The following is a 72089-nucleotide window of genomic DNA, read 5'->3' as shown; positions in this document are numbered from 1 at the left end:
AGCAGTAGTTTGTTCAATGTGGATCCCTTACATTCACTCTAAACCATTGCTACACCATCTGTCTCCAAAGAGTTGTGTACTCTTGATTCACACTAGTGCAAATGAGAGGAAGATAGCCCTCATTTGTTTAGTGTCATTACTCAGTTTTACACTAGAATGATTGAAAGGTGAATCAACCCCATTGACCAATGGAATTACCCCTGATTTACACTGGGATGAGTGAGAAGATAATCAGCCCCACTGGTTTCAATGGAATTACTTCTCATCTATTCCAGTGTAATTGAGGTCAATATCAGGGCCTCAGAACTTACTCGGGCAAAACTCCCATGAAAATCAATGCGGTAAATCCTAAACTAATTACTCTGTTTTTTATTTGCAGCCCTTATAACACATTGGCTGTCTGTGTCAATCTTCCTCTATAGCCCTGAGCTATAGAGAGAATTCTAGAGAGGTCAGGAGGTCTGCTAATGCTATCAGTTAATGACACTACTTCTTTAACTAGACAAATTCAAGCTGGAAATAAGGCCTAAATTGTTAACGATGAGCATAATTAACCATTGGAACAATTTGCCAACGGTCATGGTGGATTTTCTATCACTGACAAGTTTGAAATCAAGATTGGACTTTTTCTAAAAGATCTGCTCTAGGAATTATGTTGGGGACATTCTCTGGCCTGTGTTAAACAGGAGGTCAGACTAGATGATCACAGTGTTCCCTTCTGGCCTTAGAATCTATGAATCTATGAACTAGAATGGTAGAAGTAAGAACATAAGAATGGCCATACTGGGTCAGAACAATGGTCCATTTAGACACATATCCTGTCAATGCCAGATTCTTCAGAGGGAATGAAGAGAACAAGGCAATCTTGAGTGAGCCATCCCCTGTCTTCCAGTCCCAACTTTTGGCAGTTGGAGGTTTAGGGACAGCCAGAGCTTGGGGTTGCGTCACTGACCATCTGGCTAATAGCCTTTGATGAACCTATCTTCCATGAACTTATCCAATTCTTTTTTTAAACAAGTTATATTACTGGCCTTTACAACATCCCATGGTTATGAGTTCCACAGACGGATTGCTTTCTGTGGAAAAGTACTTCCTTTTGTTTGTTTAAACCCACAGCCTATTGATGACAGGTTTCAGAGTAGCAGCCGTCTTAGTCTGTATCTGCAAAAAGAACAGGAGTACTTGTGGCACCTTAGAGACTAACAAATTTATTTGAGCATAAGCTTTTGTGGCCCACAAAAGCTTATGCTCAAATAAATTTGTTAGTCTCTAAGGTACCACAAGTACTCCTGTACTTTTTACAACCTATTAACTTCATTGAGTGACCCTTAGTTCTTGTGTTATGTGAAGGAGTAAATCAGACTTCCTTACTCACTTTCTCCATACCATTCATGATTTCATATACCTCTATCATACCCCCTCTTAGTCATCTCTTTTCTAAATTGAACAGTTCCAGTCTTTTTAATCTCTCTTTGTATGGAAACTGTTCCATACCCCTAATCATTTTTGTTGTCCTTCTCTGCACCTTTTCTGATTCTAATATATTTTTTTTTTACATGAGGCAATCAGAACTTTCTGAGCTATTCAAGATGTGGGCATACCATGGATTTATATAGTAGCATTATGATATTTTCTGTCTTATCATCTATCCTTTTCCTAATGGTTTCTAACATTCTGTTGGCTTTTTTGACTGATACTGCACACTGAGTGGATATTTTATTGGAACTATTCACAATGACTTCAAGATCCCTTTCTTGAGTGGAAACAGCTAATGTAGACCCCATCATTTTGGAAATATAGGTGGGATTATTTTTTCCAGCGTGCATTACTTTGCATTTATCAACACTGAATTTCATTTGACATTTTGTCTCCCAGTCACCCAGTTTAATGAAATCCCTTTGCAGTCAGCTTTGGATTTAACAATCTTCAGTTCTTTTGTATCATGTTCAAGTTTTGCAATCTCACTGTAGATTAAAGAACTAAAAATAAGAACACCGTATCACCCATTGGCAAACACTTTTCACAAACAATCATTCCATATCTGACCTTTCAGTCCTCATCCTCCAAGGGAAGCTGCAAAGCACCTTCAAAGACAAGCTGGGGAGCGTCAATTCTTAACTTTGCTAGACACTAAAAATCATAGTCTTAATAAAGACCATGGATTTATGGCTTATTACGACAATTTGTAACACACTAACCCCCCGTATTTGTCCTATGACTGCAGACGTGTTAATGGGACACTTCACCTTGAATAGTCCCTTTGTTTAGTTTAAGTAGTTAACACACATTCAATCTGTTGCACCTTGTATTTAGCTGTGACACTCTGAGCACCTTTTCCAGATCTGAACAAGTGCTCTGTGTAGCTTGAAAGTTTGTCTGTCATCAACAGAAGTTCATCCACTACAAAATATTACCTCACCCACCTTGTCTTTCTAATATCCTGGAACAGCTACAACAACACTGCAAGCAACAATCAAAGATATCAAATTTAGTTCTGCCATCAGCTTAAAACTGGGATCAACATAGTGGGGGAAAACATATCTCTTAGATGTATCTCTGGTGCCCAACACCTTGGTATCTAAGTACCTTGATCGCTACCTGATCTACTGCCCATATGGATTTTGTAGTGGGCCGGCTGCCAGTAGCGTAGCTAGGGGGGTGCAGGGGAAGCAGCCGCTTCCCCTCAGCACATTTTCCAAAAGTGGGGCTTTAGTTAGGGGTTACCATGGCGCCAACAGGTGGGCCCCACGCTCCGCTCTGAAGCTTGGCCTCCTGGGCCGGCGCTGGGCTCCTGCAGGCAAGAGGGGGTGGTACAGCCAGAGAAGCTGGGTGGGGGGGGGCATGGCTGGAGGAGCCATGGGGAGGGATCGCGGCGCGGCCGGAGGAGCCAGTCAAGTGGGGGAGTATGGAGTGGCTGGAGGAGGAGCCAAGGGGGCGTGGCCAGAGGAGGAGCCAAGGGGGGGTGCCTTTTTAATGTTTGCTCCCCCTGCTCTTAGAACCTGGCTACACCACTGGCGGCTGCTCCACTTCAGCAGAATAGGGGTCAAAAGCAGCCCTGGAGAGGGAGTAAGAGTGAGAGCAGCTGAGGGAGTAGCTGACCACAGGTGTGGCTGGCTCAGTTAGGGTCTAGCTGGCCCTGATAAGAGGGCTGGGGGGCCAGGAGCTGAAAGGAGACTCATTCCAGCTCTGGAGTGAGAAAGGCCTATCTCCCTGGTAGCGCAGGGTACCAGAAGCAGAGCAGTGCTGGGGAGCTCCAGCCTGGCAACTCCCCAGGCTGAGGCCTTGGTAAAGGCCTAAGCTGGTAGTGGGGCTGCAGAGGTGCAGCCTGGGGATAGGCAGAGGCAGCTGGTCCAACCCCCTTGCGGATGATGAGTGGCCAATTACACACTGCAGTCTGCCCCCAGAGAAAGGGGGCTAGATGATGACTGGCAGTAGCCACTGAGGCAAGGTGGGCATAGGGGGAGGGGGTTCCCCTGGGAAGGGAGCCCCAGAGCGAAAGGGGCGCTGGGGTCTGGGAGGGATACAGGGGCCTGTAGCAGATGAGACACCGGCCAGCAGGAGGCGCTCTGGGGCTGGAAAAGAGCTAATTCCTGGACTGACCTGCAGGAGGCTTTGTGGTGGGGAGTCAGCGATCTGCTACAACTTTTATTATTATAATGTTATTGAGCTATAACTTCTATCAATTTATCCCTTCAAAATTAAGCACTGCTCAGTAGTGAACTATGAAAGGATGTTACTATTAATGGGTCCCACTGGGCATTATTAAAAAGTCTTTGCCATGATCATGAAAAAGAGTTTCAACTTCAAACAGGTTGCAGAGAGGATTGTTAAAATTCAGTGGGCAAATTTGGTGTAGCCCCATTGGAATTGACAGCATTACATTCAGGATGAATTTGGCCCATTTCATTCAATGCCTAGAGATGGGAGGTGCTTAAGGACTTCTCAGTGGTGGTTAAGGCTAATATGAAATTAATGTTAAATTATAACAACTAAAGGAGACCTTGCAGGATAGACCAAACAGGAGGAACAAAACTTGCTGGGCCATATCCTCAGCTGGTGTAAATTGGCATTGCCTCATGCTAATCAATAGAACTATGTTATTTTTCACCAGCTGGGGATCCGGTCCCATTATGTGCAGCAGAATTGATGCATGACGTCATTCTCACAAGAGGAATATCCTCCACTCATCCCCCTTGGGTCCCAGAGTGGCAAGTGATGGAAATGTCTTTGGGGCCAAGGCAATTCTTCCTCAGTAGAAACAAAACAGTTATTAACTCCAAAGGGCAACAAGGGGAATCCAGCTAGCTCTGTGTAAACATCTGGGGGCCAGACTTGTTCCTGGACTAACTCCACTCTAGGCAGTGGAATTACACCATGGGTAAGTATGGTCTACATGCTATTATCAGAACCATCAGAATAATTAAGTGCTGCACAGCTCAGGGATGCAGATTGTTTTTCAAGTCTATGTCACACTGGTTAAAATCTGCCATCTCGGGTCCTAGTGACCAGTTCTGGGTGCTAACTGAGGATCCTTTTATGAACCCCTTGGTCACATTAGTGAATAGTCACACACACGAATAGTTCCACTGAAATCAATGAATCTATGAGTGACTAATTGTTTACCAGTACGAGTGAAGGATTCACAATGTTGCCTTTACTTAGCACTCCAACCTCTGAGAATTGAAAGGGCCAATTCTTCCTTCCTCACTCACATGGAGTAGTACATATCAGAGGGGTAGCCGTGACGTCTGTTAGTCTATAAGGTGCCACAGGACTCTTTGCTGCTTTTATGGAGTAGTACATATCTACACCAGCAACACCATGACAGGACCTAACCAGATCAGCTACAACATCACCGGCTCATTCACCTGCACGTCCACCAATGTTATATATGCCATCATATGCCAGCAATGCCCCTCTGCTATGTACATTGGCCAAACTGGACAGTCACTACGCAAGAGGATAAATGGACACAAGTCAGATATCAGGAATGGCAATATACAAAAACCTGTAGGAGAACACTTCAACCTCCCTGGCCACACAATAGCAGATGTAAAAGTAGCCATCTTACAGCAAAAAAACTTCAGGACCAGACTCCAAAGAGAAACTGCTGAGCTCCAGTTCATTTGCAAATTTGACACCATCAGATCAGGATTAAACAAAGTCTGTGAATGGCTATCCAACTACAGAAGCAGTTTCTCCTCCCTTGGTGTTCACACCTCAACTACTAGCAGAGCACCTCACCCTCCCTGATTGAACTAACCTCGTTATCTCCATACTGATTTATACCTGCCTCTGGAGATTTCCATTACTTGCATCTGAAGAAGTGAGGTTCTTACCCACGAAAGCTTATGCTCCCAATACTTCTGTTAGTCTCAAAGGTGCCACAGGACCCTCTGTTACTTTTTACAGATTCAGACTAACACGGCTACCCCTCTGATACTTAATGTGTAGCAGATCTCCAGGAAGGAGAGGTTCCTGAGGAAGAAGTACATGGGGGTGTGAAGGGCAGGGTCAGCCAATGTGAGGAGAATGATGAGGAGATTTCCAGTCACGGTGATCAAGTAGCTCAATACAAACATGGAGAATAGCAAGTGTTGCAGTCTGGGAAGGGTGGAAAATCCCAGGAGAATGAATTTGGTCTGTACTGTGTGGTTTCCTCCTGCCATTCCTTTCCCATATTCCATCCTGCAGAAAAAAGGAGGAAACAACCCCAATAGGGCAAAAGGTTCAAAAATACTGATCTGAATTCTGGTTCAGACTTTAAACATTCCAAAGTTTGAATCCTTGGTTTTGATTCAGGTTCTTCCTGACTCCCCTTTACTACTAACTAGGTAAGGAACTGTGCATTCTTTTAATTGGCCCAGATACTCAACTAGTGTGAAAGCAATTGAATGAGGCCAGACTGCCAGCTGGCTGATGTACAGCAACTGGTCATCTCTCTCATTCACTCGAAAGGAGCTACAGCCGATTTACATCAGCAGCAGATCTGGCCCCATTGACTCCAATGGAGCTATGGCTGACTTACACTAGCTAGAGATCTGACCCATTGATTCCAGTGGAGAGATGGCTGGTTTTGCACCAGGTGAGGACTTGGCTTATTGATTCCAATTTACACCGACTGAGGAGATGACCCTCTGTTCCTTTTATGTCTTGTAAAGGTCCTGGGACAATTTATGCTCTGAGGATATTATAGTTATTAATATTGTATTATAATGAAATCAACACCAATAGCAATAACAATAACAATAATTAATAATAATAAATGTTAACCTTTCATGGTAAAAGTATGTATGTGAAGACATTTAGTAATGTGAAACCAGAGGGGTAATTCTTTCCAGAATCCTACACATGGTGACATGGTATTTGGAACGCCAAATAGAAGGAGAAAGAGAGAGAGAATCTTCCAAATATTCAAGGAGATGTATAAAAAATGCAGGTTAAAAAAAAAGGGTGGATTCCATTGCGGGTTCACTTATTTATTTATATTATCTCCAAATAAATAAGAAATAAGATGAGCCATTTTCACTTCATTCAAAATTCTTCACCTATCCTGTTTTTCTATGGGAAAATGTTAATTTCAAATTTCCAGTTTTTTCACCCCTTTTCCAATATATTTTTTCACTTTTTTTTCCAGTTAGGAATCTGAGGGAAATTGAAAATAGAGAAAGTCATAGGGAAAAATATTTTCCCTTCCATTTTAAAACTTGATTCACAACTTTCCTGTAGAGAGAAGCAAACAAAAGTAAAGTATTTTCCCTCACCTTTTCTTTCATTATTCTGTGTTTTTCCCAAGTTTTTTTTCTAGTGGGAAAAAGTAAGTGAATGGAGAAAAGGTTTTTGGTTTTTTTGTCACTTTTCATAAGTGCTTAAATTGCCCTCCTTTTTCCAGTGGTATAAAAGGTGTTGAAAAGGTAAAAATACGAATGATAGTGCAAATTTTCTCAATATTTCAAAAACAAATATTTGAAATAATAATAACTTAATATGCAGTTACCACTAAGAATATATATCAACAACTTAAACATAAAAAACACCAGAGGTATATTATAATTATCCACCCTCCCCCGCAAAAAAGAATTGCAAACCTAGGAAATTGAGATCACACTTAAAAAGATATGTTAAGGCATGGAAATTCAATTAGAGGACCCAAACAACTTTAGTGTATGACATCTACACTGGAGAGTTAATCAGTTTCTTATTCATATCCTTATTCCTGAAAACACTTAAGTAATTGTACTTGCACTGGTTATCTGAGATATCTGGGTGCCTATCTGCACCTTTAGGTGCCTAAATACCTTTAAATATCTGGCCCTGGTTTCCAAAGGCTGCTAATATGAATTAAACTACATAGGTAAATGTTTTCAGAATGGATGGCTTAAGTTGTTTTCAGCAGAGAATCTGTTTTTAGCAGATCTCTGCCAATGATTTCAATGAGAAAATTACTGCTTCTCACTCATACCGGATAAATAATAATAATAATTAATAATGCCATGCTATGGCCCAGCTTTTGAGTTCTGACACCATTTATGCTTGTGAGTAAGTTTACATTTATGGGGCATAATCATACAAACTGGTCGGGGCAGTTTTTAGTAAATGAAATGTCGTCAAAATCTGGTGTTTTGTCAAAACCAATTTGCACAGGCATTTCACAGAGTTTTCATCAGGAAGGATTTTGAGGAACAGGGCTCTCTGGTCACTTCTGGTACAAGAGAGAGAGACCAGAATTCAAACTCTGACCTTTTCAATCTGAAACCAGCCATTTCAACACAATTCCATTTTCATAGAATTGTAGAACTGGAAGGGACCCCAAGAGGTCATCAAGTCCAGTCCCCTGCACTCATGGCAGGACTAAGTATTATCTAGACCATCCCTGATGGGTGTTTCTCTAACCTGCTCTTAAAAATCTCCAATTACGGAGATTCCACAACCTCCATAGGAAATTTATTCCAGTGCTTAACTACCCTGACAGGAAGATTTTCCCTAATGTCCAAGCTAAACCGCCCTTGATGCAATTTAAGCCCATTGCTTTTTGTCCTATCCTCACAGGTTAGTGAGAACAGTTTATCTCCCTCCTCCTTATAACAATGTTTTATGTACTTGAAAACTGTTATCATGTCCCCCTTCTGTCTTCTCTTCCCCAGACTAAACAAACCCATTTTTTTTTCAATCTTCCCTCATAGGTCATGTTTTCTAGACCTTTAATGATTTTTGTTGCTCTTCTCTGGACTTTCTCCAATTTGTCCACATCTTTCCTGAAATGTGGCACCCAGAACTGGCCGCAATACTCCAGTTGAGGTCTAATCAGCACAGAGTAGAGCAGAAGAATTACTTCTCGTGTCTTGTTTACAACACTCCTGCTAATACATCCCAGAATGATGTTTGATTTTTTTTGCAACAGAGTTACACAGTTGACTCATATTTAGCTTGTGATCCACTATAACTCCAGATCCCCAGATTCCTTTCTGCAGTACTCCTTCCTAGGCAGTCATTTCCCATTTTGTATGTGTGCAACAGATTGTTCCTTCCTTTTGTGAAAACGTTGGAAAGATTTAGTTTTTATTCCAGTTCTGAACACAAACAAACTTAGAATCTTTTAATGTTGTCACATAATGGGATTGTTACAAACAAAAACACAGGCTCATGAGTAACTTTTTGTGTTTTATAGATTACTCGAAGAAATAATGTAACAGACGTAAGGTACAGTTACTCTGCAAAAAAAATGTGTTCTTAACTCAGGTTAGCTAACCATTATTAGTGAGCTTGATTTAAAGTAGCAGTGCAGATATGGCAACTCAGCTTTTAACTTAGGTTAGCAATTCAAATCCAACCCCTGGCTCACTTATAGGCTATAACTCAAGCTCCTAACCTGTGTCTTCATTGCTATTTTAAACCAAGTTGGTGATCGTGGTTTAGCCTACCTGAGTTAAGAACACCTCTAATTTTGCATACCTAGGGGTATGTCTACACTGGAGCTGGAGGAGTAATTTCCAGCGCAGGTAGACATACCCGCTGTAACTTTTACAAAGCTAACGCAGTAAATAGCATTTTAGCCATAGCTGCACAAACAGTGAGACAAGCTAACCATCCTGAGTCCTATCCCATCTGAAAACCAAGGTATGGATTCAGGAAGTTAGTCCATCCTTCCAACCATGCAGCTCCCACTACATTGCTATTTTTTGTGCACTAGCTTGATCAAAGCTAGAGCGGGTACATTTGTCCAAGTTTGAAATTTCACTTCTTGCTGCAGTATAGACACACCAAAAAGTGTTTGCAGGTTTGGAACCTTCAAATGTTCCTAGAAATAGGATCGCACTATTAACAAATGGGAAGAAGGCAATTAACTACAGAGTGGTACTTACTGAAATATCAGGTTATAGGCACATAGAGTTTGAATGCTTTCAAATTTCACTGCAGATCATAGACTCATAGACTCATAGACTTTAAGGTCAGAAGGGACCATTATGATCATCTGGTCTGACCCCCTGCATGCTGCAGGCCATAAAACCGTCCCTACCCCTTCCCTGGACTCTGCTGTTGAAGTCCTCAATCCTGTTTTTAGTGACTTCAATCGGCAGAGACCCTCCTGCTAGAGATCCCTGCCCCATGCTGCGGAGGAAGGCGAAAAACCTCCAGAGGCTCAGCCAATCTGCCCTGGAGGAAAATTCCTTCCCGACCCCAAATATGGCGATCAGTAAGACCCCGAGCATATAGGCAAGAGTCTCCAGCCCGACCCCTGTTAGCCATTATACTATTTACCTACCATTGCTTGGCTTTCCTTGACTACTATGTTTTACCATTAAACCATTCCCTCCATAAACTTATCTAACTTAATCTTAAAACCAGACAGGTCCGTCGCCCCCACCGTTTCCCTCGGTAGGCCGTTCCAATATTTCACCCCTCTGACGGTCAGAAACCTTCGTCTAATTTCAAGTCTGAACTTCCCCATGGCCAGTTTATATCCATTCGTTCTTGTATCCACGTTAGTACTAAGCTGGAATAATTCTTCTCCCTCCCTTGTATTAATCCCTCTAATATATTTAAAGATAGCAATCATATCCCCTCTCAGCCTTCGCTTTGTCAGACTAAACAACCCAAGCTCCTCTAGTCTCCTTTCGTATGACAGGTTTTCCATTCCTCTGATCATCCTAGTGGCCCTTCTCTGCACCCGTTCCAGTTTGAGTTCATCTTTTTTAAACATGGGAGACCAGAACTGCACACAGTACTCCAAATGAGGTCTCACCAGTGCCTTGTACAATGGAAGCAGGACATCCTTATCCCTACTAGATATACCTCGCCTAATGCATCCCAAGACCGCATTGGCTTTTTTCACCACCACGTCACATTGTCGACTCATAGTCATCCTGCGGTCTACAAGAACCCCTAGGTCCTTCTCCTCTTCCGTTACTTCTAACCAATGCGTCCCAATCTGTATCTGGAACGTCTTCATTGACTCCAAAGGGTGCATGTGTCTATCTGATAGGATGAGAGTGTTTTATTTATCTGCATTGTACCCCTTGGGAGACAGTCGCTAAAGCATTTCATATAGGAATAGGCAGATCCGTGATTATTCTGCTTTGATGCAGTATGTGGGTGTCATCTGGTAGCAGAACATGCATTTTAATTCATTATTAATTATTACTGATTCTCAAAAGATGAAAGAGAGCTAAAATTAATTAGTCTTGTCTTTGTGTGTGTGAACTCGTAGGGGTGAAATAAGAAAAGTCTTCAAAAAACACTGCAAACTGAGGTCAGGTTGGAAACTTGGGGTGTGGAGGTGGTTACTTTGCTTTGGGCATGAGTCATCTCTCATTTACACCAGATTTAAATCAGTGTAACTCAATTTGGCCATATTTTAGCCCCACTCCAACACTTTTTCAACACTCCAGCAGTGCAAAGGGTCCATTAAACCAGTTTAATCAGCCTGCTGTGTATTTCCCACGCATAGGATGAATGCCAGACCCTGCTGTAGGGGAAACTAGAGATAGCTGGCTTGGTCATGAGTTTTTTTACCCCCAATGATCCCTTGTTGTTGGAAGGGCCTCTTGACACCATAATCACGTTAGTGCAATTTAGGGAAGCCCAGATGGTACTCTAAGTGGAAACCAGGTGAATAAGCCTTCAAATTGACCTAGAGAACAGAGTCATAAACGCATCTGGCAGCATCTTGCAGTGATCTTTCCTTCCTCCCACCAAGTTACTGTGCTATGTATGGACAAAGCAGATAAACTAGGCCACTAACTTCAGCAGATTTAGCCTAATTAAAAACTAGTGTAACTGAAAAAAGAATAAGGATCATTGTGTTCGATTGAGTTATTGAGCTGATATAATTTGGGATGAATGAGCATAGCAGCACGCCTTTTGACGTTAATTAAGCTATTCCTGATTCTCACCCAACTGAGTGTGAGACGAATCAGGTCCACTGATTCCATTGTAGTTACTCCTGATTCACATTGGGATGAGGAGAGGGAAATTAGCTCCATTGACCCCTGCAGAGTTTCCTTGGTTTACAATGCAGATTTTGCTGGGGCCAAATCCACAGCTCCACTCTGAGGAACGCATGAAGAACACTTGCCTCACTTGTTGTGACTTGAAGCCCAGGAAAGGGTTCCAAAGCAGACAATGTGTAGGGATGTTGAGATATTGGAGTTTTGGTTTGGATCTTGTCAACCTACCTAAGGCCAAGACTACTTAGATCAATAGGAAGCCAGAACAATCAGCTTCTTGCAGTATTGGGACCTTTGTATGCAGCTGTGGAAGAATTTTTCTCTTTGCCAGGATGCAGATGGTTACCTTTTCCTTCTTTCAGAGTAGCAGCCATGTTAGTCTGTATCCGCAAAAAGGAACAGGAGTACTTGTGGCACCTTAGATTTTGTTAGTCTCTAAGGCCTGGTGTACACTACGACTTTAATTCAGATTTAGCAGCGTTAAATCGAATTAACCCTGCACCCGTCCACACAACGAAGCCATTTAATTCGAAATAAAGGGATCTTTAAATTGATTTCTGTACTCCACCCCGACGAGCGGAGTAGCGCCAAAATTGATTTTATCATTTCGTATTAGGGTTAGTGTGGCCGCAATTCGATGGTATTGGCCTCCGGGAGGTATCCCACAGTGCACCATTGTGACCGCTCTGGACAGCAATCTGAACTCGGATGCACTGGCCAGGTAGACAGGAAAAGCCTCGTGAACATTTGAATTTCATTTTCTGTTTGCCCAGCATGGAGAGCACAGGTGACCACAGATAGCTCATCAGCACAGGTAACCATGCAGGCCGATAATCGAAAAGGAGCACCAGCATGGACCGTACAGGAAGTACTGGATCTGATCGCTATATGGGGAGAGGATTCAGTGCTAGCAGAACTTCTTTCAAAAAGACGAAATGCAAAAACTTTTGAAAAAATCTCCAAGGCCATGATGGAGAGAGGCCACAATAGGGACTCAGATCAGCGCCACGTGAAAGTCAAGGAGCTCAGACAAGCCTATCAAAAAACAAAGGAGGCAAACGGTCAGAGCCACGGACATGCCGCTTCTATGCCGAGCTGCATGCAATTCTAGGGGGGGCCGCCACCACTACCCCACCTGTGACCGTGGATTCCGAGGTGGGGATAATCTCATCAGCTACACCTGAGGATTCTGCAAACGGGGAAGAGGAGGAGGAGGAGGACGAGCTTGCAGAGAGCACCCAGCACTCCGTTCTCCCCAACTGCCAGGATCTTTTTCTCAGCCTGATTGAAGTACCCTCCCAACCCTCCCAAGCCAGTATCCAAGACCACGACCCCATGGAAGGGACCTCAGGTGAGTTTACCTTTTAAAATATAAAACTTGTTTTAAAAGCAAGGGTTTTTAATGATTACTTTGCCCTGAGGACTTGGGATGCATTCGCAGCCAGTACAGCTACTGGAAACGTCTGTTAATGTATCTGGGGATGGAGCGGAAATCCTCCAGGGACATCTCCATGAAGCTCTCCTGGAGGTACTCCAAAAGCCTTGCCACAAGGTTTCTGGGCAGTGCAGCCTTATTCCGTCATCCATGGCAGGACACTTGACCGCGCCAAGCTTGCAGCAAGTAATCTGGTATCATTGCATGACAAAGCCTGGCAGCATATGGTCCCGGTGTTTGCTGGCATTCAAGCAACATCCGTTCTTTATCTTGCTGTGTAATCCTCAGGAGAGTGATATCGCTCATGGTAACCTGGTTGAAATACAGGAATTTAATTAGGGGGACAGAGGTGGCAGTTCCTACTGGGCTGTTTGCCTGTGGCTGAAAAGAAATCCTTTCCTGCAGTTAGCCAAGCACAGGGGGGGGGGGGGGGGAAGGAGGAATTGGCCCTGAGCTTTTCGCGTTTGGCTAGCAGGGATCTTCCCTGATACCAGCCACGTGGTGGGGGGAGATGTAAAGCGATCATCCCAGAGAATTCATGGCGGGGTGGGGGGTGTTAGTTTGTTTTCTGCTGCTGAATGTTAACAGGAAAACCGCAGCACTCAACAGGCTTTGCTTGGTATGTGGGAAAGGAGGGCGCAGAAGCTGAAAGACAATAGCTTACCATGGCCGCATGCAAACCGAATTCTGTTGCCCGGACCTGCGTCTGTGATCTCTAGCAGCAAAGCCACAGGCACTGAATATTAAGAGGCAAAATGCGACCTTGCACAGAAATCACATGTGCTATGTAATGTGAATAGTGTTGGTCACCGTGAAAGAGTATACGCATTGTTCTGCAAAATGTATCTTTTTAAAAAATTCTCTCTTTTTTTCCCTCCCTCCAGCAGCTGCAAATTCTTCAAGCCTCCCTCCTCCATCCCAAAGGCTATCACAGATAAGGCGTTGGAAAAAGAAGACGCGAGACGAGATGTTCGCAGAAATCATGGAATCCACCCGCAGTGACAGAGCTCATCTGAATGAGTGGAAGGACACAGTTTCAAAGTATAGGAAAGAAGCCAGTGAACGTGAGGACAGGAGGGACCAACGTGAGGACAGGAGGGACCAACATGAGGAGAGGAGAGATGCTCGAGATGAGAGGCGGCGGCAGGAAGATCAGAGGAGGCAGGATGCAATGCTGGGGCTGCTGCGTGAGCAAACAGACATGCTCCGGCGTCTGGTGGAGCTTCAGGAACGGCAGCAGGATAACAGAGTGCCGCTACAGCCCCTGTATAACCCCCCTCCCCCCTCACCATGTTCCATAGCCTCCTCACCCAGACGTGTAAGAACGCGGGGAGGGAGGCTCCGTACACCTTTCCATTCCACCGCAGTGAACAGCCCAAGCAAAAGGCTGTCATTTTTTTAACCTTTTTTTAAGTGGCCTTTTCCTTTCCACCGATCCTCCTCCCAAACCCCACCCGGGTTCCTTCCCTCTTTTTATAATCTATTAATAAAGAATAAATGATTTTTAAATGATAGTGACTTTATTTGGTTTGAAAGCAAGCTGGGGGAAGGGGGAGGGTGGGTTCCTTACAGAGAATGAGTCAATAAAGGGGGCGGGTTTTCATGAAGGAGAAACAAACATATATTTCACACTGTAGCCTGGCCAGTCATGAAACTGGTTTTCAAAGCTTCTCTGATGCACAGCACTTCCTGGTGTGCTCTTCTAATCGCCCTGGTGTCTGGCTGCGCGTAATCAGCAGCCAGGCGATTTGCCTCAGCCTCCCACCCCGCCATAAAGGTCTCCCCCTTATTTTCACAGAGATTGTGGAGCACACAGCAAGCAGAAATAACAATGGGGAGATTGGTTTGGCTGAGGTCTGAGCGAGTCAGTAACGATCGCCAGCGACCTTTTAAATGGCCAAATGCACATTCTACCACCATTCGGCACTTGCTCAGCCTGTAGTTGAACAGCTCCTGACTCCTGTCCAGGCTGCCTGTTTATGGCTTCATGAGCCATGGCATTAAGGGGTAGGCTGGGTCCCCAAGACTAACTATTGGCATTTCAACATCCCCAACGGTTATTTTCTGGTCCGGAAAGTAAGTCCCTTGCTGCAGCCCTTTAAATAGAGCAGTGTTTCTGAAGATGCGAGCGTCATGAACCCTTCCCGGCCAGCCCATGTTGATATTGGTGAAACGTCCCTTGTGATCCACAAGTGCTTGCAGCACCATTGAAAAGTACCCCTTGCGGTTTATGTACTGGGTACCCTGGTGCTCAGGTGCCAAGATAGGGATATGGGTTCCATCTATCGCCCCACCACAGTTAGGGAATCCCATTGCAGTAAAGCCATCCACTATGGCCTGCACATTTCCCAGAGTCACTATCTTTCGTAGCAACACCTGAGTGATTGCTTTGGCTACTTGCATCACAGCAGCCCCCACAGTAGATTTGCCCACTCCAAATTGATTCCCGACTGACCGGTAGCTGTCTGGCATTGCAAGCTTCCACAAGGCTATCGCCACTCGCTTCTCAACTGTGAGGGCTGCTCTCATCTTGGTATTCTGGCGTTTCAGGGCAGGGGACAGCAAGTCACAAAGTTCCATGAAAGTGCCCTTATGCATGCGAAAGTTCCACAGCCACTGGGAATCATCCCACACCTGCAACACTATGCGGTCCCACCAGTCTGTGCTTGTTTCCCTTGCCCAGAATCGGCGTTCCATGGATAGAACCTGCCCCATTAACAACATGATCTCCAAAACACCGGCGCCCGCAGTTTGACAGAATTCTGTGTCCATGTCCATGTCCATGTCCTCATCACGCTTGTCGCTGCGCTGCCGCCGCCGCTGCCTCCTCGCCTCGTTTTTCTGGTCCTGGCTCAGCATAAACTCCACGAGAACACAAGCACAAGGTGTTGTCAATGTTCATGACTGCTGTCTTGAGCTGAGCGGGCTCCATGCTTGCCGTGGTATGGAGTCTGCAGTGTTTACCCAGGAAAAAAGGCACAAAATGGTTGTCTGCCGTCCGTTGCTTTCATGCAGGGAGGGAGGGAGGGGTGAGGCTGTACCCAGAACCACCTGCGACAGTGTTTTTTGTCCCATCAGGCACTGGGATCTCAACCCAGAATTCCAATGGGTTGGGGAGACTGCGGGAACTATGGGATAGCTATGGAACAGCTACCCACAGTGCAATGCTCCAGAAATCGACACTAGCCCCGGAACATGGACACACACCGCCGAATTAATGTGCTTAGTGTGGCCGCATACATTCGACTTTATACAATCTGTTTCCCAAATTTGAATTATATAAATTCGGATTAATCCCGTAGTGTAGACATACCCTGAGGTGCCACAAGTACTCCCGTTCCTTTTTCCTTCTTTGACCATTATCAGAGGGGTAGCCGTGTTAGTCTGGATCTGTAAAAGCAGCAAAGAGTCCTGTGACACCTTATAGACTAACAGACGTATTGGAGCATGAGCTTTTGTGGGTGAATACCCACTTTGTCGGATGCATGTAGTGGAAATTTCCAGAGGCAGGTATAAATATGCAAGCAAGAGTGAGTCAGGCTAGAGATAACGAGGTTAGTTCAATCAGGGAGGATGAGGCTCTCTTCTAGCAGTTGAGGTGTGAACACCAAGGGAAGAGAAACTGCTTTTGTAGTTGGCTTTGTTTAATCCTGAGTTGATGGTGTCAAATTTGCAGATGAACTGAAGCTCATCAATTTCTCTTTGAAGTCTGGTCCTGAAGTTTTTTTGCTGCAGGATGGCTACCTTTAAGTCTGCTATTGTGTGTCCAGGGAGATTGAAGTGTTTTCCTACAGGTTTTTGTATATTGCCATTCCTATTATCTGATTTGTGTCCATTTATCCTTTTACGTAGTGACTGTCCAGTTTGGCCGATGTACATAGCAGAGGGGAATTGCTGGCATATGATGGTGTATATTACATTGGTGGACGTGCAGGTGAATGACCCGGTGATGGTGTGGCTGATCTGGTTAGGTCCTGTGATGGTGTCGCTGGTGGGCAGAGTTGGTATCAAGGTTTGTTGCATGGATTGGTTCCTGAGTTAGGGTTATTATGGTGTGGTGTGTAGTTACTGGTGAGAATATGCTTCAGGTTGGTGGGTTGTCTGTGGGCGAGGACTGGCCTGCCACCCAAGGCCTGTGAAAGTGAGGGATCATTGTCCAGGATGGGTTGTAGATCACTGCTGATGCATTGGAGAGGTTTTAGCTGGGGACTGTATATGATGGCCAGTGGAGTTCTGTTGGTTTCTTTCTTGGGCTTGTCTTGTAGTAGGAGTCTTCTGGGTACACATCTGACTCTGTTGATCTGTCTCCTTATTTCCTCATGCGGGCATCGTAGTTTTGAGAATGCTATGTGAAGATTTTGTAAGTGTTGGTCTCTGTCTGAGCGGCTGGAGCAGATACGATTGTATCTCAGTGCTTGGTTGTAGACAATGGATCATGTGGTGTGTCCGGGATGGAAGCTGGAGGCATGGAGGTAGGCATAGCAGTCGGATCGGTGGGTTTTCGGTATAGGGTGGTATTAACGTGACCGTCACTTATTTGCAATGTGTTGTCTAGGAAGTGGACCTCCTATGTAGATTGGTCCAGGCTGAGGTTGATGATGGGGTGAAAGCTGTTGAAATCGTGGTGGAATTTTTCCAGAGTCTCCTTCCCGTGGGTCCAGATGATGAAGATGTCATCAATATAGCGTAGGTAGAGAAGGGGCAAGAGTGGACGAGAGCTGAGGAAGCGTTGTTCCAGGTCAGTCATAAAAATGTTGGCATATTGTGGGGCCATCCGGGTACCCATAGCGGTGCCACTGGTCTGGAGATATATATTGTCATCAAATTTGAAATAGTTGTGTGTGAGAATAAAGTCACAGAACTCAGCAACCAGTCGTACTGTGGCATCATCAGGGATACTGTTCCTGACAGCTTGTATTCCATCTGTGTGTGGAATGTTTGTGTAGAGAGCCTCTACATCCATGGTGGCTAGGATGGTGTTTTCTGGAAGGTCACCAATTCATTGTAGTTTTCTCTGGAAATCAGTGGTGTCACAGAGATAGCTGGGAGTGCTGGTGGTGTAGGGTCTGAGTAGAGAGTCCACATATCCAGACAGTCCTTCAGTGAGAGTGCCAATGCCCGAGATGATGGGGCGTCCAGGATTTCTGGGTTTGTGGGTCTTGGGTAGTAGATAGAATAACCCCGGTCGGGGCTTTAAGGGTACTTTGATTTGTTCCTGTGTTAGTGTAGGGAGTGTCCTGAGTAGATGGTGCAGTTTCTTAGTGTATTCCTCGGTGGGATCTGAGGGAAGTGGCCTGTAGAATTTGGTATTGGAGAGATGTCTGGCAGCCTCCTTTTGGTAGTCAGACCTGTTCATGATGACAACAGCACCTCCTTTATCAGCCTCTTTGATTATAATGTCAGAGTGGTTTCTGAGGCTGTGGATGGCATTGCGTTCTGCACGACTTAGGTTATGAGGCAAGCGATGTTGTTTGTCCACAATTTCTGCCTTTGCACATCAGCAGAAGCATTCTATGTATAGGTCCAGACTGTCATTTCGACCCTCAGGAGGAATTCATGTGGAGTTCTTCTTCTTGTGCTGTTGGTGGGAGGACACAGTATCAGTGTGCTGTTCAGTGTTATCTTGAAAGTATTCTTTGAGTCGGAGATGGCAACAGTAGGCTTCCAGATCACCGCAGAACTGTATCATGTTTGTGGGAGTGGCAGGGCAGAAAAAGTCCCCGAGATAGGACAGACTCTTCTGCCAGGTTGAGTGTGTAGTTGGATAGATTGACGATATTGCTGGGTGGGTTGGGGTACCACTGTTGTGGCCCCATGTGGCAGGTAGGATTTTAGACACCTTACAGTCCTTTTTCCTTTGTAGAGAGGTGAAGTGTGTAATGTAGATCTCCTGTCTTATTTTAGTGAAGTCCGTTTGTATGGAAGTTTGGTTATTTATGAGATTCTCAAGGTTGGAGAGCTCTTTTTTGATGTTTTCCTGTTTGCTGTATAGGATGCAGATCAGATGATTCCTCAGTTTCTTTGATAGAGTATGGCATAATCTCTCACTGTGGTTTGTGTAGTATGTAGATAGCAATGGATTTTTCACCTTCTGTCCATTTGGTATGATGTCCATCCATTTGCATTTGGAAAGGAAGCTGATATCTGTCTGTACTTGTGCAAGTTTCTTCATGAGGTTGATGGATTTCCACTCCATACGGCTAAATGCAGTGCCTTGCATGGTGTCAAGCTTATATGCATGATACAGTTCTGCGGTGATCAGAGGGGTAGCTGTGTTACTCTGGATCTGTAAAAGCAGCAAAGAGTCCTGTGGCACTTTATAGACTAACAGGCATATTGGAGCATGAGCTTTCGTGGGTGAATACCCACTTTGTCGGATGCATGTAGTGGAAATTTCCAGAGGCAGGTATAAATATGCAAGCAAGAGTGAGTCAGGCTAGAGATAACAAGGTTAGTTCAATCAGGGAGGATGAGGCCCTCTTCTAGCAGTTGAGGTGTGAACCATGTGGTTCTCCTGATGTATAAAAATTGGTTCTAGAGAATAGTTTGGGAAAGGGGAATTATGAGAGATACTTACTCTTTCCAAGACTCTGCTGTTGCTTGTACTTTGTTTGGGTAGAAGGTAAAGACATATAAACCTGGACTGGATGAAATTTTCTATGATAAATCACGTATAACCTTAACTCTGCCCCCTTGTGTGATGGAATGTGATCCCTTATGTGATAAGGAATACGTAGCCTTAACTCTGACTTCTTAGGCAAGGCACTCTGTGCAACTTCAACTCTGCACTCATGTTGCTACAGTGATAAGTAGAGAAGAGACAGGGATCAGGGGTAATGGATATAAAACTGAATATTAAGTGTGTCTGCTGGACACGGATCCTGTGGTTCTCTAAGGCTCTCTAGGTCCCAGACCAACTCTCAAAACCTGTGCAGCCAAATTTCACCCCACAGGGTCTCCTTGAATCTTGGGATGGAGAACATCTTAATGGGAAGGAGTGACCTCTGGTGGTATGCACAATGCTGCATCTCCAGAATTAATGGATTCCCTCTTTTTGTCTCTCCAACTTAATCTTTAATGTGGTTGTATCACTATCCAGCTTTCACATCAACAGCTGTGGTGTCACACCAGATTTACCCCACTTTCACTAATTGACTTCAGTGGCCTTACTCCAGAATTGTACAAGTCTACATAAGCTCAGAAGATGGACCAGAAAGGAAGTGTGGTGCAAGGGTTATGGTGTTAGCCTGGGACTCAGAAGACATGCATTCAACTCCCTGTTCTGCCACAGATTTCTTGTGTGACAAATAACGTAGGCACAGGTTTTGAAAGGTATTCAGATATTGAAATCAATGGGTTTTAGGTGCCCAGGGGCTTTTGAAAATCCCACTAGGCACCTAAATACCTTTAAAAATTTTGACCCTTGAGAAACATTTTAAAAGGATATCAGGCCCTGATTTTTAAAAGTATTTAGGCGTTGCATGCTCAGAATTGCAACACCTAACTGATTTAGGAGTCCCTCATTTTCAAAAGAGATTTAGGCACTTAGGAGACAAAATCTCATTTACAGTCAGAGGGATTTAGGCTCCTAAGTGCCTTACTCCATTTTGAAAATGAGACTTAGACTCCTAAATCAGTTAGGCTGACCACAGCATCATCCATACCTTTAACAATGTTAGGGACAGATTTTCAAAGGTATTTATTTAGGTACCTAAGGATGCAGATGGATGCCTACTGGGATTCACAAATGTAGCTAGGTCAATGGGAGTTAGGTGCCCAAACTGCTTAAACATTTCTGAAAGTCCCATTAAGCACCTATCTGCATACTGAGGCACCCCCACACCTTTTCTAATCTGGCCATTGTACCTCATTGCTCCTGAGACGTTGCACCCCATAATGCTTTATGGGAATATGCTTATGAATGTATATATGACATAACTGGGATATGTTTTAAGCTACATATGCCATGTAACATATCTCTGCAAAGCTTATGATCTACTGAATATATTCATCCTATTTGTATGCATGTATCATATTTGTATTCAAAGTTATGAATATTGGCTGTGTACTTGTTTGATTTTAAGTAGCCTTAGTAAGGCATTTGGGCAGCTTCTTTAGAAAGGAATTTGCAAGTTAAGTGCCCAATCAAGAAACACTTAATGGACAATGGATGTTGGAAGGCTCCAATCCACATAAGAAGTCTACCTGAAGACGTTCAAGGTAGCATGTTAACAATGGCCGCTACCTGTAAGTTCTGAGGCCTTGGCTACACTTGCAAGTTACAGCGCTGTAAAGCCTCCCCCAGCGCTGTAACTCACTCCCTGTCCACACTGGCAGGGCACTTACAGCGCTATATCTCCCTGGGTACACCGCTGCAGGTACTCCACATCTCCGAGAGGAATAACAGCTGCAGCGGAGTGGCTACGACTCACGGGTGTGAGTGTAAACGCTTGCAGCGCTGTACTAATCACCTTGACAAGTGGCCAATCCTCTCCATTGTTGTGACCGGCTGCAGGAATGCAGAAGTGCCGGTTTCAAAGCTCGTACCACAGAGAAAAGCAAACAGTTTGCAGCTTGCTTTGAGTGAGTGAATGAATGAGCAGGGGGCCAGGAGTTCGGAACTTGCAAAATAGAGAGCTGACATGCTCCAAAAAGCACTCTCTCTCCCCCCACACTCCCTGTCACAATCCACCCCCTGCTTTTGAAAAGCACGTTGCAGCCACATGAATGCTGGGATAGCTGCCCATAATGCAGTGCTCCCTACACAGCTGCAAATGTTGCAAGTGTGGCCACACCACTGCGCTGGCAGCTGTCAGTGTGGACAGACTGCAGCGCTTTTCCCTACTCAGCTGTATGAACACAGGTTTACCTCACAGCGCTGTACAGCTGCAAGTGTAGCCAAGGCCTGAGTCATGCATGGACATGTGACTTGCCCATGTGTCTCTAAAATTCCATCTTGGAGCTGAATTCTGGATAGGAGAGAGGAGGGGGACCACCCATGAGAGAAAGTCTATTTAAGCCCCTGGAAACTCCTCCATTTTGTCTTCAGCTGGCTCAAGAGATAGCCTCTCCACCCCCAAAGGATACCTGAAAGAAACTGGAACAAAGGACAGTAACCACAAGGGGTGTGAGTGATTTCTGGACCCAGACTAGAAGTAGGCTAGTCTGTAAAAGAAGCTTACTGGGACATCTCTGAGGGTGAGATTTCATCTGTAATTATTTTCTTACTGTATTAGGCATAGACTTTTTTATTTTATTTTGCTTGGTAATTCACTTTTTTCTGTCTGTTATTACTTGGAACCAAGTAAATCCTACTTTTTGTATTTAATAAATCATTTTTATACTTATTAATTAACCCAGAGTATGTATTAATACCTGGCGGGGGGGGGGGGAGGCAAACAGCTGTGCATATCTCTCTATCAGTGTTATAGAGGGCGAATAATTTATGATTTTACCATGTATAAGCTTTTACAGGGTAAAATGGATTTATTTAGGGTTTGGATCCCATTGGGAGTTGGGCATCTGAGTGTTGGAGACAGGAACACTTCTTAAGCTGTTTTCAATTAAGCCTGCTTTTCGGGGATATTGTTTAGATCTGGGTCTCTGTTTGCAGCAGGCAAGCGTGTCTGGCTCAAACCAGGCAGGGCACTGAAGTTCTTAGCTGCCAGGGGAAACAGGCTCGGGATAGTCTCATCACATGTGGTGGCAGTCCCCAAGGGGGTTTCTGTGATTCAACCCATCACAGCTCCATCTTTAAAACTTAAATTATAGCATTTTCCTACTGCACAGAGGTAGTATGAGGTTAAGTCCATTAAAGATTGTGAGGTGCTCAGTTACCATGGTAATGGGGCCAGATAAGGTCCTAACATAGATATAAAGCCCTTAAAAGAATTGAGCTGGAGACAGTTACAGTTAATCAAATTCTTTTATTCAATGGAACCTTCTTCTCCGCACCATTCTCCAAAATGCGCCCTTCACCTCCTTGTTCCTCAGGCTGTAGATGATGGGGTTTAGCATGGGCGTGATGACCGTGTAGAACAGAGAGAGAAACTTGTCTGTGTCTGGTGAGTAGGAGGAATTAGGCTTCAGATACATAATGCAAGCGGCGCCATAGAACAGTGTCACCACCATGAGGTGTGAGGAGCAGGTGGAGAAGGACTTCCTCCTGCCCTCCCCCGATGGCATCCTCAGGATGGTGGAGATGATGCAGACGTAGGACATGAGGATTAGCATGAAGGGGAAAATGACAAAGAACAGAGCCATGATGAAGACAGCCATTTCATAGCGGGAGATGTCTCCACACGCCAGCTTCAGCAGTGGAGGGATGTCACAGAAGAAATGATTAATCTCATGGGATCTGCAGAAGGGTAGGGTGAATACCATGCTGGTGTGACCGAAGGACATGAGGAGACCACTGAGCCAGGATCCAGCAGCCAGTCCAGTGGACACCTTCCTGTTCATAACCACGGGGTAATGCAGAGGCTTGCATATTGCAACATAGCGATCATAGGCCATGAACGCCAAGAGAAGACACTCTGACCCACCAAGGAAAAAAGAGAAATAGGTTTGCATAGCACAGCCAATGAAAGATATGGCTTTATCCCCAGAGAACAGATTACCAAGCATCTTGGGGACATTGACGGATGTGTAGCACATCTCCAAGAAGGACAGGTTCCTGAGGAAGAAGTACATGGGGATGTGAAGGGCTGGGTCAGCCAATGTGAGGACAATGATTAGAAGGTTTCCAGCCAAGGTGACTATGTAGGTCACCAGAAACACTGAAAAAAATAAATGCTGCAGGCTGGGAATGTCAGAAAAGCCCAGGAGAATGAATCCAGTGATTGTTGTGCTGTTTCTTCCCACTGTTTCTTGGCTAGTTTTCATCCTGAAGAAGAAAAGGAAACAATAGGTTTTCACAGAATACTTTCTCCCACTCCTCCACCCTCCACTGTCATACAATTTCTCCAGATAATCTGAGTCTTCCAGTGAATTTTAGGAAGCTAAGAATTTTGTCTTTTTTACAATTTGCTGCAACCTGTGTCTCTAATTCACTAATGCTCAGAGCAACAGAGGGTCCTGTGGCACCTTTAAGACTTGTGTTGATGTTTTAGCAGCTACAACATCACCGGCTCATTCACCTGCACGTCCACCAATGTTATATATGCCATTATGTGTCAGCAATACCACTCTGCTATGTACATTGGCCAAACTGGACAGTCACTACGCAAGAGGATAAATGGACACAAGTCAGATATCAGGAATGGCAATATACAAAAACCTGTAGGAGAACACTTCAACCTCCCTGGACACACAAGAGCAGATGTAAAGGTAGCCATCTTACAGCAAAAAAACTTCAGGACCAGAGTCCAAAGAGAAACTACTGAGCTCCAGTTCATTTGCAAATTTGACACCATCAGATCAGGATTAAACAAAGACTGTGAATGGCTATCCAACTACAGAAGCAGTTTCTCCTCCCTAGGTGTTCACACCTCAACCGCTAGCAGAGCACCTCACCTTCCCTGATTGAACTAACCTCTTTATCTCCATACTGATTTATACCTGCCTCTGGAAATTTCCATTATTTGAAGAAGTGAGGTTCTTACCCATGAAAGCTTATGCTCCCAATACTTCTGTTAGTCTTACAGGTGCCACATGACCCTCTGTTGCTTTTTACAGATTCAGACTAACACAGCTACCCCTCTGATACTTAATGCTCAGAGCTGTCCTGTGCAACATTTCTTGGAACCAGAATGAATATCTCATAAAGTTTGAATTTCTGGGTACTCTGTGCTGGATCTTAGAGCAGTTCAGTGATGGATGTTTTATGTGGCTTTTACCCATGGATCTTCCCCCCCCCCCAGTTTTGTGACTAAAATGTGTTATGAGATGCAGCAAATTTTCAAACAAGGTTAATTTGGGAGTGAGCGGGGATGTATCTCATGAATCCTTTAACCAAATGACTCCAGTTTTAGAACACTATTTCTAACCTAGTCCATCCAATTTTCAAGTGGGTCTGCCTATGCAGGTGGACTTTGGGCACTTTGAAAACTCACCTTTTAAACAGACAGCTCTATGTAATGTTAACTTTGGCGCAGTCCCATAAGGCCAAAACTGTAAAAGTGACCAGTGATTTTGTGTGATTCTTCACTCTCTCACGAGCTCAATGCAAATGTAATTGCTTTGGGTCTGATTTGACACTGAGTTTCTATAGCATTATGCCCATGTAGGTCCAATGGGCCAGAATCATCTAGTGTAAATCAGTTGATGGAACTATGTGGATTTACACCACTCTTGAATTTCAAAGCAGCTACAATGGTCCTAAAACTGGTGTAGTGGAAAGTAATCAAGTAATCAAGACCTATAGGATGTCTGAAAATCAAGCTAAGTTGTCACAAGTTGGTCATCCAAAATTGGAGGCACTCATTATCAATACATTAGAAGCAAGAGGAAGACCAAAGACAGGGTAGGCCCACTGCTTAGTGAAGAGGGAGAAACAGTAACAGGAAACTTGGAAATGGCAGAGATGCTTAATGACTTCTTTGTTTCGGTCTTCACCGAGAAGTCTGAAGGAATGCCTACCATAGTGAATGCTAATGGGAAGGGGTTAGGTTTAGCAGATAAAATAAAAAAAAGAATAAGTTAAAAATCACTTAGAAAAGTTAGATACCTGCAAGTCACCAGGGCCTGATGAAATGCATCCTAGAATACTCAAGGAGCTAATAGAGGAGGTATCTGAGCCTCTAGCTATTATCTTTGGAAAATCATGGGAGACGGGAGAGATTCCAGAAGACTGGACAAGGGCAAATATAGTGCCCATCTATAAAAAGGGAAATAAAAACAACCCAGGAAACTACAGACCAGTTAGTTTAACTTCTGTGCCAGGGAAGATAATGGAACAAGTAATTAAGGAAATCATCTGCAAACACTTGGAAGGTGGTAAGGTGATAGGGAACAGCCAGCATGGATTTGTAAAGAACAAATCATGTCAAACCAATCTGATAGCTTTCTTTGATAGGATAACAAGCCTTGTGGATAAGGGTGAAGCTGTGGATGTGGTATACCTGGACTTTAGTAAGGCATTTGATATGGTCTCGCATGATATTCTTATCGATAAACTAGGCAAATACAATTTAGATGGGGCTACTATAAGGTGGGTGCATTACTGGCTGGATAACCATACTCAGAGAGTTGTTATTAATGGTTCCCAATCCTGCTGGAAAGGCATAACAAGTGGGGTACCGCAGGGGTCTGTTTTGGGACCGGCTCTGTTCAATATCTTCATCAACGACTTAGATATTGGCATAGAAAGTACGATTATTAAGTTTGCGGATGATACCAAACTGGGAGGGATTGCAACTGCTTTGGAGGACAGGGTCATAATTCAAAATGGTCTGGACAAATTGGAGAAATGGTCTGAGTTAAACAGGATGAAGTTTAACAAAGGCAAATGCAAAGTGCTTCACTTAGGAAGAAAAAATCAGTTTCACACATGCAGAATGGGAAGAGACTGTCTAGGAAGGAGTACAGCAGAAAGGGATCTAGGGGTTATAGTGGACCACAAGCTAAATATGAGTCAACAGTGTGATGCTGTTGCAAAAAAAGCAAACATGATTCTGGGATGTATTAACAGGTGTGTTGTGAGCAAGACATGAGAAGTCATTCTTCTGCTCTATTCTGCTCTGGTTAGGCCTCAGGTGAAGTATTGTGTCCAGTTCTGGGCACCGCATTTTTAAAAAGATGTGGAGAAATTGGAAAGGGTCCAGAGAAGAGCAACAAGAATGATTAAAGGTCTTGAGAACATGACCTATGAAGGAAGGCTGAAAGAATTGGGTTTGTTTAGTTTGGAAAAGAGAAGACAGAGAGGGGACATGATAGCAGTTTTCAGATATTTAAAAGGGTGTCATAAGGAGGAGGGAGAAAACTTGTTCACCTTAGCCTCTAAGTATAGAACAAGAAGCAATGGGTTTAAACTGCAGCAAGGGAGGTCTAGGTTGGACATTAGGAAAAAGTTCCTAACTGTCAGGGTGGTTAAAAACTGGAATAGATTGCCTAGGGAGGTTGTGGAATCTCCATCTCTGGAGATACTTAAGAGTAGGTTAGATAAATGTCTATCAGGGATGGTCTAGACAGTATTTGGTCCTGCCATGCGGGCAGGGGACTGGACTCGATGACCTCTCGAGGTCCCTTCCAGTCCTAGAATCTATGAATCTGTGGTAATTTGGGTCAGGGCTCATAAAGCATGGATTGCACAATGCATAGTAACTAATATATAGTAAAGGGAAATTACCACTGACCTAAATAGAAAAGGTTGTGAATCAAACCCTGGATTGCAAAAAGCCCAAGATATGATGTGTTTGAAATGATTTCTAATTCATTTTGTCCCCGTCTATACCCAAGATCCTACCACCCCCATATTTGAGGTGTCTGAAATTCAAATCCAATTTAAGTTCAAAATTTTGCAACTGCCCTCTATCTTCAAATGGCTGAAAAAGCAGCAATTTTGTTATGGAAAAATGACCTGCTAATATGGACATTCTTATTATTTATATATAAATTTGTTAAGGACCAACAATATGCTTGGTGCTGTGCACAACTAAATTACCGATATATGAATCACTGGAAGAACAACTCAAAAACAGCAACAATCCAGATGCCTACAGACCTCTGCATGGAATGATCACATTTGCAAACTCCTCACCATAGTGACATGTGCAAAGCTAAGGCAGACTTCTCACCAAATACAGAATTGGGGATCACAAACTAGAAGTGGAAACTGGGAGGCACAAAAAAGTTTAAACACAAAGAAAATTGGGGGAGGGGCAATTGGATTGTCAGAAAACAAACAAAAAAAATCAATTTTTTTTCAGTGAAATGAAAAAGTCAAAAACATTCATTTTATGTCAAACAAAACATTTAGTTTCAACCAAAATGAAACATTTCATTTCATTTTTGAGGAATCTTCTTTACTGTTTTAAAAACACAAATTGGAAGTAAAATTTGAAATTAAAAGTCATTCCAAATTGAAAAATCAAAATTTTTCATTTAGAAAATGTCAAAACAAAATGTTTTCAATTTTTCAGGATTTTTTTCAGCTACAAAAATTTGCTGAACTCAACATGAATTCATTAACAGTTTTGCTTGACCTAAATACACAGTTTTTAGTGGGAAGAAGTTCCATCTGAAAAAAATTCACCCAGCTCTGGCAGTGATTATGCAGCCAATGTGACAGAGGAAAGATTGTGATGGAGAGACACTTTCATCTCTAATGCACCAAATATGAGAGAGAGCAAGAGATTCTGCAAACTATCAAGAACTATAAAAGACATCCTATCAAAAGCAAGGTGGAAAAAGTGTTCCCAAACTCTGGGAGAAAGGCAGAGACAATATCATGCCACCTACCCAAGGAGCCGTGGGTCCGGAGCAGATGATTATGAGAAAGGGACACAGAGGATCATACTCCAAATCAAAGCTAATATGAAGATTTTTTTCCCCCTGTGGAAAATTTAGATAAAAACAAAGACACTTTTATTCCAGAATAAGAGCATCCACACCAGGAGTTAATCAGGAAAAACTATTCCAGAATAACCTTCTCCGTACACAACTGTGTAAATCTTTATGGGAGTGTGTAAATGAATAATCCCAGTGAAGGCTTCTTGTGCCAGTAAGCACTGCCCTCTGAAGTAAGGGATCGCAGGACTTGCTGCTTAAATGCTCCTAGAAGTAATTGGCATTAAACAGTTGGAAGAAGAGCATGAACTTAAAATTGGAGAGTTTTGCACTTACTGAAATTCGGGAGCGTTTCTGTACAGTCCTCACCAACTAGCTGCACCAAGGATCACTTCCTCATGCACATCTGGAACAGAGGGTGGTGATCTCTTCACACACTCCAAAGGATGCATTGCTTCATCAGGCACGATGGCAGTTTTTATTATTTATCTGCAGTGTCCCCTTTGGGAGCTGATCTCCCGACCATTCCGTAGTCTGAATTACTCCATGATGATGATAATGATTTGTAATGCAGTAGTATAAACACATAACAAAAAGACAGTCACTTTCCCAAAGATCTTACAACCTAATGCTTTGATTCAGTATGCAAGGGAACTCTCACAACAGAGCATGTGTATACTACTATATATTATTAATTCAAATTGTTTATTAATCATTAACTATTACTGATTGCCACAAAATGAATGAGATCAGAACTCAGTTAGTTTTCTGGGAAGTGCTAGTGATGAGATAAGAACAGACCCAAAACCCCATTGCTGGTCAGTTTGGGGATTTGAAGATAAGTTTGTTTGACTTTTCTTGGGCCTTATTTAACATACTGTAGAACAGTAAATTGACTCCTTTGCTCCTGATTTACAGTAGCGTAAGATTAAGGGCCCCAAGATTAGTGTCCCATTGTGCTAGGCACTGTACAGACACCCTGGAAGAGACACTTACAGTCCTCAAAGGTTTAAAATCTAAAGATGCAAGACGGACAAAAGTGGAGTGCGGGGAGGGGAGGTGGAGAAACAGATCAGTCGCTGGATAGATGAGTGTGTATGGGGATAGATAGATAGATAATCCATGAAAATTTTCTTCCAATTTTTCTGTTCATGATTGCCTATATCCAGATTAGAGGTGGTCAGATCATGCTGATACAGCAGAGCTGAAGCTATCTGTAGGAATGTGTCAATTCAGTCAAAACATTACATGGAAACCAGGCTGGGAGGCAGACTGCCTGGCCAGCATGTCTCCCCCTGGCATCCTGCCAGTCCATCTGCCAGCCAGCTAGCCATCAGGCAGGCTCCCCAAGCCCTACAGCAGCCTACCTGGCTGGCTGCCATGTTCCCAGGCTCACGGTTCCTCAGAAGCTCACCTGTTAGGGAGCTTGGTAGATGTGTCCTCCAGGCTCCACAGATCACCACACAGCTGCAATCCCTCTCCAGCTAGCTGGGATTTGGGTAGCCCAGGGAGGCAGCTGCCTGGGAAAAGCTGATCAGCAATTTTTAAAGAAACTTTTTTTTGTCCAAAAATGCTGATTCATTGAAACTGTACCTTTTCCCGGGAACAATTAAACTTTGATCGAGAACGTTTCTCAGGTGCAGGATAGAATTTCTGGTCAAACTTAGAAAAAGAGAGAGATGACCCCCCAAGTAGCGAATAGCCTAGGTGTTAGGGTACTCAACTGGGTTTTTCTGAATTAGGCAGAGCAGGGACTTGAACCTGTGTCTCCCACAGTCCCGGTGAGTGTCCTACCCATTGGGTCAGAGTCACTGACTTTGGCCCAATGTATATTTAATAATTTATATCAAAAGGAACAGCTCCAACAGGACAAACCGAAAGAGAGAACATGTCTCTTTACAGGTTGCTTGTTAGGATACTCACCTAAATGTGGGAGAGCCAGGTTCAAAGCCCTGCTCTGAATTACACATGACTGAAAATTATTTGCACCCTTGTGGTCCGTTGCTATCGAGTGATCCCGGGGCATGGAGAAGGAGAGTTCCTTTCATCTACAGAAAGGGTCCCTCCAGGGCAGGATAAAGGCTCATACCCAGGGAGTTGTGAGTAGGGGAAGATTGCACAGCTGCCACCTGGACTTCTATTGAAAAATGTAAGACTACAGACCCTTGGGCTAATGATCTGGCCACACAGGATTATGGTGATGCAAATAAAAATAGGAAACAAAGGAACACAATAAAAATCTTTGGGTATTATGGATGGGTTACTCAAAGAGGTCTACGGGAGTAAAGTGCCTAACACCCATTGTTCAGTCAGAGGAGTGGAGCATCTAATTCCTTTCAGATGCTCTGAAAATCCCAGTGATAGCTAACATCCTGGATCAAAAGTACCCTGGATTGTTCCAGATTCTGCAGCATGCACACACCCCTTGCTCCTGCTCTATTTGCACCGGATGCTGCAGAATCAGCTATAGGTCCCTCCACAGGGCCAAACCCATGGAAATCAGTGGATTTGTACCCAGAATACATTGGATCCATTCTGTTGAGCTGTTTTCTATTCACTCCCCTGCTAATGCCCACTGGGAATAATCACAGCTCCGTGGCTCTCAAGGGGGTGTCCTAGGAGACTCCTCACACATTCTTATTGTAGTGGTTCCTATCACTACATGAATCCAGGGGCTGATTTTATCTTCTTGCAAACCATGCTGAACTTAACATTGTGGCAGTGTCTGGGAATAGATTTTGTCCCAATAAGATTTCTGAGACAGAAGGACAGTCCCTGGCCTTAGCTCCCACTGGATGTTTGAAAGAAGAGGAGGGCTCAGTTCCATGTGGATGCTACAGACATCTCAGAGCAGGACAGGAAAGGCTGGCTGAGGAGATTAGAGATGAAGTAGCTGCTTTCATCTCTGTCACCTGTTCAAACTCAGGCCCAGTGAGTAGTGGCCCCATGTCCTCCCGCTTCTGACCTCTGTGAAATGGTTGGTTTTGTGCTTCAGCTGCTTGGAGATATCATGACAGCACCCACCAACCATCCCATCCATCCAAACTGGAACCACTTTACATGCTACAAGCAGCGTCAGCAGAGACCAAAGACCAGTCTTGACCTGAAGAGACCACCTCTACAGAGGGAAAGGGTAGTTCATTCTCCCAGTACTATTCACTTCATGGCTTCTCCATGGAGATTGTGATAGCCATTCAAGTCGACAATTGTTATCAATCAAAATAATAGGGTGTTCTGTAGGGATGGGCCGTGGGCCAAAACCAGAATCTCAGATCCTACGCCCCCTCACCCTCCTTCATTCATTTTATTAGCATGTGCCCCTGTAGCAGAGAGGGAATATTAACCTATACACATATGTTAAGAAGAAAATCTTCTCTTGGTGAAAACTATCTTGTCTAAAATTTTGTTCAAAGCTTCTTTTATTTCCTTGTTTCTCAGATTGTAAATGAGCAGATTTATTACTGGGGACACTGCAGAATATAACATAGTGGCCAGGATGCAGGGAAGACTTAGTATAAAATATCATTCCCTCGGTGAACTCGAGAGCCGTGAAGAGATGCTGTAACAAAGGCGTTTTGGAGGGAGCAGCTGCAGACTCCATGCTTGGAGGAAGCGGGACTTGAAGAATGGTGTGTTTGGTCTTTTCTCTGGGTTCGCTGGTTGACTGTTTGTTTGTTCTCTGTGTGCAAGTTGAGTAGCTGATTCATGGGCCCCTGAATAAGCAGGATGCCTTGCTGAAGGCCACAAGACTCTAACCCTTGGAGCTTTGATCAGCTCAATAGGAACTGGAAAAGGTTGAGAGAAGGGCAACCAAGATGATCCAGATTGTGGAACAGCTTCCAAACAAGGAGAGACAAAAAAAAGTTGAGGGCTGTTCAGCTTAGAAAAGAGATGACTAATGGGGGATAGGATAGATGTCTATAAGATTATGAATGGTATGGAAAAAGGGCAACATTATATATAGAACAAATGGAAGAAAAGGAAAGTTGATATTGATGAATATATATCAGAAGTTAGGAATTGCAGAAAATTGATAAGGGAAGTGAAGGGACACAAGGAGAAATCTATGGCTAGTAGAGGTGAAGACATTAAGATGGAGTTTTTTAAATATATTAGGCATAGGGCTCTGCCCCCTTGACCCTGTGCCCCATGTGGAGTGTCAGTGGCGGGGGGACCCCTCAAAGAGAGAATGGGACAGTGGCATGGGACCCCTGCTCCCTCCCGGAAGATGCAGTAGGTGACTCACCCCTACCTCTTGAGATCAGCATGGTGCCCACATAGAGGCAGGGGGCAGTCGTGGTCCCCCCAGTCCTTACCTCCCCTCCCCCTGCACACAGAGCCCCCTGCTGGGGCAGAGTTGGTGGGGTCCTCCAAAGCAGTGGGCGGGAGTTCAAACCCCATGGAGTTACCTGGGGCAGTTTCCCTCTCCCAGAGCCATTGTCTTATGCCATCCGCAGACTCAGACAGATGATGCTGCAGCTGCTGCACTGGGTGCAGGTCTCCTCACACCCAAACTGTTGTTCCAGTCTGTGGGTGGTGTAGCATCTGGTGCTGGCCCCAGTCAGGTCAAGGGCACTGGCCTCTGGCAATTCCTACGTTCCTGTGGAAAATAGGCGATTTCGGCCTGAAAAAAAATGTGAAAGATGTAAGGGCTAGAACAAACTGAATCATCCATCAGGCCCTAAATAAATTATTCCTTATGAATTATCCATTCAGTCTCAGTTATTATCCCCTAGGTTACAGGTGTGGAAACTGAGGCACAGACAGTTGAGAACAATTAGTTGCATAGCGCTCCTGACATCCTCTCTCTAGACACTGCTGCCTGGCTGTCTTCATTATCGTTTAGTCTGGGATATTCAAGGGAGTGTAAGGGAGTGAGGCACCCATGCTTCAATCCCTGAGGCTCCTTTGCAAATCCCAGGCTTCTGTTTTTTTCTTCTGAAATTCAAGAGAAGTGCAGGGCTTGGAAATTAGCAAGGCCCAGGATTAGAAAGGGGTTTATGTACCTAAAGATGGCAATAGGTGCCTATTGGGATTCACAATATCTCCTAAGCAGGTTAGGCACCTAAATCCCATTAACATTCAATGGGAATTAGCCACCTAGCTCACTTAGGTTCATTCATAAATCCCCTAGGCATCTGCTACCATCTTTAGGTGCTTAAACCACTTGGTAATCCTGGTCCACAGATAACACAGAAGCTGGGCTAGATTCAGTAAACCCTGGGGGAGAGTCTAGGGCCTGTGCTATTCAGGAGGTCAGCCTAGAGGATTAGAATGACCTCTTTTGACTCTACAATCTATGAATCTATGTACTATAGCTTGTGGGCCTCCGCTTTTGAGCTATTCAGGGATCCAGGGAGTGAGTCCCTCAAGCTCTTAGAAAATAGACATGGATAAATAACCTTCCCGCAGCATTGGTCCTTTAGTGCCAGCGATGCTCAACGCCAGCTCCACACAGCTCCTCTGCAGAGAGGAACATATTTGAATCTAGTTCTGTCAGTTCAGTCTCAGAATGGAGGGTGAAAGGCCTCTTAAATAGTTGTGTGTTTGTCTTCTAGATACTACTAGATCGATAGATAGATAGAGTCTGACCAAAGAATCCTGGGGCTGGATGACTGAGTGCATTATGTGTTGTAAAAAATCCTCAGACAATGGTACAGTAAATTTACTAATTCAATTTAATATGTTTAAGGTTTAACATCCAGGGGAAATTTAAGAAAACAACAAAGAAACACAATCAGAATTCTTTTACATTTTTGCTATCAATTTACTCATCTACAGTTAGTCAGAATATAACAAAAAAATAAAAATTAAAAATTTTCTCCTACAGAAAAATACACCTTTTCATCAAAAACCTCCTGGTTTTCTTCTCAAAATGAGCACTTTTAAGCTAAAAGTTTTCAGTTGCCTAACTAGAGATTGGTTTCAGGTAGGCAAGTGAAAACAAATAAAGAGACCACAATGAGGTGAGGAAGACAGGTGGAGAAGGCTTTATGGCGTCCTTGCTCAGAGGGGATTCTCAGCACTGTTTTGAAGATCTGAACATAAGAAAAAGTTATTAAAACAAAGCAGCTTAAGCCGAAGCATGCACTAAAGGTGAGAACCTGAACTTCACTGAGGTATGAGTCAGAGCAGTTGAGGTTTAGTAGCTTGGGGATTTCACAGAAGAACTGATCCACCATGTTGCCTCCACAGAAGGTTAATGCAAACGTGTTCCCAGTGTGCAGTGCAGAATTGAGACTACCATTGATCCAGGCACTTGCTGCCATTTGGACACAAGCTCTGCTGTTCATCACTCTCTCATAGTGCGGTGGTTGGCAGATGGTAACGTATCAGTCGTATGTCATGACCGTAAGAAGGAAAAAATTTGCTCCTATCAAGAAGACAAGGGAAAAAACCTAAGTGACACATCCAGCATAGGAAATTGACCTAGTGTGGGTTAGGGAATTAGCCATTGATTTGGGGATGTTGACAGAGATGGAACCAAGGTCTATGACAGACAGATTCATCAAGAAGAAGTATATGGGAGTGTGAAGGTGGTGGTCAATTGCTATGGCTGTGATGATAAGAAGATTCTCCATCAGTGCTGCCAGGTAAATTACTAAGAACAGTATGAAGTATAAAATCTGCACCTCTGGAACATCAGAGAATCCCAGGAGAAGGAATGCGGTCACGGTGGTTTGGTTGGACATTTTCTTTCTCAGTACATTATGAACTGCCTGTAGAGGGAAGGACAATGGTCAGGATTAGACTAGTAAAATATCTCTCCTTTTGTGTAAACCACCATAATTTCCTTGAGTTAAGATCACATCCTTATCTTGTGAAGATTGATGTAATCTGGGAATGGGGGTGAGGGAATCACTCCCATTGACTCCAGTGTAGTTACTCTTGATTTACATTATGCTGAATGAGAGAGAGGAGAATAAGTCCCATTGACTACAACGGAGTTACTCCTGATTTACACTGGCTGAGTGAGAGCATAACCAGGCCCATTGACTGAATGGGATTATAATCAAGACCAATAACTTTTTAGGTCCTTGTGTAACTTTTTCATTCAAAGATGTATAAAGTTAGGTAAATCTTATCCTCATTTTACAGAAGGGAAACTGCAGACCAGATAGCTAGATTCTGCTGTTAGGCACACCAGTGTAAATCTGGAGTAATTTCATTGAAAGCAGTGGAATTACTCTGCATTTTCACTGCTATAAATGGGAGTAGCATCTCCCTCAGAGGTGAAAGGGCTCACTCATGGTCACATGATGACCCACCTATAGAGTCAGGAACACAACGCAGGATGAGTTCTGAAACCCAGTTGGCTGTTCTAGTCATGACCCATCACTCAAAACCAAAATAAAAGAACCCCAGAGTTCTGACTGGTCTCCCACTTCTCTAACCTGCTAGACCCCACTACTCTCCCAGAGCTGGGACTAGAACCCAGGAGTCCTGGTGCTGAACCCTTCCCTAATTACTAGATCACACTCTCAGGTGAGAGTTGGGAATAGAACCCAAGAACCTTGACTCCAACCCCCATAATCACTACACCATACTGTATGTCTGTTTAAAAATGTGGCAACACTGGACAGAATTTTCATTAGCAGTAAGAGCATTTGTAGTACAACTGCTGCAAGATCAAGATCCAGTGACGATCAGGACACCATGTAGCTGGGCTCTCTTTATTTGTACTGCATTTCACTGCCATTGATCCCAATGATGGTCTGTCTTGAGTAAGAACTGCAGGATTTAGCATCATTGTTTTTTTCTATAAGAAATTAAAGATTGCAGTGATTAGGAAGAAGATAAATGACATTTGGATCTCATGCAGAAGGACTAATGATTTCTCATTTTGGAACACTCAAATTTAGGGTCAACCAATGCATACATGTCAAAGTCATTAGGGTGCACAAAGTTATTATTTGGCATTTGGGTACTGATTGATGTTATTCTAGGTGGGTTGATAATGCTACCTCTTATTAATGTTACCTGACAATTCCCATTACAAGGCCCTATTTTCTGTTGCTTATAACTTTACCAGACTTCAATCATTGGGGCTGATATTTTCTATGCCAGGTGTCTGCCTCAAAACAGTTGAGACATTTCCAAGAATGAACCAGGGGAAAATATATTGTTTTGCTCATGTTAAGCTCCAGTGAGACTATGCTTTGGAGCAGAGACATGACATTTGGCATGAGGAGTCATTTCCTAAAATAAAATATTTATTCTTAAAAAATATATGAACTAAAATAAAATAATCTAAAACAACATAAAAATATAGTCAACATTGAAACAAAATGCTTCATTTTTATTGAAATGTAATGTTCAAATTGACCCCCAAATTAAAAAAAAAAATCATGGGAAATTTTGAAATTCAATTTTTCATTACAATTTAAATGAAAATAAATTTTGAAATCACAACCTATCCCATGAAATGGACATGCGGGTTCTTGCCGAGCCCTTTCATGAAGCACTCATATATTATAGTGATGAGCACCATCAAAAAGCCCAAGATACGATGGATTATTTTGTCTTCAGAGCAGAGTAGAACAATGTGGAGTGAATAAGGCCTGGGAGCACACAGTGAAGAATGAGGAGAAAACAAAATACTGAATAATTGCTCACTAAGTCCATCCTATGCACTGAATGAGCCAGGGGTCCAGTGGAAAAAGGAATATGTGATTGTGTAATTAAAGACTGCATTATAATTTCATTGAAGATAAACCAAACTAGATCTAATTGGTGGACAATATAATTGTAAGGGGACTGTTGCCCTTACTAACATTCAGTGGAGGTGTTTTGGTTGGCTAGCTCCCAGGACTAAAAGGAGAGGGGTCGATGGGGAATCAGGACACTGAGACTAAGGCCTGGTCTACACTATGGGTTTAGGTCGACTTTAGCAGCTTTAAATCGAATTAAGCCTGGACACGTTCACACGACGAAGCCCTTTCTTTCGACTTAAAGGGCCCTTTAAACCGGTTTCTTTACACCACTTTCAACGAGGGGATTAGCGATAAAATCGGCCTTTGCGGGTCGGAATTGGGGTAGTGTGGACGGAATTCGACGTTATTGGCCTCCGGGAGCTATCCCACAGTGCTTCATTGTGACCGCTCTGGACAGCACTCTCAACTCAGATGCACTGACCAGGTAGACAGGAAAAGCCCCGCGAACGTTTGAATTTCATTTCCTGTTTGCCCAGCATGGAGAGCACAGGTAACCACGCAGAGCTCATCAGCACAGGTAACCGTGATGGAGTCCCAGGATCGCAAAAGAGCTCCAGCATGGATGGAACGGGAGGTATGGGATCTGCTCGCCATATGGGGAGATGAATCAGTGCTAGCTGAACTCCGTAGCAGTAAAAGAAATGGCAAAGTATTAGAAAAGGTCTCCAAGGCCATGAAGGACCGAGGCCATAACAGGGACACACAGCAGTGCCACGTGAAAATTAAGGAGCTACGGCAAGCCTACCACAAAGCCAGAGAAGCAAATGGAAGGTCCGGGGCAGAGCCGCAAACTTGCCGCTTCTACGCGGAGCTGCATGCCATTCTAGGGGGTGCAGCCACCACTACCCCAACCGTGTGCTATGACTCCGTCAATGGAGAAACACACAGGGAAGAGGGTTCAGGGAACGAGGAAGATGACGATGGAGGTACTGTAGGTAGCTCACAGCAGCAAGGAAGCGGAGAAACCGGTTTCCCCAACAGCCAGGATATGTTTGTCACTCTGGACCTAGAACCAGTAACCCCCGAACTCACCCAAGACCCTGAGGGCACACAGGAGACCTCTGGTGAGTGTACCTTTGTAAATATTACACATGGTTTAAAAGCAAGCGTGTTTAATGATTAATGATTAATTTGCCCTGGCAATCGCGGCCAGCACAGCTACTGGAAAAGTCTGTTAACGTGTATGGGGATGGAGCGGAAATCCTCCAGGGACATCTCCAGAAAGCTCTCCTTCATGTACTCCCAAAGCCTTTGCAAAAGGTTTCTGGGGAGGGCTGCCTTATCCCGTCTGCCATGGTAGGACACTTTATCACGCCAGGCCAGTAGCACGTAGTCTGGAATCATTGCATAACAAAGCATGGCAGCGTATGGTCCCGGTGTTTGCTGGCATGCAGGCAACATCCATTCCTTATCGCTCTTTGTTATCCTCAGGAGAGTGATATCATTCACGGTCACCTGGTTGAAATGGGGTGATTTTATTAAGGGGACATTCAGAGGTGCCCGTTCCTGCTCTTCTGAACAGAAATGTTCCCCGCTGTTAGCCACGCGGTGGGGGGAGGGGTGAAGTGATCATCCCAGAGAATCGGGCGTGTGTGTGTGGGGTGGTTTACTTGGGTTTGTGCTGCATGTTAACCCGGAAACCGCAGCCCCTCCTTTTACATTGAAAAGCCATTTTAAATGGCCAACCCAATTCATCCTTGATATGGGAAATGAGGGCGCTGCTGTTTGAAACCATTCCCACATGTTAAGAAGGTTAAAAAAGCCAAAAGACTGTGGCTTACCATGGCTGCCTGCAAGCTGAAATCTGTTGCCTTGCACTGCGTGAGTGATCTCTCATACCAAACCGGCAGGCCCTCACTATAAGAGGAAAAATGCGACCTTGTAACAAAAGAGTGTACCCATTGTTCTCTAAAATGTGTCTTCTTTAACCACCTCTCCCTTCTCCTCCACCAGCTGCAAATGTTTCTCCTTCACAGAGGCTAGTGAACATTAGAAAGAGAAAACGGAGGACGTGGGACAATATGTTCACGGAGCTCCAGATGTCCTCCCATGCTGATAGAGCACAGCAGAATGTGTGGAGGCAGTCAACGTCAGACTACAGAAAAGCACAGTATGAACAAGAGGAGAGGTGGTGGGCTGAATTGCGGGATGAACAGAGCAAGTGGCGGGCTGAAGATGATAGGTGGCGTCAGCTTGCAGACAGAAGGCAAGAGTCGATGCTCCGGCTGCTGAAGCATCAAACTGATATGCTCCAGCGTATGGTTGAGCTGCAGGAAAGGCAGCAGGAGCAGAGACTGCCACTACAGGCCCTGTGTAACCAACAGCCCTCCTCCCCAAGGCCCATAGCCTCCTCACTCAGATGCCCAAGAACACGGTGGGGGGGCCTCCGGCCACGCAGTCACTCCACCCCAGATGATTGCCAGTGTGTCCTTTTCCTTCCATCCCTCCTCCCCCACCCATCCCAGGCTACATTGGCAATTATCCCCCTACTTGTGTGAGGAATTAATAAAGAATGCATGAATGTGAAATAACAATGACTTTATTGCCTCTGCAAGCGGTGCTCGAAGTGGGGAGGGGAGGGTAGGGTGGTTGGTTTACAGGAAAGTAGAGTGAACCAGATGGGGGGGGGGCAGAGGGTTCATCAAGGAGAAACAAACAGAAGTTTCACACCGTAGCCTGGCCAGTCACAAAACTCATTTTCAAAGCTTCTCTGATGCGCACCGTGCCCTGCTGTGCTCCTCTAACTGCCCTGGTGTCTGGCTGCGTGTAATCAGCGGCCAGGCGAGTTGCCTCAACCTCCCACACCGCCATAAATGTCTCCCCCTTACTCTCACAGATATTGTGGAGTGCACAGCAAGCAGCAGTAACAATGGGGATATTCTTTTCGCTGAGGTCTGAGCGAGTCAGTAAGCTGCGCCAGTGCGCTTTTAAACATCCAAATGCACATTCCACCACCATTCGGCACTTGCTCAGCCTATAGTTGAACAGGTCCTGACTCCTGTCCAGGCTGCCTGTGTACGGCTTCATGAGCCATGGCATTAAGGGGTAGGCTGGGTCCACAAGGATCACGATAGGCATTTCAACATCCCCAATGGTTACTTTCTGGTCCGGGAAGAAAGTCCCTTCCTCCAGCTTTTGAAACAGACCAGAGTGCCTGAAGACGCTAGCATCATGTACCTTTCCCAGCCATCCCACGTTGATGTTGGCGAAACGTCCCTTGTGATCCACCAGGGCTTGCAGCAGCATTGAAAAGTACCCCTTGCGGTTTATGTACTCGGTGGCTTGGTGCTCCGGTGCCAAGATAGGGATATGGGTTCCGTCTATGGCCCCACCACAGTTTGGGAATCCCATTTCAGCAAAACCATCCATTCTTGCCTGCACGTTGCCCAGAGTCACTACCCTTGATATCACCAGGTCTTTCATTGCCCTGGCATCTTGGATCACAGTAGCCCCCACAGTAGATTTGCCCACTCCAAATTGATTCCCGACTGACCGGTAGCTGTCTGGCGTTGCAAGCTTCCACAGGGCTATCGCCACTTGCTTCTCAACTGTGAGGGCTGCTCTCATCCTGGTATTCTGGCGCTTCAGGGCAGGGGAAAGCAAGTCACAAAGTTCCATGAAAGTGCCCTTACGCATGCGAAAGTTTCGCAGCCACTGGGAATCGTCCCACACCTGCAGCATGATGCGGTCCCACCAGTCTGTGCTTGTTTTCCGGGCCCAAAATTGGCGTTCCACGCCATGAACCTGCCCCAGTAACACCATGATTTGCACATTGCTGGGGCCTGTGCCTTGTGAGAGGTCTATGTCCATGTCAATTTCCTCATCACTCTCTTCGCTGCGCTGCAATCGCCTCCTCGGCTTGTCCAGGTTTCACCTTGGCATGTCGTGGCTCTGCATATACTCCAGGACAATGCGCGTGGTGTTCATAGTGCTCATAATTGCCGCGGTGATCTGAGCGGGCTCCATGATCCCAGTGCTAGCTATGGCGCCTGGTCTGAAAAAACGCGCGAAACTAGTATCTGACGGACCAGGAGAAGGAGGGAGGGAGGGAGGGCCAAGTGACAACATGGCGTACAGGTACAGGGAATTAAAATCAAGAAAGGTGGCTGTGCCTCAGGGAGAAACACAAACAACTGTCACACAGAATGGTCCCCCCAAAGATTAAACTAACAACCCTGGGTTTAGTAGGCCATTGATTTCATGGAGGGAGGGGAAGCAAATGAATACAGAACAAATCTATTTTTTACATCTTAAGCTGGCAGCCGAAGGTGCAGCATGACTGATAGCCTCTGCAGTACGACGACGATGGATACCAGTTGTAATATACCATCTTCTACCAAAAGCCAAGGGGCTGCTGCTGTGTAGCAATGCAGCCCCACGTCTGAGAGCCCCACGTCTGCCAGCACCCAGATTGCCCTCGGCCTCTTCTGGGTGCTTAGCAGACAATACTGGGCAATTGGCAGAAAATAGCATACTACGACTGATAGCCATCATCATCGAGACAGTAGCATGTCTGCCCAGGTGCCCATGATTGACAGCCACTGCAGAACGATTACGACAGATACCAATCGTAATATACCATCTTTTACCAAAAGGCAAGGGGCTGGTGCAATGCAGCCCTACGGCTGCCAGCCCCACAGCTATTAGTCATGCTACACCGTCTACCGCCAAAAGGCAGTTAGCAGCTGCTGTTGTGTAGCAATGCAGTCCCACGTCTGCCGGCACCCAGAGGACATATGGTGACGGTGAGCTGAGCTGAGCAGGCTCCATGCTTGCTGTGGTATGTTGTCTGCACAGGTAACCCAGGTAAAAAGGCGCGAATCGATTGTCTGCCGGTGCTCTGATGGAGGGGGAGGGGCCTGATGACATGTACCCAGAACCCCCTGCGACACTGTTTTGCATCATTCAGGCACTGGGATTTCAACCCAGAATTCCAATGGACTGCAGAGACTGGGGGAACTGTGGGATAGCTACCCATAGTGCAATGCTCCGGAAGTCGACGCTAGCCTCCGTACTGTGGACGCGGTCCACCGACTAGAGCACTTAGAGCATTTTATGTGGGGACACACACAATCGGCTGTATACAACCAATTTCTATAAAACCGGCTTCTATAAATTCAACCTAATTTCGTAGTGTAGACATACCCTCACAGTCCCCAGGAACAATGGCGAGAGGCCAATCCTCCAGGTCGGCCTGATTGACAGGGCGGGCAGGCTAATCAGCATGACAGGAGGCCAGGATGGGTCCCGTCCTCTGTGTGAATTGGAATTGCCTGGGTCAAACTGAGTGGGGCCGAGCTAAGGAGAAAGCAGGGGCCCAAGCTGAGCTGGAGAGCAGAACCATGCCAGATCCAGAGGGGCCAGAGACGCAGCCACAGAGCCATAGACACAGCCCAGGGAGAGCAGATCCTGTTCTGGGAGCAGAGCTGCAGCCACAGAGCCAGGTGTGGTGAGCAAGTGGGGCCAGCCAAGGGGGGACCTTGGGCAAAGGGCCCAGCACAGAAAGACACCCCCAGACAAGGGCCCTTGCAGGCCAGACCGGGAGGGGGACCATAACCTGACGGGGGGTTGACGCTGGGAAGAAGAGTCCCACCACTCAAAGCCTGGAGGTGTGTGGCCACCACCATTGCAAGTGTCCAACCCGCAGCATACCTGCAGCACAGCCAGGGCCTGAGAAGAAAATCTGGGACCTACAAGGAACAGACTGCAAAGTGCCCTGATGTCCAGAGACACCGTTTGTGATGTTCCCTGCCACAGAGCGGGGTGATGTGTTTTCCTTTAACCTCTCCCATTTTTCCTTATTCTTTTCTTTAGATTAATTGTTAATTAAACAACTTGTATTTGTTTTAAATTGTATGGAATAATCAGTGGATCAGGGAGGTGCCCAGTGCAGAGAGAGTACCCCGAAGTGGTGACACCCTAGCCCCTGTCCTAGGTGACCACAGCAGGGTTGGGGGCTGAGCCCCCCAGGAATCCTGGGCCCAGCCTTGTTGGGGTTACGAGGACTCTGCCAGACAGGAAAGTGGAAGGGGAGCCCTCAAGGGCAGGGAGGCCTCTGGGTAGGGGAAGTGGGAGCGAGGACTCAGATCCTTTCGCTAGCCTATTTCACCGGGGTAGTGCAGAAGCCAGGAAAGTTCCCCACAATAGCGGGACCATTCTCCCGCTTACATAATGAGCGGATGGGCTAGTCCGCCCATCACCCCCTTTTGTGGTACTTAAAATGATGGAGAGGATCAAACAGGGAGCAGACTCCTGTGAGATTCTCAGGTGAAAACTCGACAGGCTTCCCCTTCACTCTGTAGACTCTGTCCTTTGCTCATGAGCTCTGAGGATCATTGATTCATCATACACCCAAATCATAGGTCACCAGTGTGCATGCCTGGACATCACTGCTGGACCACTGAGGACCACAGACTGATATATGTGAGATCCTGTTCTGGTTTCCGTTCCCTTTCCACCCCCACTATCTTCCTCTCTGTTGGCTTTTCACTGGATCCTGAGACCAGCTGCACCATACAGCATGAGCAAATGCAGGGATAGGGGCCCCGATGCCAATACTTGGAAATGAGAAAGAAAGAGACACCATTCCCCTCTCCTTGCCTCTCACCAATCTGCTACTCCTATAAAACACAAGGCCTCTTTCTTTGACCTGTTGCATTCCAAAATTTCTCTCTGTCACAGGGTGCTACTTTGATAGGAAATTCATGCAAACATAAAATAAAATTAGTTTACACAAAAGGCTGCATTTTCATGGAGTTTGTGCATAAAAATCTTGCTTAGTGTCATTAAAAACATATTTTCAGAGAAAGTCACAACCTGCAGTGGACTTCAGTGGGATTCAGCTGGTGACAGACAGGTTGCGGGGAATGACTAGAGAAGTTTTTCCATCATGGTGTATTTAGATAAATACAAACTTGTGTAGAGACTCAAATCTCTTACACCTCAAACTATAACCATAGTCATGAGATGAAAAAATTGAATTTCACCCCAAGGGGGTGCTGTCCATGATCTCATGCCTACTAGCATGAGGATGGAGAACACTGGACATAACCCCTTCCTCTTCTTTCCTGTCATCAGGCCACACAGCAGGTAGGTGGCAGAGCTAGATAACAAATCCATTTTTCCAGTGCCTGATCCACCAGACCTTCCTGCCTCAGCCTGGGAAGGAAATAGATAAGGGCAGTTATGCTGGCTTAATTCTGCTGCCAACTGCATAGGGTTACAGAAGAGAACTTAGCATGTACTGTACTGAAGGATTGATCTGAGAGAGGATATGACAAAAGAGCAGCTACATTGCATAATGCTGCCTAGATGTCAGCAAAAAGTTTGGGGCGGAAAAAGGGCAGCTGTACTATATAAATCCCTCTATATGGCTGCAGAAAATAAGGGATAAGAAAGAGGGCAGCTATAGGGCTAGATTCTGAGTCCTAGTAAACTCATAGCCCTATTTACTTTAATGGGGCTACACCAATTTGAATCAGCTGGGAATTTGGCCCATTGACGCCAATGGGACAACATTAATTTACATCAGATGAGCATGTTGTCCATTGACTCCAATGGAGCTACACTGGTTTACACCAGCTGGGGATCGGGCCCATTGATGCCAATGGAGTTACATCAATGTAAATCAGCAGGCAATCTGGTCCACTGTCATCGCTCCGAAAGGTAAACTAGTGCTTCATCACCATGTGCAAGATTTCTTCCCCTTGCCCCCCACGCCTGCAAGAGACTCATTAGGCTGTTTCACTAAATGCAATTACATTTGGGAAAAACAAGTCAAATGGCACCAGTCATTGTTAAAAACAAAGCTTTGGAGACACAAAGCTTAATGGTGAAGGGTTGACATAAGACTGTATTAAAAAAAATTGGGACTTGATTGTACTTATTCAAAACTTTGAACTGGACTGGGAATAACAATCTGCCTGTGTACCCATCTACACAAACCACTGTGCTCTCCTGCATGGTTTTAGATCTTCTAAAGTCTGCTCTTTTTTACACTTTGTAGAACTGATTTTCTTGAGCTCAGTTAATGGCCAGTACTTATAAATCCATGATAACCTTGGTGTGTGGCAACCAGGAAGGCTGGGATTTGCAAAGGAAGCTAAGGGAATGAAGCACCCATATCATCACATTTGGATATGGGTGCCTAGATCCCTTAGGCTCCTTCAAGAATCCCAGTCAAAGTTCATATTTGGTCAAGGATTAGTTCCGATATTAGCTCCTCAACTATGCAGTCCCATGATATTTAGGATTGAGAAGAAAACAATTCTTCACAGCTGCTTTACCCTCCCTGAAGCCTTGAATAATTCGTCATGCACAAAGTTGTATACCTGAGTGTTCTAACTTTTTGGGAGCAATGCCATGCAGGTAAAGTTAGGGGGCAGGAGTGGCCCGGGAAGGGGGGTTGCGAGAGCTATCGCCACCCCCAATTTTACAGTAGCCACCCCGTAGCAGCTGCCACTCGCCAACCACCCAGCTCTGAATGCAGAGTGGTGGCTGCTGGCCAGACGCCCAGCTCTGAAGGCAGCTGTGGCTGTGCAGGAGTAAGCCCGGGCAGAGGGCCTGGCGCATCAGAGCAGCCCCCAATCCATGTTCCTGCTGGCCGGGGTGCACCACCCAGGGCAGATGGAGTGACCGGGGCTCCCCACACTGGGTTGGACTGACCAGCATGGGCTCCTGTGTCCTGCCCCCCATGGTCACTGCTCCCTGAGGGCTCTGACGGCCTTAGATCTGGGTCCCTCCACCTGGGCAGCTGTTACAGGCTGCAACAGTTGAAGGGGAGCTGAAGAGCAGCCACATCCCTGGACAGGGGTGGGTTAGACAGAAAATAGTGGGGCCTGTACCTCCCCCTTGCCACAAGGCACCGCCCCTGTCTGTGGCCCCTTCCCCTGCTTCTCCTCAGGTAAATTCTGGCTCTGTTTCCTCCTCTCCCCACATCGAGCCTACAGCCTGCTGGCCAGGTTGGAGGCCGGAAACCGAAGCCACGCAGTGCGGGGAGGCTGCTGTACTGGCTGGTGTCACGGTGCGGGTGACCGCGGCACTCTCCCGTCTCCACCTCCTGCTGGTGCCCGGGGCCCCAGGGCAGTGACTGCTGCTCAGCTCCCCTGCCGTCCTTCGACTTTTGCATCCCATAACAGCCGCCGAGGTGGGGGGACTCGGCACTCGGGCCAGCAGAGCTCTTGAGGAGCAGCGAACATGGGGGGTGCAGGGCCCAGAAGTGGGTTAGTCCAGGCCGCTGTGGGAGCCCTGGACCCTCCCCCTGGCCTGGGCAGCGCTGGTGGGTGGAGACATGGACTGGGGGATGCTTTGGGGCCCCCTGTTCTCTCCACTCTGCCTTCAGAGCTGGGTATCTGGAAAGCAGTGGTGGCTATGGGGCGGGGGTAAGGAAAATAGCCCCTGAAAGCTTCCCCTGGCCCAGGGGGCATGGGCACAAACAGCAGGAGGAGACAGGGGAGTGTTATGGCAGCCTGCACCATGGTACCAGCCACCCTGCACTGCCCAGATCTGGCTTCCAGCCTCTGGCCAGGGGGCGGGGCCTGGGGGGAGGAGGAGGCGGGACTGGCACTTACCTGAGGAGGAGCACAGGGTGGTGCCACAGAGAGGGGCAGGGCCTCATGATGAGGGGGCACAGCCCCCCTCACAATTTTCTGTTTTGCCCACCTCAGCCTCCCACCGGGAAGAGGCTGGCACGGCCCCTGGGCTTATCTAAATCTGATCACTTCCCCTACTCTGCTGAGAGAGACCTGAACAGGCAGGGCAGGGTGCTCCTTAGTCATTGTCGGACAGCCCCTCCATCCCCATCACTGCCACATTCACATTTCTGCTCCCTTTCCACTCAGTGGTCAGTTCAGATCATAGCCTCTTTGCAGGTGTAATTCCAGGGTCAGACACTAGGTTTGCTGCATGGGCAATTTCACCTCCTCTCAGTGTGTGCAGGCTCTCATTCATGAGACAGCCCTGCCTCTCCCTAAGGTACTTACCTGCGCGCCTTCTGTGTAGTATGTGGGTGACCCACAGTCTTTAGTGTATTTCTCCTCACAATACCCCCAGGGGGTGGGGAACATCTGTTATCTCCATTATACAGCTGGGGAACTGAGGCCCAGAGATCACCTTGGTCAAACAGGCAGTCTTTGGTGGAGCCAGAACTGGAATACAGGGCTCCCAAGGGCTGGAATACCTCCCTAAGCACTACACCATCCATCCGCTCTTCCCCCTACATTCCTTCCAGCTTCCTACTAGTCCTCACAACTCCTCCCTTCAACTTAGCCCCTCACTAATTTTGTCTTTCTATTTAGCCAGTCTCTGATAACACATCCTCTCAGCCACAATAACGTTCAGCAAGCCTGTGCCAAATCGATATGGATTGTTGTACTATTGTCTGCAAGTACTACAGCTCGTACCCCTCCAGGACCTGGGATAGAACCCAGGAGTCCTGACTCCCAACATTCCTCTGATGTCTAGCAAATAGTTGTGTAACTCACTGGCACAATGTGTCTCCGCCCTTTCTAGTGGTTTACATCTCTCAACCTTCAGACCTGTGCATGTGTGAGAAGGGACCGAAAGGGGGAACATCTCTGTGTTGTTGGTTGTCATATTTCCTCACTGTGTGAATCAAATTGCCAGAGTGGCATATTTGGCTCAGTTACAAAGCAGGTTTCATAGTTAAAATGTTTCCATCAGCTTTATTTGTACTTTCCTGTGTCTACCCTCCACCCCCATGAAGACTGGGGTTCTCAAAAGAGCCTAAAGGAGTTAGGCATCCAGATTCAATTTACTTTTCATTGTGGTGAAGTGCCTAATTCCTTGAGACTGATTTGAAAATCCTGATTGAAATGTCTAATTTGCAAACTCGGGACCAAGTAGACAATATTTCACAGAAATCTTATGTCCAATTACTATGCTCCCCACTGTGAGAGCCCAGCCATCACACTTGACCAATGTGGACAACCCTTACTGGGGCATGTTGTCTCACGGAAGGGGGTGGGACTGCTCACATAAGAGAGGATTGTTCATCTGCTTTGGGACAGCAGGATGAGGCCCTTGCTAGGTACAGCAGGACCTCTCAGTCTTGCAACTCAATCATCTCTCAGAGGTATATGTGACTGGGGACTCCTTACTGAGGAGGTTGGATAGGCCTGTGACCAGGGCGGACCCAGAGAACAGAAGGGTGTGCTGTCTACCGGGCGCAAAGATACAGGATGTGGACCTGCGGTTGAAAAGGATACTAAAAGGAGCAGGTAAGAACCCCTTGATAATCCTTCATGTAGGAACAAATGACACGGCTAGGTTCTCGTTAGAAAGAATCAAGGGAGATTATGCCAGGCTGGGGAAGACGCTCAAGGAAATCGAGGCTCAGATCATCTTTAGTGGAATTCTGCCTGTTCCTAGAGAAGGGCAGCAAAGGGCTGATAGGATTGTGAGACTAAATAGTTGGCTAAGGGAGTGGTGCTATAAGGAGGGCTTTGGGATGTATGGCCACTGGGAGGCTTTCGGGGACAGACAACTGTTCTCACGGGATGGACTTCACCTGAGTAGAGAAGGAAATAGACTTCTGGGAGGGAGGCTGGCTCATCTCATCAAAAGAGCTTTAAACTAGGAAGTTGGGGGAGACGGTTGGGAGATGTACAGTTAATCTCCACGCCAGATTCCAACATTGAAAATGTGAGTGATGAGATAAGAAGAGATATAGCCGGGGGGATGGGATTGGACATAAGAACGAGAGGGGGGATGAACAGTAAGGGGTCCGTAACAAATTGCATAACTAATGGGAGACAGGCTAAACGGCATACATTAGGATGTTTATACACCAATGCAAGAAGCCTAGGTAACAAAATGGAGGAATTAGAGCTCCTGGTCCGAGAAATGAAACCGGATATCGTAGGAATAACTGAAACGTGGTGGAACGGCAGTCATGACTGGAGTACAGGTATGGAAGGGTATGTGCTGTTTAGGAACGACCGGAACAAAGGTAAAGGTGTGGGGGGGGTGGCATTGTATGTCAATAATGAGGTAAGCTGTAAACAAATAATAACTGATGGAATGGATAAGATGGAGTCTGTCTGGGCAATACTCACCCTGGGTAAAAGAACTACTAGAGCCTCCCCTGGGATAGTGCTTGGGGTGTGCTATAGACCGCCGGGATCTACCCAGGATATGGATAAAGAACTATTTAATGTGTTTAGGGAAGTAAATACTAATAGGAACTGTGTAATTATGGGGGACATTAACTTCCCAGATATAGATTGGGGAACAAATGCTAGTAGCAATAATAGGGCTCAGATGTTCCTAGATGTGCTTGCTGATCAATTCCTTCATCAAGTAGTAGCTGAACCGACGAGGGGGGATGCCATTTTGGATTTGGTTTTGGTGAGTAGTGAGGACCTCGTTGAGGAAATGGTTGTAGGGGACAACCTTGGCTCCAGTGATCATGAGCTAATTCAATTTAAACTAAATGGAAGGATTAACAGAATTAAATCAAAGACTAGGGTTTACAATTTTAAAAAGGCTAATTTTAATAAATTAAGAGGACTGGTAAGGGAAGTGGATTGGGCAAACATATTAATGGATCTAAAGGCAGAAGGTGCCTGGGATTATTTTAAATTAAAGCTGCAGGAGCTGTCGGAGGCCTGTATCCCCAAAAAGGGAAAACGGTTAGTAAGCAAGAGATTTAGACCGAGCTGGATGAGCGACCATCTCAAAGGGGCGATTAGGAAAAAACAGAAAGCCTACAAAGAGTGGAAGAGGGGAGGGATCAGTAAGGAAACTTACCTTATTGAGGTCAGAGCATGTAGAGATGGAGTGAGAAAGGCCAAAAGCCGTGTAGAGTTGGACCTTGCGAGGGGAATTAAAAGCAATAGTAAGAGGTTTTATAGCCGTATAAATAGGAAGAAAGCAAAGAAAGAAGAAGTGGGACCGCTGAAGACTATAGCTGGAGTGAAGATTAAGGATAATCTAGGCATGGCACAATATCTAAACAAATATTTTGCATCGGTGTTCAATGAGGCCAATGAAGGGATTAGGAATATTGGCAGCGTGACAGAAGGGGATACAGGAGGGGGGATTACCATATCCGAGGTAGAAACCAAACTTGAACACCTTAACGGGACTAAGTCGGGTGGACCGGATGATCTTCATCCAAGAATATTGAAGGAACTGGCGCGAGAAATAGCAGGCCCCTTAGCGATAATTTTTAATGAATCTTTAAACTCGGGGGTGATACCGTTGGACTGGAGAATAGCGAATGTGGTTCCTATTTTCAAGAAAGGGAAAAAAAGTGACCCGGGTAACTACAGGCCTGTCAGTTTAACATCTGTAGTGTTCAAGGTCCTGGAGAAAATTCTGAAGGAGAAAGCAGTTAAGGACCTTGAGGTCAATGGCAATTGCGACAAATTACAACATGGTTTTACCAAGGACAGATCGTGCCAAACCAATCTGATCTCCTTCTTTGAGAAAGTAACGGACTTATTAGATAAGGGAAATGCGGTGGACCTAATATACCTTGATTTCAGTAAAGCGTTTGATACTGTACCGCACGAGCAATTATTGGTTAAATTGGAAAAGATGGGGATCGATATGAAAATCCAGAGGTGGATAAGGAACTGGTTAATGGGGAGACTGCAGCGGGTCGTACTGAAAGGTGAACAGTCAGGTTGGAGGGAGGTCACCAGTGGAGTTCCTCAAGGTTCGGTTTTGGGACCGATTTTATTTAATCTATTTATTACTGACCTCGGAACCAATTGTAGGAGTGGGCTGATAAAGTTTGCGGATGACACAAAGTTGGGATGTATTGCCAATTCGGAGGAGGATCGGGATATTCTGCAGGAAGACTTGAATGACCTTGTGAATTGGAGTAACAGAAATAGGATGAAATTTAATAGTGAAAAGTGTAAGGTGATGCACTTAGGGATGACTAACAACAATTTTAGTTACAAGCTGGGGACGCATCAGTTAGAAGTAACGGAGGAGGAGAAAGACCTTGGAGTCCTGGTAGACCGCAAGATAACTATGAGTCGACAATGTGACGTGGCGGTGAAAAAAGCCAATGCGGTCTTGGGATGCATTAGGCGAGGTATATCTAGTAGGGATAAGGAGGTGCTGCTTCCATTGTACAAGGCACTGGTGAGACCTCATTTGGAGTACTGTGTGCAGTTCTGGTCTCCGATGTTTAAAAAACATGAACTCAAACTTGAACAGGTACAGAGAAGGGCCACTAGGATGATCAGAGGAATGGAAAACCTGTCGTATGGAAGGAGACTCAAGGAGCTCGGGTTGTTTAGCCTAACCAAACGAAGGCTGAGGGGGGATATGATTGCTCTATTTAAATATATTAGAGGAATAAATACCAGGGAGGGAGAGGAATTATTTCAGCTCAGTACTAATGTGGACACGAGAACGAATGGATATAAACTGGCCGTGGGGAAGTTTAGGCTTGAAATTAGACGAAGGTTTCTGACCGTCAGAGGGGTGAAATATTGGAACAGCCTTCCGAGGGAAACGGTGGGGGCGAAGGACCTGTCTGGTTTTAAGATTAAGCTAGATAAGTTTATGGAGGGAATGGTTTAATGGGATAACATGATTTTAGTCAAATGAACAGTGTGCCATCGCTGGTAAATAGTATAATGGCCAATGAGGGTCTGGCTGGAGAATCTTGCCTACATGCTCGGGGTTCTACTTGATCGCCATATTTGGGGTCGGGGAGGAATTTTCCTCCAGGGTAGATTGGCAGAGGCCCTGGAGGTTTTTCACCATCCTCCGCAGAATGGGGCAGGGATCGCTAGCTGGAGGATTCTCTGCTACTTGAAGTCTCTAAACCACAGGATTTGGGGACTTCAACAGCAGAGTCAAGGGAAAGGGCTGGGATGGCTTTGTGGCCTGCATCATGCAGGAGGTTAGACTAGATGATCATAATGGTCCCTTCTGACCTTAAAGTCTATGAGTCTATGGGTCTATGAGGAGAGAAATCTTTTGAGCTAAGCAGGCTGATTGCATCCGGACCGGTTTTCATGCTGTGTGTGTTGCAAACAGCAGGAACTCCCCAGAGTCAGCCAATGGAAACTCCCCCTCAGAAGTGGCATCAGGGGAGACACAACCTTCTCCTGCAAAGGATACAAATACTAAACTGAAGGTAGGACAAGAAGGAATCGGTTCAAATTGCATCAAGGCAGATTTAGGTTAGATATTAGGAAAAACTTTCTAACTCTAAGGGTAGTTAAGCACTGGAACAGGTTACCAAGAGAGGTTGTGAAATCCTCATTTTCAGAGGTTTTTAAGGACAGGATAGGGATGATCTAGGTTTACTTGTTCCTGCCTCAGTATCAGGGGCTGGACTAGATGACCTCTTGAGGTCCCTTCCAGCCCTACATTTCTATGAGGAGGCAAACACACACCATCAACAGAGGTAAGAGAACATGGTCCAAGTGAGATCTCGGCACCTGCTCATCCCATCACGGGGACCCAGATCTCTTTACTGAGAGAACCACATTTCTAGGGAGATATGAGAGAGAAGAGTCTGAATCCTGGTCACCAAATCCTGAGAGATCCAAGCTAGACTGTAGGCTGAATATGCTGTGGTTGAAGGTGAGTGTTATCCCTCATACTGCTGCTGCCATGCACTAAGATAGAGCCTGCCACGCCGTGCAGTCAAAGGACTGAGCAATCAGTGGTGATTCAGTCTCGCCTTCCCCCAGAGATGCCAGTCAGTGTTAATATTGCCATGTAATCGACGGGGGGACTGAGGCACAGAGAGGGGAAATGTCTTCCTATTGCTCACCACCATTGGCAGAAGCTGGAACAGAATTATAGAATCTAGAGACAAGAAAGGAAAACTCTGTCCCCTCCAGCCCATCTCTCTGCCAGGACTGGCCCCAATAGTACATATATTAGTGTCTGTTCCACTTTACTTTTAAATAACCCAATCAATGAAGAACATAGGGATTTCCAGACTGGACCAGATCCCAGGTCCATTTATCCCAGTCTCCTGTCTCTGACAATGGCAGCTCCAGAGACTGCAGAGGAATGTGTAATAACGCTGCAGTAACACTTGTGGAATGATGTGCCCCCCACATCAGATCTCATCCTGATCTATAATAGTTAGAGATGGGCTTAAACCGTTAACTCCAATGTATAAGAACCCTTCCAGAACTATTGTTAAACTCCAGATCGAATCATAGAAATGTCGGGCTGCAGGGGACCTACATTTAAACTTTTTTTTTCCTGTTTACCACTGGGTGTAATAAAATGAATAATGACATTTCCCCCAAATCTTCCCCTGCTATTTTTTTTTAACCATGCAATACATTTAAAAAGAAATCCTCATATTTTTAAAAATCACCGAATGGCAAAGTATTAGACTTTCATTTTTCCTTTTAACTCTCAGTAAATTTTTCAAAGTTGTGGAAGTTCAGAGTGGGAAATGGAAAAAAAAAAAGATAAAAAGGAATTGTGAACAAAACATAAAATACATCAGACATGATGGATGGCATATTTTCTGAATCATGTGAGTTTATATTTCTTGTAAATGTACAGCTTTGCTAGTGTAGATGACAATGGGGATTTTGATCATTCAATTTTCAGAATGTTGCTAAGCAGTTTGAATCAACAATATTCCTTAGTAGAGAAATCCTAAAGTTAATATGTGATGATCACATAGCAGCATAAGCACTGATCTACATGGTACAGCATAAATGAAATCAAACATTGACTACCTACAAAGGCTTAGGAGGTGAGGGCTTGGACTAGCACAACCACATTCATAGAGCGTTGGTTTCTGTCGGGGACAAAGGAAGTTTCTGAAGTCCAAACCAAGCCGATTCTCAGCCAGCAAAATTGTGGGGTGTTTTACCAGCCCAAACGAGTCAGTCTTAATTCAGGGAATCCAGTGCCTTCACCTTCATTTGCCAGACTCCTCCTGGTGAACTGGTTTCCTCGCTACACACCACTAGTGTCAATCTTTGGAGCAAAATCAAGGGAGCAAGGCTTAGTCTGCTGTTAGTCAGATAAATCAGGGTCTTTACACAAAACTGAGCTTGCTTTAGCAGCATGTTTGTGTGTCAGTTTTTCTCACTCACTCTCATATATCATCAGCCTCCATTGTCTCACTCCCAGCCTACCAGCCTATGTGCTCAGCCCAGTATTTGGGCGGGTGACATGAAGGAGAGGGAGCATTTGAACATTAATGCTTTTAAATTGATAATGTGATATTGACATTTAACAGATTCTGTTCTTGTTGTATTGTAGAGTTTGGTTCATTTCCTCCATAGCAGACACGGAACAGGGAAATCAAACCTCCCTCACAGAATTCATCCTCCTGGGATTTGGGTCTGTCCTCGAACTGAAGATCCTTCTCTTTCTGCTGATCCTTGTGATTTACAGTGTGACCATGGCCGGGAACATCCTCATTGTTGTGCTAGTTGTGACTGATCAGCACCTTCACACCCCCATGTACTTCTTCCTGGGGAACTTGTCCTGGTTGGAGACCTGCTACACCTCGACCGTCCTGCCAAGGATGATGGCCAGTTTGCTGACCGGGGACAGAACCATTTCTATTGGTGGCTGCATCACACAATTTTACTTTGTTGGTTTCCTTGCAGCCACGGAGTGTTGTCTCCTTGCAGCGATGTCTTATGATCGGTATCTAGCGATATGCAAACCACTGCATTATGCAACCATTATTAATGGCAGTTTCTGCCTCCAGCTAGCAGCTGGGTCTTGGATAAATGGATTTCTAAGTATTATCATAATAGTTTCTTTTATGTTGCAATTAACTTTCTGTGGCGCCAATGAAATTGATCATTTCTTCTGTGAATCTACACAAATAATAAATCTCTACTGCAATGACATCTACCAGGTGGAGCTTGTAATCAGCATTGTGGCTGCTTCAATTACCCTGCCCGCATTTGCTTTAACTGTGACATCCTACATTTATATCATCTCCACCATCCTGCGAATCCCTTCCACCACCGTGAGGCAAAAGGCATTTTCTACTTGCTCCTCTCACCTCATTGTGGTGACAATTTTCTATGGGACCCTGATCATTCTGTATCTGCTACCAAAAACCAACACACTCAGAGACCTCAACAAAGTGTTCTCTGTCTTCTACACAATTCTGACTCCTATGGCCAATCCCTTCATATACAGCCTGAGAAACAAAGAGGTGAAAGAGGCTCTGAAAAAAATTGTCAGTAAATGTGTAGATTTTAAAAGAATTCAGAAATGCTACTGAATTTTTTGAAAGAGAAAATAATGATGAGTGCAGCTGATTTACACTTTAAAGCTCAGAGGTTGCGTAGCCCTTACTTCATTCTAGGTCTTTGGTAGTGTGAACTTGTAACGCTTGAGGATGTGCAAAGATTTGAAACTTTAAGATCAATCAGAACCAGGATCTTTGTGTTCAAAATAAAATGGAACTTTATTTTCTTTGTTGAATGTGGGTAGATAATGTTTTGGTGAATTCCATAGGCTAAAACAAAGTAAGAATGTAAAATAATGACTTAGGGCTGGATCCACAAAAGGACTTAGGCATTGCAAGGCCTAACTTCTAGTGCCTTGCTAGCCAGTGGAATCGACACCCAGGCTGGTGGGATCAGGGAGCATGTCTACATTGAAATAAAAAGGCCCACGGGAAGGCTGTTGCTTGCCCAGGTCAGCTGACTTGGGCTCGTGGGGCTTGGGCCACAGGGCTAAAAGTGGCAGTGTAGATATTTGGGCTCAGGCTGGATCCTGGGCTCTGAAACCCTGTGATGCAGGTGGGTCTCAGAGCCCCAGCTGCAGTCGAAGCCCAGACATCTACACGACTACATTTAGCCCCTCAGCCCAAGCCCTGTGAGCTTGAGTCAAATGACCCAAGCTCTGAGACTCGGTGCCATGGGATTTTTATTGCAGTGTAGATGAACTAATACAGTTTAAGGCCAGAAGGGATGGCCAGATCATCTAGTCCAACAGCACACAGTCAACCTGTGGAACTCCTTTCCTGAAGAGGTTGTTGATGCTAGGACTATAACAGGGTTTAAAAGAGAACTGGATAAATTCATGGAGGTTAAGTCCATTAATGACTATTAGCCAAGATGGGTAAGGAATTGTGTCTCTAGACTCTGTTTGTCAGAGGGGGGTGATGGATGGCAGGAGAGAGATCACTTGATCATTACCTGTTAGGTTCACTCACTCCAGGGCACCTGGCATTGGCCACTGTCGGTAAACAGGATACTGGGCTGGATGGACCTTTGGTCTGACCCAGTACGGCCATTCTTATGTTCTCCCTGTATAGCACAGACCACCAGCACCCCCCACCCCGCACCCGCAAACTAAACCCAGCAACCAAAATGAGACCAAATTATCACAGCCCTCAGGAGACGAGATTAGGATGTGCCACAGGCAAAGAACAGGGGGGACCAAGCGGCACCAGTGCCTCAGGCCCCCACAATGGCAGGGAGATGATTAAGTGAGATACATTCAGATAATCCTGGCAAGTGACCCGTACCCCCCACACTGCAAAAGAAAGTGACCCCCTCCTCCCCCGCCAAGGTCATTGCCAGTCTCACCAGGGGAAAATTATTCCCAACCCCACATATGGCAATCAGTTAGACCCTGGTCATGTGAGCAAGAATCAGCCAGTCCAGCACCTGAGAGAAAGAAAATACTTGGTGCCCCCTCAGAGCCCTGGACCTTTATGCCAATGTCCCATCTCCAGCTATGGCCATCCCTGATGCTTCAGAGGAAGAAGAGAAAAAAATACTTCAGGGTACAAAAAAAAAATCCCTTCCTGACCCCTGCAGATGACCAGCTGAAATCCTGAAACATGAATTTTAAGGAACATAAGACATAAACCGGAAGTTAACCTCAGGGCTGCCGATTCCTGCCCCACACTGTCACAAGCACTTCTATTCCTGCCCCTGCGTGTTGAGCACATGAGGTAACCCTTTCCCCTCACTGCAGTCTGGCAGAGAAAGATGTTTGACTCCATCATAAGTTGTCTCCATATTGGCCACATCCTTTTTGATCTGGCCTAGGAATAGTGTCATTGACTGCTGAAGTCTCATTTTCACTTTTGTTCTGATTATATTATATAACAGCCAAAACTTTTCAACTTTTATATAATATCATATAATTAATAGTTAAAAATAATAAAGTCAAAACAAAACATTTAAATAATTCTCCCTCAAAAATTTCAAGTAAATCGATACATTCCCATAAAACACTTCAGTTGCATTGAATCAGGGTTTTTAAATGGAAACCTGTTCAACTGGAGAAATTTCAACCACGTCTAATGATGATGATTGTCTACACTGCCCTCCTACTAGGGGCTGTGTCTTAACGACGCCATCCAGTGCTATAGTTGGAAGGCAGAACTGTCCATCATCCGAAAATCTTTCCATAAGGACCACAAAGGAGAGGAAAAGGGGAAGCCCTCCCAGGAAACTCAGAAGGATCTGTGTGTGTTTGGGTGGGAATATGTTGTTCAGAGGATCCATTTTTGCTTTTCTCTCTCTGCTACAACAACTCTGCTGTGAGTTTTTACAAATCCAATACTTCAGAGATTCATAGGTTTTAAGACAAGAAGTGTCCATTTTGATCATCCAGTCTGACCTCCTGTGCAACTAGACTTGGGAGGATTTGATTTTTATCAATAAATATCAGTAAACATCAATTTTGCCACACAAATACAAACTGGGAAAATATTTCCATTGATAACAATTATAGATAGGCAAAGTAAGGAAAATGCTGCTTAAAAATGTTTAGAGTCAAAATCCAGTGATTAAGACTTGTGAATTAGGTTTATTACAAGCAAACAAATAGTAAAAACAGGTATGATTTGTTGATTTAAGGATATTCATTGTATATTTTGACATGGGATGTTGACAATTTGTGTTTTAATGGTTTATAAAACTTCAGCTTTTTGAATCTCAATGTCTATTGTCATGAAATACTTCCCCCCTATAATTTTACAGAACCATGAAAATTTAAATCAATAAAAACCTAAAATTGCTTTAACATAAGCATTTATATTATCCATCAACATTATTTAGGAAAATGAATTCTGCCAACCCTATGCATAGCACAGGCCAGAGATTCTCACCCCATGATTCCTGCATTAAGCATATCGCTTCTAGTTGTATCTTCTAGGAAGAAATGTCCAGTCTTGACTTAAAGACTCCAAGTGATGGAGAATTGTTCCCATGGTTACCTACTCTTCCTCTCCATCTCTTGTGACCTGGGCAGAGGAGAAGGACTGACTCAGTGAAACACCCCTATGCAAACCTTTCACTGGTCCAATCAGAGGTTGCCAGCTGGTCTGCTGTAGTGGAACTTTGTTAATGGTGATGTAGAAAGGGGATACATATTCTTGGTCCCACAGAACCATGGCTCAAGACTTTGCCCAATGAACTGTTCTTTCACCCAATATTTTCATAAGTATTTTGTCTAAATTTCGGGATTCTCATCCTTTCTTCGGTGGGGGTTGATGGGTGTGCAAATAAAATAAAATGGAGTAAAATAAAATAAAATATTAAATTGCAAGTTTTCCACATTTGCACATTGATTTTCCATGTTTGCACATTTGATTTTATGCATATTTTTTCCTACCAGAATGGGACCCAAGACATAGCTAATATGAATCTTTAATATTAAAGGTGGAATAGAAATAAAATTGGGTTTCAATCCTTTCTCTCTCTCTGTGTATGTGTGTGTTGGGAAAGATGGGGAAGATGTTGAAGGGGGATGTGTTATATACAGAAACCCTGAAAGATTTATTGTTGTTGCTTTCCCTTTGAGAAAAGTTTTATTTTATTTTATTCTACTAATGTATACTTTAGAAATTTGATGATGTCAAGCTGTAAAGCCACATCTTTTTTTTGTTGGAGGCTTCCCTTACTGGATCCAGAGATGTGCACTGTGAGCTTTCTCAACCCTTATTTGAAAGTTTATGAATATTTAACAGAGAGAGCGTTCCTCCACAGTGTGCTTGGGCACTTGAGCTAAAATTAAAAGTCACAATTATAGGGCTAGCTGCACAGCTGTCCACTTTCTAGTTTCTTTGAGAGCACCCTCACAGGTGATTGGTCTGTTGGCCTTACTTTTCTGGGGGTGAAATTTCCCAATCTTTCCATTTTTATATGAGGACCTGGGAACACTGCCCCACACTTTTGGGCTTGGGGCACCTGTGTTTCCTCCCTCTGGAAATATGTGACCAGTGATATAGTGACCAAATGCTTACTTTTATTTAGCAGTTGGACCAAAGCATTAGGGTAAAACGATTTGAAAACAGCAAACTGTCTACACACATAGACAGATTTAGTTCGTGTTGGTCCGGCTTTGAGCAGGGGGTTGGACTAGATGACCTCCTGAGGTCTCTTCCAATCCTAATATTCTATGATTGTATGATAGTTAGCGTCCCAATTTCCTTAGAAAGCTCACAATAGAGATTTGTGAGGTTGCAATCATCACTGAAAAGAATTTTGATTAGCAAAAGGGGCATATTGACTTGAAGATCATTTCAAACATTTTTTTCTGTTTTTGCCATTGCTGAGTGTGACCAAATGTGACCGTATATACCTGTAATAATTGCATACTCAGAATTGTGTACTCAGATAATATTGATTTTCCCACTGCAAATGTCTTCCATGCTTTTCTGATCTCCAGGGTAGAACGCTGTAGAGATCTCCTCAGAATTCATCATGGAAAAGCAACAGAGAGTCCTGTGGCACCTTTAAAACTAACAGATGTATTGGAGCATAAGCTTTCATGGGTGAATTCCCACTTCGTCGGATGCATGATGTCGAAATGGGCATTCACCCACGAAAGTTTATGCTCCAGTACATCTGTTAGTCTTAAAGGTGCCACAGGACTCTCTGTTGCTTTTTACAGATCCAGACTAACACGGCTACCCCTCTGGTACTTGACATCATGGAAAAGATTTCCCTCTTACAGCACAACAACCTGGAGAAGTATTTGCCCTAGGTTCTTCTACAATATATACTATAGACTATTAACGTCACCTACCAAGCATAACTCCATTGCTTCAATCTCTGGACATCCAAGAAAGAGGATTCATAGAAATATTGTGGTTGATAGTCCATCACCTTGCACCTTGTGCTGTCATCTATTCTATTCTCATTCTATTCTATTCTGAACTAGAACAGATTCTATTCTAAACTAGAATGGATGGGTCTATTCTATTCATTTCTACAAACAGGTACAGATGGGTCTATTCTATTCTATTCTATTCTATTCTATTCTAGAACAGATTATATTCTAGTCTAAATTAGAGCACATGGGTCTATTCAATCACAATCCCATATCATTGTTTATCATTTAGAGGAGAAAGTGAATCTCTCTAGTCACCTCTGATGATTGGCATTGTAAATTAATGAAAAGGGAAAGTTAATAGCATATTTAGTTTTAGACCATACGAACAATGGCGTTAAATAGAGTCAAACATCTCACCCAACCCCTTCCTCCCCAGCGCCCCCCAAAATGGCCAAAATCAAAAATATTTTAATTTGGAAATGCTACTATGGGTGCCTCATGGGAGCTGTAGTTTAGTTGCCTTATGACCCCATTCCTCTCTAAGTTTTGGTCTCCATAGGTGGACTACAGCTGCCATGCTGCACCAGCTCCTCTAAACAGGAGAGAGACCGTGGTGTATCATGGGAGATGTAGTCTGTCCAGGGAATGTAACCCATGCAGTAGAATGGGTGAATGAAGCACCTGAGCCTCAACTCCCATGAGGCACTATGGCAACATTTCTGAACTGAACTGTTTTGGTTTTCAGCCAAAATGTTTCAGTTTCTGATTTTTCAGGAAAAAGTCAAAATTTTCCATTGAGGAAAAAAATATTTCCAACCAGCTCTACAAACAAAACTGCAGAAGGCAATTGTGGAATAACATGGCCATGCAGAAAATCTCCTTTCACCCCGTACTGTAAGAAGTTGGTTTAATATGGGATGAGTGCTCAGAAACATTATTAACTGATCATTTGGAACAGTAGGGATCAGAAGATATTTCCTATATCCTTGCTCACCCTAATCTTCCATTGGCCAAGACTGGTGAGGAATTATTTACTATAGTTTGGTACCCAATGTTACACATGAGCTGGAAGGCCTAAGGCCAGACTTTTAAAGGTATTTAGGCATCTAGTGGTATTTTCAAAGGCATCTCCCATTGAAATCAGTGAGTTTTAGGAGTCTAGGTGCTTTTGAAAATCTCACTAGGCACCTAAATACCTTTAAAAATCTGGCCAAAGTGGCCTTACTAGAGTGTTTGGAAGGCAGGAAATCTCTGAGTTGGATTCCCATCTCTTCTTTTGAATGGCCTTAATAATATTTTTCACTCCTCTCAGGGCCTCAATTATAATGGCGAAGGTTTTACAGAAGGGGTATAATACTTGCCTAACATTGTACAGCATCATCAGCTCTACACACAGAAGCAGGAATATTGCTATCCCTAGTTCTCTGATGAGGAACCTTAAACAGTAACTTTTCCACACCTTCGGGTACTAAGCATTCGTACCTAAATAGCTGCTGAAAGGCCTAAATAAATGAAGTCTGATAGATAGATAGAATCTACTTTGAAATTCCTTTGGGAAATGATTTCTATGGACTTCTAGTAAATGTATTAATTAACTAACAATGGATTGAATTTAACATTGCATTTATTTTACTATATATTGACTAAGCTCTCTAATATTTGAGAGTCCAATCCTTCGAGCCTGACTTTCTGGACTACATCTTACCTAGGCAAAGTTAGCATATCAAAGGGGAGGGCACTGTTTTTGGCCCCAGTTCAGCAAAGATGTTAGGCTAGGTCAGTACTACAGAGCCTATGCTGGTATAGCTAGACTGGCATAGCCCTGGAGCATAGACGCAACATGCTCTGAGAGAAGGATTTTTTTCTGCTGGTGTAGGAATACCACCTCCCTGAATCTCATTTGCTATGTCCACAGAAACGCTCTTCCATTGACATAGATGCATATACACTGAGAGGTTTTTACATAGCTATGTTCCTGGGGTGTGTGGATTTTTCATATTGCTGTGCCAGTATAAGTCCCATATTAGACTAGTCCCATATTTAATCAAGTGAGGAAGGGCCAGATTTTTAAGGTATTTAGGTGCCTAGTCGGATTTTCAAAAGCATCCAGACACCTAACACCCACTGAAATCAATTAGTTTTAGGCACGTAGGTGCTTTTGAAAATCCCACTAAATAAAATACTTTAAAAATCTGTCCCTAAGGGTTTCCAGGATGGGAGCCAAAGTGAGTCAGGTGGTGAAGGTTCAATTGTAGATGGGCAGTGCATTGCATTTCATTCCTGAAGAGCAATCGTCCCACACAAGTGGGATACGAAAAGAGATTTCCTCTGAGTGATGAAACATCCATCATGATTTCATATGTCTGAACTGTCCTTACAAAAAAAACCCCCAAAACAATGGCACAGCTGTAACTCCCTAGACTGAGTAATTCCCCAGAATTGGCACCAGGAGAGACACAATGCTCTATAAAGGATGTAAATATGTGGTGACATCTTCACTATCATACAAAGAGGGGAAATAACATGTTCTGCATGAGATGTGGCCTGCTTCCCTTCAGTGGCATGCTGATATTTTAATGAATTATTTTAAAAGAAAAAGCAGGAGGACCTGACCCATGCAGCCAGGGCCGGCCCTGGTTTTTTGGCCACCCCAAGCAAAAAGAAACAAAACAAAAAATGAAAAAACCCTGCGGCGTGGCCAGAGCGCGGGTGCAGGGGGACCGGCTGGAGGTGGGGGGGAGCGGGCAGGAGAGAGAGAGAAGGGGGCGGCCAGGGCTACAGCAGGGGAGCTGCCATGCGGCCCCTCCCGCTGCGTCGCCTCCTGCCGCCTGCCCCGAGGGCTCCGCTCCGGTCGGCGGGGAGGGAAGGAAGAGGACTGCACTGCAGGGCGCTCTGGTTCTCCGTGCCACCGCCCCCTACAGGGCGGCCGGAGCGGAACAAGAACCAAAAAAAAAAAAAAAGCAGCCGTGCCGCCCTAGGATTGGGCTGAATGCCGCCTCCAACAATCGGCCGCCCAAGCACCAGCTTGCTCAGCTGGTGCCTGGAGCCGACCCTGCATGCAGCCAGAATCCTGCTCACAGAACCCCTGAGAAATATGCAGTCTTTGTTTCAAATCTGAAATAGACCCTGGTCTCAGGTAAGCCTTATCCCCGCACAACGCTCCGGCTTTGCATTGAAATAACACCTTCCATCCAGGGGAATCAAGGTGTTTTATAGACTTTTAATTAATTCAGCTTCACATTCTCCAAGAAATGTCAGCCAGTTTTTAGTATTGCCTTTTGTACAGATATGGAGAAGGAGGCAAAGAGCAGGGAAATGTCCTACCAAAGGTGCCTAGGATGGACCCTGATATGGAGTCCATCTTTCTGCCAGTTCACAATTGTACCCTCCTGTAGTTTTGGTGTAGTTACAGCATTTCCCTTGGATTTTATTCTACAGCCTAGTCTAAAGTGTGCTAAGGAACTATTTAGCAAAGTAAAAGGAGGAAAGTTAGGATCAATGGAATCCCATGAATATTTTTAAAAATCCTGACAATTAGCTCTAACGTCATCCAAAGTAAGTGGTGGGAGCTCTCCAGCTGGTCCTGCTTTTAATTAATCTGGTCACAGCACTCATAAATGTACATAAGAACTGCAATTCTGCGTCAGACCCACGGTTCACCTAACCCAGTATCCTGTCTCAAACAGTGGCCAGTACCAGACCTTCAGGGGAAGTGCACAGAACAGGGCAATTGGAGTGATCCAGCCCATCTTCCCCTTCCAGCTTCTGTCAGTCAGAGGTTTAGGGTCGCCCCAAACATGGGGTTACATCCCTGACCAACTTGGCTAATAGCCATTGAATGACTTATGCTTCATGAACCTATCTAATTCTTTTCTGAACCCAGTTACTTTTCACCATCCTCTGGCAATGAGTTCCACAGGTTAATTGTGTGTTGTATGAAAAAAAATACTTCCTCATGTTTGTATTAAACCTGTTGCCTATTAATTTCATTGGGTGACCCCTGGTTTTTGTATTGTGGGAAAGGGTAAATAACACTTCTCTATTCACTTTTTCCACACCATTCATGATTTACACACCTCCATCCTGTTCCCCTTTTGTTGTCTCTTTTCTAAGCTGAACAGCCCTAATTTTTTTAGTCTCTTCTCATATGAAAGCTGTTCCATACTCTTGATCATCTTTGTTTCCCTTCTCTTAACCTTTTCCAATTGTAACATATCCTTTTTTGAGATGGATTGACCAGAACTGAACACAGTATTCAAGGTGTGGGCGTATCATGAGTTTATAAAATGGCATTATGATATTTTCTGTCTAATTCTATCTCTTTCCTAATACGTCCTAACATTCTGTAAGCCTTTTTGACCACTGCTGATCACTAAGCTGTATTTTTCAGAGAACTATCTATTGTGATTCCAAAATCTCTTTCTTGAGTGGTAACAGCGAATTTAGACCCATCATTATATATGTGTAGTTGAGATTACTTTTTTCAATGTACCTTACTTTGCTTTTATCAATGTTGAATTTCATCTTCCATTTTCTTGCCCAGTCACCCAGTTTTGTGAGATCCCTTTGTAATTCTTCACAGTCATCTTTGGACTTATTTATCTTGAGTAATTTTGTATAGTCTGCAAATTTTGCCATCTCACTATTTACCATTTTATGGTACCATAATAGGTTCCTAGATACGTTTGAAAATCCCATTAGGTGCCTAAATACCTCTAGAAATCTGGCCTGAGTGACTAAAAAACTTTTGAAAATGGGACTTTGGCTTCTAAGTCACTTAACTGATTTTGAAAATTTTACCTCTCACCTTTTACACAATTCCCCTCTTAGAAACTCACTGGGGTTCCTTGAAGGAATACAGCTTCCTCTCGTGGGTGTCTCTGAGGGTCTCTTTAACCTTCTAGTTCCTCAGGCTGTAGATGAAAGGGTTCAGCAAGGGTGTCACCACTGCGTTCAGGTGCTGGCCACTTTGCTGAGGTCCAAGGAGTGGCTTATCCTGGGTCGAACATAGATGAAGATGGAGCTCCCGTAAAAGAGCATCACCACGATAATGTGATTATCATTGATGGAAAAAAAAATTCCTCAATTTGTGTTCGTATAGTGAAATCAGCGTTTACTGTCAAAACTCTAATAATAGAATCATAGAACTGGAAGGAACCTCCAGAGGTCATCTAGTCCAGTCCTCTGTACTCAAGGCAGGACTAAGTATTATCTGGACCATCCCTGACAAGTGTTTGCCAACCTGCTCTTAAAAATCTCCAATGATGGACATTCCATAACCTCCCTAAGCAACTTATTCCAGTGCTTAGCCACTCTGACAGTTACTTTTCCTAATGTCCAACCTAAACCTCCCTTGCTGCAGTTTAAGCCCATTGCTTCTTGTCCTAACCTCAGAGGTTAAGAAGAACAATTTTTCTCCCTCCTCCGTATAACAACCTTTTTTGTACTTGAAAACTATTATCACGTCCCCACTCGGTCTTCTCTTCTCCAGACTAAACAAATCCAATTTTTTTTCAATCTTCCCTCATAGGTCATGTTTGCTAGATCTTTCATCATTTTTGTTGCTCTTCTCTGGACTTTCTCCAATTTGTCCACATCTTTTCTGAAATTTGGCACCCAGAACTGGACTCGGTATTCCAATTGAGGCCTAATCAGTGTGGAGTAGAGTGGAAGAATTACTTCTCCTGTCTTGCTTACTACACTCCTGCTAATACATCCCAGATTTAGGTTTGCTTTTTTTGCAACAGCATTACACTGTTGACTCATATTTAGCTTGTGATACACTATGAACCCCAGATCCCTTTCAGCAGTACTCCTTCCTAAGCAGTCCTTTCCCATTTTGTATGTGTGCAACTGATTGTTCCTTCCTAAGTGGAGTACTTTGCATTTGTCCTTATTGAATTTTATACTATTTACTTCAGACCACGTCTCTAGTTTGTCAAGATCATTTTGAATTATAATCCTATCCTTCAAAGCACTTGCAACCCCTCCCAGCTTGGTATTGTCTGCAAAGTTTATAACTGTACTTTCTATGCCATTATCTAAATTATTGATGAAGATATTGAACAGAACCGGACACAGAAATGATCCCTGTGGGACCCCCACTCGTTATGCCCTTCCAGCATGACTGTGAACCACTGATAATCACTCAGTGGCAGTAAACATCTCAGTTTGAGTGCATGGATGGAAATCTTTATGTGGTCAGTTTTCCAGTGCTGGTGCTTAAATGTAAGTACCAGAATCTGTACAAGCACCACATGGTTGCAGCTCCCCACTGGTGAAGTTCCTAGGGTCAGCTGAAGCAGGGTTTCCTGTAGCAGAACTGAGAACACAGTGTTGAATTTAGAAAACTAAAGAAATTTCCAAATCCAATGTCTTTGTGAAGGTGGAATTAACACTGATTTAATATCAGTAAATTTCTGTTTTTTTTTTTCTTGGTAGATTTTAAGAACACAAAATGGAAGAGCAGAACCTCACTGCCCCAGTGACAGAATTTGTCCTCTTGGGGCTCACCCAGAATCCTGAGTTGCAGCACTTCCTCTTTGTGGTTTTCCTCATAGTTTATGTGAACATCTGGGTGGGACACTTCATCATCATCACCACCGTGATCACCAACCACAGGTTCCATACCCACATGTGCGTCCTGAACTTGGCTTTCCTGGATGTCAGTGAATCATCAGGGAATGCTCCAAATATGCAGGTCGACTTTCCCAGTGTAAAAGCATCTTGTTCAGTGAGTGCATCCACCAGATGTTCTTCTACCACTTAATTTGTTTTGTGCGAATGGCGATCGCTCGGTATGTGGCCATCTATAAGCCATGGCAGTACTTGAGTATCATGAACCAGGATGTGTGCATGGGGCTAGTGGCGCTGGCATGGCTGGGTGGATTGGCTCACTCTACTGTTCAGCTTGGACTGCTCCTCCAGCTACCGTTCTGTGGTCCAAATGTCCTGGACAATTTCTACTGTGATGTCCCACAGGTCATCAAACTGGCCTGCGCTGACACCTACATGGTAGAACTGCAGATGGTCTTCAATGGTGGAGTGCTGTTCATAATAGTATTAATTGTTCTGCTTATTTCCTACACCATCATCTTAGTGAAGATCAGGACACACATCACAGAAGGGAAATGCAAGGCTCTGTCCAAATGAAGAGCCCAGATTTTCATGGTATGTTTACACTTCATACCCAGCATCTTCATCTATGCTGAGTGATTTTTAAGTGTCTAAAAGCCAAAGTCCATTGTAAATCTAATCCTAAGATCCGTAACTCTTTAAAATCAGCTTCCGTCACACAGATCGACGTGTAGCAAAACCTAATGTGTCTCTTTGTTCCCTTCTATTGGCTGTACCTCAGATAGCCATTTATGGGGCTGCTCCAGGCCTTTAAGCTAAGGCCTCTTTTCCATTAGTGCAACTACCTTTTAAATGACAAGTTCAATGCTCACAGATGTCCTGGTAGAACTTCTGCAACTTAAGCACTCCACAAGTCTAGGGAATCTCTGAGGTGGTCTCAATGAGGCCATGGGGGGCATCTGCAATGGCTTTCCTCCAAGCTCTCTGCATAAGTGCTGATACCACATCTGTCACCATTGTACTTGAGCACCTCACGATCCTTAAAGCATTTAACCTCACCACACTCCTGCAAAGTAGGGAAACTATGTTACCCTATTTCAGAGATGGGGAATCAAAACAGGGAGTCTGGGATATTCAAAGGATCCGGGGGGGCTCAGACATCAAACTCCCAGTGAAGTTCTGTGGGAATTGGGCACCTATCTTCCTCTCTCTTGAAAATCCTGAGGGTAAATGGGCCAGTTCCCCAGCTGGCAGAAGTGGTTGCATTTTACTACATGGCTTCCATCAGTTGGGACTTTGGCACCAAGAATCGCTAGTCAAAATTATTCTAAGAATGATTTCAATTAATGAGGATAAAATATACAATTATAAATAGAGGTTGCAAAGATTTTTTTTCTAAACTGGCTTTTTTATTGGTAATAGATAAATAACATCTTCTAAAAAATCCCTTAGCATATTTTCCAGATCTTAAATTTCCAGAAAAATAAAAGAACAAATAACTTTCCTAAATAGATTTTGATTTTGTTTTTTTTTGGACTTACTCCTTTTTTCTCCATAAGAAAAAAAATTAGATAAAAAGAAAAAATGTTTATGAAATTTTACTACAAGAGAAAAAAAAGTTCTTTTCAAAAATTTGAAAATAGAAATATTTTGGTAAATATTCAAAAATATTGTGATTCTTTTTTCTTTCCCAAGAAGTTCTATATTTCCAAAGTTTAAGTACTAATGAGGTTCTTCTACACTGACAAAATATGTCAATAAAAATGGATACGTCTTCCTGAACAGATCTATACTCCCTGTGTATCAGAATTGGATTTTCAGATCCAAAAATAAACTATAACTCTCTATAGTCCTGTAAGATCTCCTGAACCAACACTACTTTGACAGAAGAGTGAAAAGCTAGGTCTGACAGTATTTTTTTAATAATATTATCAATGAATTTCAGATCAGTTACACCTATATATAATGAATGAAGTCAACAGGAATATAAAAAATAAAAGGAATGGTATTCAACAGACATGAGTGGGGACAGAGAGTGATGCGGAGGGGCTGGACTTGGGTCAGCGAGGGCGGGATATGAAGGGTACATGACTGCACAGGGGTCACTGAAGGCAGAGTCTGAAAGGCACGTGGTTGAAGAGGGGTCACTGAGGGCAGAGGTTGAAGGGTAAGAGGATGCCCAGTGTTTAAAATGGGCAGAGAGCTATAAGGACGCCTCACTCTCTTTCCCTTCCCCAATGACTATCCAGTGTCATCATGAAAGACTGTGAATTGCCACTATGAATTGCAATATATAGTCTTTGGCCTGGGTGATAGTGAGTATTGCTCTACTGCGTTTCTGCCAGCAGGTCACCTGAGATTTCTGAGACCCAAGCTCAAGTTCCTTCTCTATTGAATGTTCAATTATTTATTTAAAAGTTTAACATCTTCAAGAAGAGAGACTGAGAAGAACTCAACCCAGACTATCCCATAGTCCAATGTCAGGGATGTTTTCCTGTAATGGGAGAGACCAACATTCAATTTCTTTATCCTCATCAGATGGCAGCTGCGGGGAATGAATCCAGGTTTCTTACATCTTTGATGAATGCCCTGACTGCTGGGTAAAGTTCATGAGGGAGCAACCTACCACTACCATCATGGAGTTCGCCTTCTGTGGCTTTGGGAATCTTTACTTGGCTTTTTGCAAACTGCCTGAAAGTCTAAACAATTTTTTTCAGGATGATACAGAATGAAACACTTAGCCTTGACATTACCAATGTATTGGCTCATTTCAAGGTCAACATTTCTTTGACTTTTTAATCACTAAAAATTGTTTTTAAAAATGTTATTTTCAATTTGACCTGAAACTAAACATTAGTTTCAATTTTTTTTTAAATAGCCATTGAACCAGAAAAAGTCCATTATTCAGCCAACTCTACCCATAATGACTTGGCCAGTCAGAACCTAACAGATTAGATCTCTATTCTATTCTATTCTATTCTATTCTATTCTAAGCACTAAAAAAGATCCCATCCCTGTTGTTGCTGAAGTGCCTGATAAAATTAGGAAGAAGGATGTTCTAAATGAGATGTTATACGTCGTTGATATATTAAGTCCCCAGGTGCCTGCTGAGTGTCAGGGTTGAAGTTTCAGGTCTCTGATTGTATATTGGCTGCTGACTCCTAAAGCAAACCAACGTTGATCTTTTAATCACATCGCACCAAAAAGTTGAAGTCTTTCAGTAGAGTTCTTGGACAATATATGTCAAAGGTGCGCATGAGGGATCCAAAAATACAATTATCCCCTGTTTTAATCATTGTGTTTGCTCCCCACCTAGAATTGACATGGAACCAAGAAACCCTGAATATTTCTCTCCTGCTCTAACTCCTGGCTTAGCTCTTCCATCTCTGTGCCAGAACCAAAAATCCAGCAGTCATGGGGTTTAATCTGCTTTGGAGACGAGTCAAATGTCCACATCTTCCTCTCTTTCCCAAATAGTCTCCTTGGGTCATCTCAGCACAGGAGGGAATTTTCAAAGCCTCTAATGTTTGCATGGCTAGAATAAACACAAAGAGACTGAAACACTCTATGAAGTTTTTAATGACTCCTCTTGCAAAAGAATCCCCAAATCTCCAAAGTAGCAACTATATTGATCAGGGGTGGGCAAACTTGGCCCCCCCACCCCTCCGTTTTTATCCGGTCGGCGAAGGGGGACGGGAGTCTGGCCTCCCTCCGCTGGGGAAGGTGTGCTTGTGGTCTGGCCGCGCTCTGCCCGGGGCTCTGTCCGTGGGTCTGGGGCCGACGGTCTGGCCGTGCTCCTCCAGGCGCTCTGGCCAGGGGAGTGGGGTCAGGGGTCTGGCTGAGCTCTGGCATGCGCTGGAAATGGGGAGCGGGTTCCGGGGATTTTGCTGCCCTCCGCCCGGGGCTCTGGCCATGGGTGTGGGTCCGGGGGTCTGGCTGTGCTCCAGCCGGCGCTCCATGGCTCCATGGCTCATTGCATTAGGGCCAACTTTCCAGAAGTGACCAGAGATTTGGAGTATCTCCATTTTTCAGCACCCAACTTGAGACAAGCCTGGTGTTAGCAGTTCATAATGTGGGCTCAGATCCCTTCCTCTCTTATGGAAAAAAAAACTTGGGAAATAACACAGTTACAAGAGTTTTCTCCAGAGCTTTTTGCCAGGAAGACAGGCTGCCCCAATCTCCATCCCTGTCCCCATGGGAGGATAGGGGGTTTGGCCTCTGAACTCAGGAGCTTTGCTGAAAGCGCATCCATGAATAGATTCAGGCTGCCTCAAGTTGAGCACCAAAAAACTAACATTGTCTTTGGAAACGTCATGCTCAAATTCCTGGGAAGACCCTTATATACAGACACCAAGACTCAGGAGCATTGGCAAAAATTGGGACACAAAACATTTTAACTGCTCTATTAAACACACTTGTCCATTGCTGGCTTACAAATTCATTCAACCACTAAGGCTGGTGATTTTCAAAGGAGTCAAAGGAGTTTGGCTAAAAATAAGGCATGGCTGAGGCCCAAAGGGGGTCCACAGGGGTTTGCAGAAATAAATATGTATTTGTAGCACAGACATGTGACCTACAATAGCTAAGAGCCCAGTGGTACCAGAACCTCAGCTGGCCTGTAATAGCCTACCTGAGGGTCTGATGGAATTCACGAAGGAAGGGATCACCATTAAAAGGGCAGGGAATGAATGGCTTGACCCCTTTCACTTTAACCATCGGGGGCTACTTGACATAGGAACAGGCCCACCCCTTCCTTTGTCTAACTTTAATCAATGCCTCTGACTTTATTTTCTAATCAGACGTGATGGGACTGCCACTAAGACCTGTATTTCCCAGCACTTTTGCATTGTAATGGCCCTCGATGGGACACATTAAAATAATCAGTAACTTTGTTTCTTCCACTGGCCTATAATTCCTTGAGAGGTCAGTATAACAGGATACACTTGTGGGAAGTTAGATGCTCTTGTCAGGCAGAAGATGGAAGGTGAGTTTCAGAGTCCTAAGGGTCTTCGGAACCACACTTGACTTGCAGTTGGAGTCAGAGCATCCATAATAACTCCCCATCTAAGGCTAGGTCTACACTACCCACATGAATCGACGGGTATAAATCGATCTCTCGGGGATCGAATTATCGCGTCTCATCGGGATGCAACAATCGGTCCCCGAATCGACGCTCTTACTCCACCAGCGGAGGTGGGAGTAAGCGCCGTCGACGGGAGCCGCGGAGGTCGATTTTGCTGCCGTCCTCACAGCAGGGTAAGTCAGCTCCGATACGTCGAATTCAGCTACGCTATTCACGTAGCTGAATTTGCGTATCTTAAATCGACGCCTCCCCCCCCCGTAGTGAAGACCTGCCCTAAGGGTATATCTATACTACCCTCCAGATTGGTGGGTAGTGTTTGCTGTATCGGGGATTGTCTAGACGTGATAAATCGATGCCCGAACACGCTC

General features: G+C 44.6%; 2 protein-coding genes across 2 annotated transcripts; one reads left to right on the top strand and one right to left on the bottom strand.

The window, feature by feature from the left end:
- Window positions 1-22812: 22812 nt before the first annotated feature.
- LOC103306130 (olfactory receptor 10A7-like) lies at window positions 22813-23766 on the bottom strand. The gene has a single exon (XM_024106020.3). The coding sequence runs from the start codon at window positions 23764-23766 to the stop codon at window positions 22813-22815; it is 954 nt and encodes a 317-aa protein (XP_023961788.3).
- Window positions 23767-44067: 20301 nt separating this feature from the next.
- LOC135974508 (olfactory receptor 2AP1-like) lies at window positions 44068-55263 on the top strand. Its single transcript, XM_065562941.1, has 2 exons — window positions 44068-44132; window positions 54279-55263. The coding sequence occupies exons 1-2, from the start codon at window positions 44068-44070 to the stop codon at window positions 55261-55263; spliced, it is 1050 nt and encodes a 349-aa protein (XP_065419013.1).
- The last annotated feature ends 16826 nt before the right edge of the window (window positions 55264-72089 follow it).

Source organism: Chrysemys picta, chromosome 12 (assembly GCF_011386835.1).
Source record: "Chrysemys picta bellii isolate R12L10 chromosome 12, ASM1138683v2, whole genome shotgun sequence".
NCBI lineage: Eukaryota > Metazoa > Chordata > Testudines > Emydidae > Chrysemys > Chrysemys picta.
Note: the sequence above shows the minus strand (reverse complement) of the source record. Positions and strands in the feature narration are given on the sequence as shown.

What these genes read in the sequence shown, in the direction of transcription:
- LOC103306130 (XM_024106020.3), bottom strand. Translation starts at nt 23,766, where the DNA reads ATGAAAACTAGCCAAGAAACAGTGGGAAGAAACAGCACAACAATCACT.
- LOC135974508 (XM_065562941.1), top strand. Translation starts at nt 44,068, where the DNA reads ATGAGGATGGAGAACACTGGACATAACCCCTTCCTCTTCTTTCCTGTC. An exon ending in GTCATCAGGCCACACAGCAG is followed by an intron (nt 44,133 to 54,278) that starts GTAGGTGGCAGA and finishes GTTGTATTGTAG; the next exon opens with AGTTTGGTTCATTTCCTCCA.